Source organism: Girardinichthys multiradiatus, chromosome 23, assembly GCF_021462225.1.
Source record: "Girardinichthys multiradiatus isolate DD_20200921_A chromosome 23, DD_fGirMul_XY1, whole genome shotgun sequence".
NCBI classification, from domain to species: domain Eukaryota; kingdom Metazoa; phylum Chordata; class Actinopteri; order Cyprinodontiformes; family Goodeidae; genus Girardinichthys; species Girardinichthys multiradiatus.
Genome location: NC_061815.1, coordinates 29,325,110 through 29,397,198, shown reverse-complemented (window position 1 = coordinate 29,397,198; position 72,089 = coordinate 29,325,110).

Here is a 72,089-nt window from a genome sequence, read left to right as displayed (position 1 = left end):
AAAAGAGTGATGCAACATTACCATGCAATGTTTATGTTTGAGAACCAAGGATTATCTTGAAGGATCTGGAAATGAAGTGAAGTTAGTCTTGGAACCAACTTAGGCAATAATCAGCAACCTTTAGACAACCCTTCACAATGCAAGATCATAAAATATTATTTTAATAAAATAATGTTTTAAAGAATGATCTTCTGAATAAAACCAACCTTCTGGATGACTAATTCTCAACGGGGTCTCATTAGCTGCCTTTATTTATTAAAATAATATTTAAAGAAATATTATTAAATAAATAGTAAAATAATTAAGGGAATATTTTGGAAAAGAGCCAAATCTTTCTGGAGAAATGGGGCTTAATGGTATTTACTTAGTTATCAAATCTAGTAAAACGATTTTACGGACACATTATTTACTGTATTAAAAACTAAACCTTTCTGGGCAAATATTATTTGGCAGCAAACACGTGTCCTTACCTGTTAGCAGTTGAAGCTAACAAAGGAGGCTGATAGCTTAGCACCAGAATCAAGACACACACCTTTAAAAATACCTTCAATAAAAGGGTTATAATGCATAAGCGCGGACAGTGTGTTATGATCAATCTTCTGTTTAAAATCACCCTTCAAGTAAAGTTTGTCTTAACTTTAAAAACATACAAACAAAGAACACAACCTGAGCACGTGTGCTGCAGATATTCTGCTAGCACCAAGATAGCTGAGTTCAACACAAACAAAACCAAACTTCATAAAATGGAAAACGTTTAGATCATTTCAATCTAAATCCTTCTATTTCTCTGCCCAAACACTTAACCTCAGGAACTGTGGTGAGGAACGTTGTCCAAGGTGGTGAAGTTTGAAGAAACGTCCAGTCTTTAAACGGTTCCTACAGCTAACCTCCTTAGCTGTGGGGAGTGGCAGCTGTTCTGTCGGCCGGCCAAACTGCACGTTACCGTAACCACGGTGATGCGGCTCTTGTTGTCCTTCTCTCAGGCAGGGAAAACTGCTTCACTCGGCTTATAGAGACAGCTCTCTACTGGGGACTTCTCTGGAACAGTTTGCTTCTGCAGGCCTCAGAGAGAAAGTAAGCGATGCTTATACCTTAATTTACCCCTTTTTATGAAAATACCAGATTCTTTCAACAGTAATTCATCAGTACATCAGTACTTAACTTGTGCATATGATCACGGGATCGTATGACACCCTTGGATCAAGTTGAAGAGTTTATGTCTGTTTGCCAGCAAAGAGACATTAGTGCACTGTCTCCTCCTATCCCGATGATCACCGGCGTGGAAGAGGACGGGCCATTGGAAAGGGGGTGCTTTTATACAGCCAGTGGCGTCATGGGAAGTCCGCTGCTACAGTTTGCTTGGCTGTGCCGGAAGTAGGTTAATGCAATTTATTTTGAAAGTTCCAGAAAAGTTTGTACCGGAGTTTAATCCATTGCTGTGGGTCCCAACATCCCCCCTTTTAGTTCCAAAGAATAGGATGAAGTTCACAGTCTTTGGGGCTAAACATCCGTCCTCAGCCATGTGAAAAGAGTCACTGGGTTCCTGCAGGTTGGCAGAGTTTAACAGTTCATTTTGGTTCAGAGGTTAGTGTTTGGACAGGAGTGAGGCAGGCTTGGGCAGAGACTAACACTAATAAAATGTTTTAAAGAAAAAAAAAAATCATGTAATAATTTTCACACCATAGTAATACTGCTTTTGAAACCTTAATAATTTCTCAAGTTCAGAACCATAAGAAAGAAAAAGATTAAAACAGAGTATAGGTGTTGGAAATTATTTACCATCTTCATACATTGCTTGATAGATTTTACAGGGTTGATTCTGGACTGCAACGGCTTGCCATGTCTTTTAGGAACGCTGTTACCTCAGTTATAACACACCTGCAGATCATCTCAAACTCCTCCTTTGTGATAACATCTTTGGAGTGGCTCCACTCTTTACCACCAACCTTACAGTTAGATGTTACACTGTGAAAAGGTGTTTGTCTGCTAATTGGCTGCTTGTCTTTTTGCTGACGCCAGTTACCACCCCCCTGGTTCTGTTGCATCACTTGGGGAGTTACTTTGCGCTTCTTCTTAGGCCTGTTTTCTGTTTGAATGTTTAACACTAACTTTGCCTTTTCCTGCTCTGTCTGAACTGACACGTGTTTCTCACACAAGCTGAGCATATCTACGAGTCTCCTGCATGGAGAGATTCTCTGTTATGCAATGCATGGTCACATCATACTGCACGCTAACGTGGAGGTTGTGAAGAAACAATGACTTAAAAGTGTGGTCTTCTTCAAGACCTGGAGCATAACATCCCTGACAAAATAAGCTGTCTTTAAACGGTGGAAATATTCTCTAGGAGGTTCATACTGTTTTTGCAAAACTGTCAAAGCATTAATAGTGGCAGCGGCTTCATCTCTGTAAACATAGTATTCTTCTCTAAGAGTCTGACAGAGAGCTGGATAGCTGGATCACTATTTTCTGGAGGAAGAGTTTTTATGAACACATGAACACTCTTAGCTGTTGTTTTTCAAATAAGCCTCAGCTTCCCATAATCAGAAGGATAACGCAAGTCAAGAGGACAATTATGAACACATGAACACTCTTAGCTGTTGTTTTTCAAATAAGCCTCAGCTTCCCATAATCAGAAGGATAACGCAAGTCAAGAGGACAATGTTCAACCTCAAGCAGGTAAGCATCAATATTTGACTCCTGGCTACCTGGATCAAAAACGTCTATGTCCTTAGCAAGGGATTCAAGCTGCTTAAAATAGACACCATGCCCCCAAGGTGGGTCATGTCCATCTGAGAAGTCACACCTTTTAAATTCATGAAATTGTGGAAGATCATCATCTAACCTCTGGGAAAGGAAACAAGTTTTCTCATCATTTAAATGAGAGCATTCTAATGAATAGACCCGTGCAAGTAAGTGGTGGTGGATCAGGTTGGATTGAGTCACCTGAGAACCATATGCGTCTCTCCTGGCCCCTAGGGGTCGACACAGAAGGGTCAGGGGTGCCGATCAGGCCGGAACATTGCTCCTTCCACCTAATTGGACCACTTATGCACGCCGAGTCCGGCACTTGGTCATCTTGGTGGTTATTCGCTGCAATTGGATTTGGCAGGACACCACTGGAGACCATCTGACTTCCAACATTCTGTTAAGGTCTGTGGAAGTAAGTTGAACACTTGGACAAAACATTTAGGAAAGGGAGACTCTGACCTAGGTGCTGGATGCCTGCTGTCTGGGTCTGCCCGCTGCTGTGGCTGCAGTGAGTGAAAATGCAAATCAGGTACCTGAGAGGTGGAGGACTGTTCCTGCTTTTGGGATGAAGCTCTTTTGAGCTCATCTGCCTTCAGGTCCACTAACTTTGCTTCAGCTTTCCCGGTCTGCTCCTCAGCTTTTGAGAGCTCAAACTTTACAGCACTCTCCCTTTGAAGAGCCATCTGATGGTCAGTCTGTAACTGAAGATATCTTTTAGCTTCCAGTTGTGATTTCTGCTGATAAAACAAGGTAAGCCTACCAACAACATCTGAAATCAGAATCTCTCTAGTTGGATTTTCAATTAGGTCAAGTAATTCTTGAATGTTTTTATCACATGCAGCAAGGTCAAACTGATTTAAAACATCCCGCTCATCTGCAGACAAACGGATGAGATCAGCAACAACAACTTTCTGCATCTCCACGTCTGCTGAAGTTATACTGGAGTTTGATTCCATCATTCTGGCAAAAACAAAACAACAACAAAGTTATCAGAATATTGCTCAGAGCAACAACATCTAATAAATGTATGTCCAGCTATATATGTATATTTGACTATACATATATTGGAAACATTTGTATGAGTGTAAAATGGGCACAGAAGTTGGTCATTCAACCTGTGACTTATGACAACACCATGCTCTAAGTGTTACAATGCTACTCCTTTCTCTAAGGATATTTTGTGATTCTAGTGTTAATTTTTCACCTTTCTTGGAAGGAACTAGAACCTTTAAGGGAATTTTGTTTAAAATGCAAAGGAAAAAGAAAATTGCTACACCTCCTGAGGGTGATAATTGCAATTTGACTTTTGGTTCACCCACCCTTTATGGCAGGGTGAATTAGATTAAATTTGGGATTTAATTTGGCAAAAATCCTGTTCTTTCAAAACATAACACAAACTATACAGTTCCTGAATGAATACATGCATAAAAATTAGGTCAGATACTAAAATTAACTGCAAAGTTAATTCAGTTTCAGATTGGGGTCTTACACAAAACACAGCCTCTGGATACAGATGTGCAGCAACTGTCTGGACAGTGAGGTTGACTGAAGTTAAACCAAGTCTCAAGTCATTGCTTACACAGAAGAAACAAGACTGAGTTCGAACATCTAAAATTTGCTTTTGTAGCAGAGTTGATTGTTACTAGCACGGAGATACTGGAGTTATTTGACGAAAGTCTAAAATTGTGAACTCCTGTAATGTCAGTTATAATGTTCTCTTAAATATAATCAGTGGCACCTGATGTTTGTGACCAGTGAAAGCTGGTTTTAAGCTAATCACTTGGTACATCAATAATGTGCAGTTGTGGTTTATTCATTCGCATTTATGTATAGTGAAAGCTGTTCATGATAATGCTCACCCAGGGATGCCAAATGTTAGGATTATGAATCTGAGAATATTATTTGATATTTAATATTAATATTTTAATATTTTATCAATTAATATTTCGGTTTGTTAAGGGTTGTCCTGTGAATACTAGCCCAGTAAAGCTGTTATGATTCTGGCACGTCTGCTCTACCCTGTCTCCCTGGCTGCAATCAGCAGATTAGATGCATCTGGTGGCTGCTGCAGTGAATCTGTGGAATGCCAAGCACCTGTGTCTTCCCTGATATATACTGACTCTGACAAACAGACGGTGCCAGATTTTTGAAAGCCATTGTGTGAGTAGATATCCAGCGTTCCTTCCTGTCTGATAATTGTTCTTGACCTTGCCTTGCTTTTTGGATTTATGCCTCTGCCTGCTCTGTGTCGGACTATTTGGATTCTGTTTGTCGACCTTGTTTCCTGCATCTGGTTTATGCCTCTGCCTGCCCCTTGACTGATGCCTCTTGTTCCGATCGTTGACCCTGTTTCTGTCCTTGAATTATTGAGCCAGCCTAGCCCTCGGATTATTCAGCCTGGAGTCACTTCTTCTCTGTGCTGTGGAGATCACCGCCTGCCGCCCTCTGAGGTTTCCCCTCTGGGTTTCAAGTTTCACTCAAGACATAAGCAGGTTAGTGGCTTTTCTGATCTCTGTAAAATCTGGAGAGACTACAAATCACTAATCCCTCTTTCTGCCTCAGTGATTCCTGGAAGCTGTGAGGAGTGTTACCTGTGTGACGTTTTCCTGTGGCTGAATAAACCTTTTAAACTTTCACTACTGTGTCTGGCTAAATCTTGGGTCTGCCTTTTTCTGATTCATAGCAAAGGCGATGGTATTAGGACAAAATAGAAAGGTGTGAGACGAGCTCTGAAATTATAGAACAGCAAAAACTATGCACACACATGGAATGAATTCACACAATTTCTTAAAATACAAGAATTTATTAACAAAAATAAGTCAACTCAAAGTCAAACATATTTCAGTCAACAAACTCTTTACTATGCTAAAACAATCCAACTAACTACCAAGCAGAATTAAAAAATAGGGAAGACTAATGGGCTATGTACAATATAAATAAGTTGATTAAAGATGGTTGAGCTCAAGCAGTGAGTTTGTAGAAAATTTAACAAATCCTTAGGGTGGTAAGTACAATTTGCTGCAGTATGTATTTGTGTGGTGCTGACAAACATTGGCATCAAATTATTGACTGCATCCATGGCTTAAATGTTAGACTCTGCCCACAAATCAGTTGGCAATGAGCATCCTTTTGGCAGAAATCATGTGTCACAGCCAAAATTGTTACTGCTGCATACGTTTGGTTACTACACATCCTGACGCCCATAAATTATTATTAGAATATGCATATATAAGAAACAGCAAAACAATGTCAGTCAGTCATTTTCTACCACTTATTCCATAGTGGGTCACAGGGGAGCTGGTACCTATCTCCAGCAATCTATGGGCAAGAGGCAGGGTACACCCTGGACAGGTCGCCAGTCCATCGCAGGGCAACACAAACAACCATGCACACACTCATTCATACACCTAAGAGGAATTTAGATTGACCAATTAACATAACAGTCATGTCTTTGGACTGTGGAAGGAAGCCAGAGTACCCAGTGAGAACCCACGCATGCACGGGGAGAACATGCAAACTCCATGCAGAAAGACCCCCAGCAGGGTATCGAACCCAGGACCTTCTTGCTGCAAGGAAACAGTGCTACCAACTGCGCCACCGTGCAGCCCGCCAAACAATGTATTTATTAAAAAAAAATATATAGGAAAACCCAGGTAAGGATAGACAACTTTTGTTTAATGCTTCTCAATACAGATAATTAGGAAAATCATTTATCATCATTTTAGTGTATAATGAAAATGAGAGGTTTACCACGAGTGTCATCGTTTTTAAGGCTGATTTGACCCACATACAGAGAACACTCAAACAGAGAAACGTTTAAAGAATGTATTAACAATTTGTGAAATGTACAAGGAGCGAAGTTTCCAGGAAGGCCGTCTGACTGGAATGAAAAACAACAATGTTAGTTCAGATCGGGATACAGATTTGCTAAATCTGTGGTTAAGCTTACTGTTCGGGTGGGGCGATCCGCCAAGGGGGAAATGGTTGCGAGTCTGGGACAGTGAGGTAGTGCTGATTTCGTTGGGGCTTCTTGATAATCCAAGAGGTACCGTAGGAGGGTGGACAGGGTTCGCTTAACCAGACAGAGAGGTATCCAGGGTGGCCCGCTGCATGGAATGAATCCAGAGTCCAGACTGTGATCAGAGGTTTTCTTGAGATCTCTAACAAGGAGCAAGGCTGAGGTGCCTAAGACAAGGTAAACAGACTGTTAGTAAAACTGCTCATAAAACAATCACAATATACAAGGCATATGGCCAGGGAGTACTACCACAAAGGGCAAAAACACTCAGGTGCAGAAGTGCAGGTGAGCCGCCCTCATATAGTCCTCTGAACTGATGAGTCAATGAAGAACTCCTGTCACAACTTCGGTCCTCCAGCTCCACGGCCCCCAGAGGTGGAAAAAGGAAGCAGCAAGCACGGAGACAATCAGACTCTGACAACGAGGTCTGTCAATATTGACACGCAATAATATTTCTCGTCAAAGTAAAGTCAGTCTTACCAATGCTCCCTAATTGCCAGAAATGTTTACAAGTAATTTTTTCTCAAGTTAAAGTCAATTCTTTGAGGGGCAGTCCAAGTCAAATCTAAGTCTTACACCCATTTCAGAGTTAAACTTCAAATCTTTAAAGACTGAAAGAATTTCTTATCAAATCCCCAACGTCTGGTGCACCTCTAACCCTGCATCCCTGTAGGTATCTGTTTTTCCCGAGGTCTAAATTATAACATGTAAGGAGACATTTATGTGCAAAGAAAATACAGAACAGAAATTAAAACCTGTTAATGTTGAATATTTGAATTACACAAATGTTTTTTTTGTCATCAAAATGGCTAATTAACATCTGTTTATCCCTTTCTTCATATTGTGCACTTCTTCACTATATTCACTAATAGGGTTCGGTATGTTTTCGGTGAATTTTCTTCTCCTCATTCCTCATTCAAAAACTTTGTTCTCAATTTTAAATAAAAACGATGTTCAAAATTAAGGTATAAATTACCGCATAATGAACAAGGCACAACGTAGTAAGTAAATAAATGAGTGTTTCTGAATAAACGGAACAGGAAATGCTTTTATTTTGACATTTTCAGAGAGAAGTGTCCTTGCAATGTTGCAGCTAGCTTAACAGCAAGAGAACATCAGCAAGTTACATTTATTTTGTTCCTAAATTACCCAAAATAATTTAATACAGCATTACGTTATTGTGATTGTGGCTATTATTGTGAAGCTACAGCTAACATGAACAGATTTGTATGAGCCATAACCATCTATAATCCACCAGCCTTACTGGCTAATAATAAAGCGTACCTGTTCATGGAAAAACATGTGCTGCAGCTGCAGTCTGTTGCTCACATACAGGTTCCTTTCACTCTTCATTACATGAGGCAAAAACTCTGCTATCTAAAGAAGCAGGGTGCTGCTACCTCTGACATCCAAAAAACAGTTATGCCCCTATCCACACCAAACCTAAAAAATGAGCCATTAAACCTTAATGACCCCTTTTCAGTATTATAGATACCTACCATTAGGATTTGTTTCCAGTGGCAGCTGGTAAAAAATATTCTTGGTGCTGATATAACAATACATTTCTCTACCTACTCTAATATATGAAATGGAATCAACAGTGAGACGACGAATGCAATTGAACAGCATCCCTTTCATCATGTCCACGCAATGCCAGTTCAAAAGCAGCACAAAACTTCATACAGTCAATGAGTTTAGATAAAATATGACGCTTCTTATCAACGTCTTCTTTGTGCCTTCTTACCGCACGCAACGCGGTGTCTGTCATCCAGTTGCATCGCTATGCTAATCTTTCTGAGCACAGCTAGCTTGACAAAGTTTTCCATATGAACTGTTGATTGTTCATGCTTCTTAATGTGTTTTGGAGAGATGCTTCAAGTTGGTTTTTCCTGACTGTCTACGTTAAATCACATTTGGCACTTTTAAAAAGAATGTAGAAAAACAGAAAACAGAAAAGTGCATTGGCTATTCCACAGGTGTTCAGCCATGACTTGTGCTCGAACCATCTCTTTCAAAAACTCTGGTTGTAGACTTTATTTTTGTTCTTGGTCTGCTGGTTAATGATAATGCAGGGCTTGTTGGGACCCAGCTCCTCCACTTTCGTTCTTGCGAAGGGGTAGATAAATAAGGATCTCACCAAATTCAGTGGAAGCTGCACCTCGCTCGTTAAGTCCGCCATCATCCCTCTGATTGACGGTGCCGCACAAACGTTTTTTTGGTTTTTTTTACCTGCGAGGGGTGATATTTTCAGTGCCCCAAGGCCATGAAATTCTGCGACACTGATTGGCAATATATGTATTCATTTGCCCTAGCAACTGCACACAATTGGCTATTTGGCTGCACCACTGGGGCACTCTGAACAGTGCCCCATGATAGAAACATACTAGTCTGTCTGTGGGAATTCACTGGTAAATGAGTATCAGTAGGTGGAAAATGTAGTTTATATATTTTTTATATTACACAGAGGCACACTTTAGCAAGTAAAACTGATATATTGGATATATGGAATAAAGGAAGCCTTCCTTCCCTTTATAATAGAAAAAGATCACTCTATTGAACTAGATCAACTTTTAACATGTTTTCCTGGTATGGATACTTGGGAGTAAAGGACAAAAACACACATTGTCCAGAATCGTCAGTATGGCAAATAAGATCACTGACACTAAGCAGAGAGGCTGGGAGATTTGTACTCAAGACAAAGAAAACAAAACGCCTGACAAATTTTGGGTGACCCAGGTCACCCCTTATTTGGGGAATTTGTTAAGCCTCCCAATGGAAGCAAATGTAGAACAGTAAGAGCAACCAAGAACATCTATAAGAAATCTTTCATACAAACCGCCAAGACTTGGTGCCCATTGTTTGTTTGTGATCTTGTTGTGCTTTGTCAATTAGTGTGAATGTTTGTTTATGTTTTGTGTTTTCATGTTTCTTTTAACTACCATGTAAGGACAAAGACAAATTTCCACATATATGGACAATAAAGATTAATTTAACTTAAAGCAAAATACTGCCCATTTCTATATTATTATTAACCAAAGTTATCATAAGACACGGCTGAGGGCCTAAAAAGCCACATGGCAGAAGGTTGCAGACTACTGATAACTTCACAGAACATCACTTCAAAAAATGCTATCTATTTCTTTAAAGCCATCTAAATTTACCTACCATACAGTATATCCTCAACAAGACAGTTCTTTTCTTTTATAGATGCTATTTAGATTGGACACTTAACTCATGTTCTCTGGTGTGATAGCAATAACAACATAATTTTTACTTTGTAGCATAAGTCAGATATTAAATGTTTTATGTAAATCCTTAAGCTGTGATCTCAAACAAGATATGTCAAAAAGACGTATATAAGTTTTAATGGAACATAAAGAATTTCACTGAGTAGTAGAAACGTTCTGAGAAACCTACCAAAATAACACATTTTCTAACTTCCACTTCCTAAACTGTAAAATTTGAGATACATTTATCACCAAACATATTAAGTTCATGGGCAGCTGAGATTTTTAACTTATTAAATTTCAGGGATGTCTGCCTTTGCCCTTCTGGCCTAATATCACTGGTTTACTAGTGTATGTTTAATTAGTGTTGAGAGCTGACAGGCCTTCTGCTTCAAGTTGCTTGATGTTTGCTGGTTGCCTTTGGCTTCACTGACCACATAATCATTGCTGGGCACATCAGGGACAAGGCTTGATTTTCAAAGCCTTTCGCTCCACTGATTTGCTGTGCATCCATGAGATTGATCACAGTGGTTTATCTGTGGCAACATGTGCTTCATCCCTTCAGATTTGGGGGTGGGGGCGGTAGCCTGAAGGGGTTGTGTCCTTACTCTGGCCAAGGAACCAATGAGCGGGGAAGAAGAAGGGATAGTGTGACAGCAATACAGCTATTGCGCATCAGAATCTGCCTTTGGCTCCCCTTGTGATTAAAGGACTAAGAGGCCAAAAGAGAGATAGAGAGGGAGAAAGAATGGAGGAGATGGAGAGAGGGAGGAAGAAACTGGGATAGAGGTACATACAATACAGTAACTGTTGCTTCAAAGATGGCAGATAAATGTGACTAAACCTGAAAGGTGTTCATCTCAATTAATCCCAAATTATCTCTAGATTCCTCCAATTTGTAAGCTGTCAAACAAAAAATACTCAAATGTTGCTGCAAGCTACGTAACAAAAAATATTCCTTAGTCATTCAAGACAAAACAAAATAAATGGTAATTTCACTCTCTGCAAAATAGATCCACACAAAACAACTCAGCAGTGAGTACAAAGCAATTGAATTCAAATGGATGATAAAAAATGTTCTGGTACTAAATCAAAACAGGAGATAGTTGGCACTGTTTTGGTATTCAGAAGATGGTGCTATTTGTTTGAGAATGCATTGTATTCACAAGTCTGTTAATTTGCTCCCTGTGGCTTTCACAGCTGCCCTTTACAGAAACAATGTGCTTTATCCACATGGCTTGACACCGGCAGGAGCCTATATGAAAAACATATGAGCATTATCTATTAATTTGTTGGGGGGTTCAGGAATAAAACATGAATTATAATTTTATTTAACTGGAACCTCTATCCCCCTGTTGTCTCAAAAACATGCACATGAGGAATGTATTTCCATGCAGGACTCAACCTCCTACCATTACCCAGCAAGTAATAACACAAGCAAAAAATCTGAACAATTATTATATATTTATTTTAGCTACTGTCTTACATAATTAAATTACTAAAGATCACCTTTTCCCCTCAATTAGCATATTGGAACAATAAATGGCTAAGGAGTGAATGGTGTGTTCTCAAAAAATGATTAAAAGCACAGTGCAAATAGTTGGAAACGGTTATGTTGTAAAATTCTAAATACTGTCTTAAACTTTTAATACAAAAATGTCATTAAGAAAGTTCAAAATTTTTAAATTGATAGGTTGTGTGAACTTGTTCTTCTGCCTCACTGCAGAACTTCATACTATCTGCAGGATGGAGGGATTGTGGACTCTGCAAAGAAAAGAAAGAGTTGGGGGTAATTTACACTAATTTGAGCGAACTCAAATCTCAGAGCTTATTCCACAGGAGACCTCAACAGCACTTTCAGATGGTCAAAAATCTGTGGTAGTGTAACCAGAAGAACAAGATCATTATTTCCATTGCACTTGTTCCATACACTGTAAGCCGGAGTCAAGCCTAGAGGGAAAGGAATTGGCATTGATTTTTCTTTAGAAATTGATTTTTCTCCTCACTGACAACAGTGTGAACGCTTCAAAAATAAATCAACAGGAGTGAATATGAGCAATAGTAGTTCATGAAGTGCTTACTTCAACATTCAAACCTGTTATCTGTGCTGAACTATTAAGGGTAAAATAAGGTGATTTGTGTCGCCCTTTAAAAGTTTTATGTCAAACTTTAGAAAGTAAACTCAAACTGCTATATATATGCATACTGAAATGCATCAATGATTTCAATATTTTGTCCTTGCCTTTTCAGGGAGGACGGTTGTCACTTAACTCAAGAGTAAAGATTTAAAATAAACAATAAAATATTTATTCAATTCATGAACCTTGTGCATCTAACATATAGATGAAGCATGCTATAACGAAATATTTATGAAGAGGTTTGATTGCCGGAAAGAACTATAGGCTTTGTGGGAAAATATTTGATGTGAGTTTCTAGTAATCATTAGACACACAGTAGAGAAAGACCTAATGGGGCTATTGAAACAAAACTCACACCAGTAATAAGTAATTCATTTTTTCAAAGAAATCAACATGAAAACTCCATAATTTAGCTTATATGTAATAGAGTATATAACATGTTTCCTGAAATTTATTTATTACCTAACCAAAGGGTCTCATGTTTTTTTACTTAAACTGTCTTTAAATATCGATGGTTCTGGGGACCTCTGTCATTTTGCTGAAACATAGCCCCACACCATCAGGTTCCTGTGTCCAAACCTCACTGTTATGGTGTTTTTTCAAGTGATGTGCTGTACCATTCCCACTCCAGACATGGTGTGTTCGGTTACATCCAAACAGTTAGATTTTAGCCTCATTTGATCAGACTGTATTTTTTCTGTGTTTAATTGGCTTATCTTAATATTCAGCAGCAACCTTTAAACAAGCTTCAACATACTTTTTCTTCAGCAGAGGGGTCTTGTGCAGTGAGCGTGCACAGAGTACATTGTGGTTAAGTGGATCACATTGTTTTCACCAGAAAACTTTACCTGAGAATTTCAGGTCCTTCTGAAGCTCTCTGTATGTGGTCTCTGGCTCTTAGACAAATCTTCTCATTTTTCTTTTGAGTCCTCTGTCAGACATCTTAGGAGTCTGTCCAGTCTCTTGATCTATCTGTATCTCTCCATATTTGCATATTTGTCTGTCTTTATCTATTCCTCTCCTTCTCTCTGTCTTCATCTGTTATATATATATATGTATTTACATACTTATTTACTTACTTACCAAGATCAGTCTCGTACAGCCAGGTGGAGTATTTCCCCCCAGACAGGCAAAACTTGTCACTATGTGTCGAGTTATGGCTGCTGACGCAGGAAAGTGCTGCTATCATCACAACTCTAAAGGCATTTAAAAAATGCTAATATTTTAGCTTTGCAGGTGGTTGCAACATCTTTTCTGGTGCAGCTTGTGTCTACTGGCGGGAGTGTTCACCTGTCTCACGTGTATCTGCGTGTTTGGGCGGAACTCCTCTATGAGGTAACCTTAAATGACTTCTGTTGTGATTTCAGTTTAGAAAATAAATGTGATATAATTTACAGTTTGGGGGGTGGAGGGGGCTGTTGAAGCCGTGGGGTGCCCCTGCCATTTATTATACAGGAGAAACACTGTAGTCTTTTTTTGTTTTTTGTCTTATGCACAAATTATTATGCCTACTTTCAAAATTACTTGAGGCTGGCATGTTTGCTTCTTTAGAATCCTGGAGAAAATAAAATAAAATCTGTTTATTTTAAATCTAGTTCATTCAATCATTTGAGAGGGTAGCAAACTGTTATGATTTTTTTGGTTGTTTTTGGGTTTTGTTGGTTTTATTTCACAGTTGACGTTTTGAATCATGCTTCTGTTTATTATTTTTCTGGTCATGTTTTAGTCTTGTTCATGTTTTGTCAAGTTTGGTTTTTTTGATCTGGTTATGCTTTAGTTTCATGTTTTTCTAGTTTGTAGTCAAAAGTCTCTGTATTTCTCCAGTCACGTTTTGTTCTCTCCTGTCTGTTAATTAACTTTATTTGGTTCACCTGCTTCAAGCTAATCTGTTTCCTTGCTTCACCTGGTTCACGCGCTATATATACACCTCCGTTCTGTTTATTCCTTGTGAAAACATTGTCTCTATCATGCTGTCTTGTTTTTTGGATCATGCCATGCCTGTCTTGCCTGCTCGTTTATTGTTTTGTTCCTGCCTCTTCCCATTAGTGAATTTTTTGTTTATTAAATCTTTTTTCACTGACCATCTGCATTCGGGGTTCCTTCGTTGCATTGACCCTAACACAAACTCTATAAAGTCTGTGACCAACATTGTAATGATTTTATGGATTTTAATACAGTTTAATACAGAACACACACTTCAAGTTAACACACATCAAAATAAAAAGTGAGTAAAAAAGTTATAAGTACTTTTAGTTTTTAAATATGACTATTTTTATGTTCAGCCAACTGAACATAAACAAACAGTTCCATTGGGGAAAAGTTATAAAATACAGACAAAATAACAAAGCATAAAACTTTCAAAGACAACTGCTAAACACAGAAAAAGACATTGTAGCATGTAAAAAAGTAGTTTTATATGAATAATAACTGACATTTACAGGCCTGAATAAGACATTTTCTTAGCTTGTCTAAACAACTGTCTCTTTTAATGTCTGTTGTTGCACCAGTTTTTAAAATAAAAATACATTTGTTATAAACCTGCCAATGTTTCGACTTTTAAACAAAGTAGCTAACAGATGAAGCTAACTAAAGAGTCTAGCTAATGTATTGTAATGTATAATAATGCTCATGTAATATTGTAATATACATTAAAGTAGTGTCATCTAGGTAAAAACAAACATGATTTGTTAGGAAAGATTTGCCTTGTTCTCATGCAGTAATTGTTTACCTTAACTCTAGTTTTTGAAGCCTCAAATAAAACCTGGAAACAAATGAAAAATGTGCCATTCTTCCATTTTGATAGGTCTGACTGCAAAGAAAGTCCAAGTCCTCTTTTTCTACATATTTGAAGTGTACTTTTTAGAAAATTAGGTCCAACTAACATAATTCCAGGTTTAAAATCTGCATATGTTTAAGTGAAAGCTGCCTTTTTGATGAACGGTAACAGGGCAAAACAGAGACACACAGGCCAACAACCATGTCTGCACACACCCACACCTACGGGCAATTTAGAATAACCTGAGAGTCATGCTTGTAGATTGTGGGATGAAAGGTGCATTGATAAATTATATGTTTATTAATGTTTTTATGAAGGGAATGGAAAAGTAAAGTCAAAAATCCACTTATTTCTTATGTTCTTTTTTTTTTAATGCACATAAATTGAGAGCTTAAGACCCTGTAATGTAGTCACTTAGCTCATCCCCACTTTGATTGTATGTGCTGCCACAACAATAATGGGGTCATTTTTATAGGTTTTCCCACTTTCATATTCTAAATTTCAAATGTGAGTTAAAGCTGTTATTGGCTGAGAGAAAAATGTGAACAATAGGAAAAAAAAAATTGTGATACAGTTTGCTTGGAATAATCTTTAGTCTAGCACTGCTTTAGCCATGCTCAGGATCTTCTTTTTAATTTTTGTGTCATTAATGTATATTTTATGGTGTACACAACAGTTGTGGCTTAAGTATTATTGTGTTTTTGACTGGAATTCCAAGAAATCCTGTCAATCCTGTTTTCAAAAACGAAGAAAATAATCATGCATTAAAGTAAATCATTCAGAGCACCATAGGCAAGGTCATAGACAAATTTTAATAAATTGCCTGTAAGTTTAACTATAACAGCTCTACCTAGGTGTAAGACCACAAGTTTAAGAGACTGGGGCCCTGTTCACAATAAAGCAAAATTCTTTGCAAAACAGAGATTTTCTGCTACGTCTGCATCTACTGTAAACTGACTTTTAGGTAATACAATTTTAAAAAACACGCTTTAAAGTTGAGACTTTAAAAACTCTATTTGTTTTTAAAGTCATACACGAGGATTGGATGTCCAAAGACTTGAAAGAGAAATCTGTTTTTCGTCTCTTAAAGAAAAACAGAGAAAAGTAAGAAGAGTATTTAGCTCACTTTACTTTAGCTCTGCTTGTATTCTAATACTGTTGAATTGTGATTAAATTAATATTGCCATTAATTCCAAAGATAGTGTAGACAAAGATTGTTTCAAACGTTCAGAAAACAATTACCAGTTTACACATAAACGTTGTGTAACTTATTGTTGTGTAGCTAAGAGATAGGGGAAATATGGTAACATACTTACTTTTACATTCTAAAATTTGATTGTAAATTGCTCATGCTGATGCTGTGTTGGGACCACAGCCATGGGTACAACATGAATGGCCAGTATGAGCTTTTCTGGAACTTTCAAAATAAATCACATTAACATACGTCCAGCACAGCCAGGAAAAGGGGTAACAGCGGACTTCCCATGACGTCACTGTTTGAATAAAACCCCGCGTTCACAGATATTCTGTCTCTTCCACACGGAGATGTGTGGAGCTGGATGGAGAGACACAGCACGCTAATGTCTCTTTGCTGGCAAACATACATAACTCTTCAAACTGGACCCAAGAATGTCATATGATCACACGATCATATGCACTAAGTTAAGTAGGAATGAATTGCTGTTTGTGTATCCAGTATTCATTCATGAATGGGGGTAATTAAGGTACAAGCATGGCTTGACTTTCCTCTCTGAGGTCTACAGAATCAAACTGTGTTATAGAGATTTCCCAGCAGAGACCCTGTCTCTACGACGCCGAGTGGAGCAGTTTTCCCGGTCTGAAGGAAGGGCTACAGCAGTAACGTGCAGTTTGGCCGGCCGACAGAGCGAGCCGCCCCTCCCCACAGCTACGGAGGTTAGCTGCAGTTAACCCTTTGCTCACTGTGGATGTTTTCTTCAAGCTTCGTCGCCCGGACAACTTTTCCTCAGCACGGTTCACATAAGAGGTTAGGTTTGGGCAGAGAGAAGTAATTTAGAATGAAATAATCTAAACATTATTTTTGTTATCTTGGTGCTAGCATATTAGCTGTAAGCACATATGCGCAGTTCGTGTGTTTTCATTTAAAGTTAAGACTAACTTTATTTAAAGGGTGATTTTAGACACAGAAGATCGGCCATAACGTGTCGTCTATGCTTATGCATTTTAACCCTTTTATTATTGGTATTTTAAAGGTATGTGTTTGATTCTGATAAGCTATAAGCTTCTTTTGTTAGCTTCAACCGCTAACAGCTAAGAACATGTGCTTGCCTGCTAAAGATCATTTACCCAAAAAGGTTGGTAGTTATTAATCCAGTAAAATAATATTTATCTAAATAATATTTTACTAAACTTGATAACTAAGTAAACACCATTAAGCCCAATTTCTCAGGAGAAATTTCTTATTCAAAATAATAATTCTTTAAATATTATTTTACTAAATAAGGGCAGCTAATTAAACACTGTTGAGAAATGGTCATCCAGAAGGTTGGTTTTATTCAGCAAAAAAATATTATTTTATTAAAATAATATTTTATCTGATCTTGCATTGTGAATGGTTGTTAGTTAAAAGACTAACTTAATTTCACTTCCAGATTCTATAGATAATTCTTGGTTCTCAAACATAAACATTGCATGGTAATGTTGCATCAATGTTTCGGTTATGGTTTTCAACCATCTTTGATCAATTTATTTATATTGTACATAGCCCATTAGTCTTCCTTATTCTTTAATTCTGCTTGGTACTTTAGTTGGATTGTTTTAGCATGGTGAAGAGTTTGTTGATATAAATATGTTTGACTTTGAGTTGACTTATTTATGTTAATAAATTCTTAAATTTTAAGAAATTGTGTGAATTCATTCCATGTGTGTGCAGAGTTTTGCTGTTTAATAATGTCAGAGCTTGGTTCATCCCTTTCAATTTTGTCCTAATGCCACCGCCTCATTAGGCTGGTATTCACAGGACAACTCTTAACAGATCAAAATATTATTAAATAAATATTAAAATATTAATATTAAATAATATATTCATATTCATAATTACAACATCTGTTTATTGGATACTGAAAAGGTGAAATACAATATCAGAAATTACCCACACAAAGGTTTATAGCTGCTTCATCAGCGTAAAATATAGCATATTCCCTATATTAGAAGGTTTCACTGTAAAAAAGGTAAAAGATGTGATGAGTTGACGGCATTGTCACATCAAAAATGTGCTTATCTCTGCACCTGTCCACAAGGCAGCTTATAACAACGGGATTATTTGTCCAACTGTTCCATTCAATAGATTACACAGAAAGCACAGACCACTGCTTTTCTTTCTCAACCCTTTTTCTAAAATGTCCATGGCAGTCTGTCCTCAATGTTGCCCATTTTATTCAAAAGATCTGCCACATCTAAGGAAGAGATATTAGAAATTCACAGTGAAGCTTTTATTTCATCAGGAAATAACTCCTTCAATAAAGATCTTCAGAAACACATTTTATTTCAATTGAAATGCAACCTGTGGGGAATTTCTTCTTTAATGAAAAGTCTTCCCTGTTGCTCAGCAAACCCAGCTCCATAGGTGTTTACACTTACACATCAACAGAACATGAAGCCCTGACCTGTTTTGATCCCCTCACATTCCTTTACAAACAGTCCTTCTGCTGTCTTCTTCCTGCATTCAGTCTATTTTCAATGGGAACATGTCAATAATTGGCATAGTGGCAGGTTGCGGCATGAACTGAAGACTCAGAATATTTACAGTTTACAGTTCTTGCAAAGTATTCATATCTCTGGAACTTTCTTTAATTTTTTCACATTACAACAGCAAACATGTAATTTGCAGACGTTTTTATGTGATAGATCAACAAAAAGATGCTAATAATTGTAAAGTGGAAGGAAAATGTCACTGGGTTTTCTGAAGTACATTTGTAGTGAGTGTCCTTAACTTTTATAAATCTAAATAAAATCCAAAGCAACCAATTACCTTCAGAAGTCACCTAATTAGTAAATAGTGTCTACCTGTGTGTATTTCTTTCTCAGTATAAATCCAGCTGTTCTGTCGAAAACGTAGGTGTTTTTTTAAGGGAACAAAAGTAAACAAATAGCATGACAAAACCCAAGACACACCCTGCAAACCCTTCAGGACATGGCCATTCAACTAAGATAACATGTTGGGCAGGGAAAACATTAATCAGAGAGGGATAAGGCCCAGAGTTCAATTCTGGTGGAACTCAAACGCTGGCCAACATGCAAAACGCTATGTCTGACTGAAAACTAAAACTGCACATCATCTTGACTACATAATCCTCACAATGGAAAATGTAGTGGGGGCTGGTAAGAGGTGAAAGGAAGATGGATCCAGGCAAATATAGGACAATACAAGGCAAAAACCTGTTAGAGGCCGCAAAAGACTTGACACTGGAAATTTTTGAGCTACATGCAAACCACAGTCTGGGGTGGAAAACTAGCAATGCACATTACCCTAAAAACACCATCCCCATGGGAAATATTCAGGGCCGTGGCCACAGGGGTGGCAGTGGGTGGCACTGGCTACTCCTGAAAGTGGATTGGCCCCACCACCTGGCTATTCCAACCAGAGCTGTCAATATAGCGTTTGGAGAGAGGTTTGCAGTGTTGCCAAATTAGTACTTTTGTCACTAGATTTTCAATTTTTATTAAAAAAAAGTGCCTAGCACCAAATCTAGCACATTTTTGGTAAACTAACATTAACTTTCAGAGGAAGAAAGTTGCTGCATGTCTGAGTGGAATCTATTAACCCACGTAGCAACCAGCTACAACAGGCTGCAGAGTGGTTTACGCAGCACATAGTCAAAATTGACAATTTGCTGCTTTTGAGTGTGAATGGGAAATGTTTTTGTTCCTTCTCATGAATGGTATAACAAAGACATAACAGAACAAAACATATACTGTATACAGAAAAAAATTATTTTGTGCAATAAACTAAAACAACTACTGAATCTATCGGAGACATAACTTTGGCAGTTTAAGAATGGTCTAATTTTTTTAAACTTTTTATTAAAAAACAGAAACAGAATGAAAGCAGAGCAAAAATCTAATAGCTTACACTTTATTATACCTTAGACTACATTTTCAAGGGTGCCACCCTTCTACAATCTGTGCCCCTACCTGCCCCCCAAGAAAAAATTCCAGAGACGACTCTGGAAGCATGTTCTTGGCTGTCGGGATCTGACATTTTGGACTTTGTTGTGATTTTGTGTTTTCATTTAGGTGTTTCTATTCCTTTGGGATTTGTAGTTATGTTTGTTTATTCCTTCTGTTTCCTGATAATTTTGTTTTCTCTCCTGCCTCCTAGTTTTAGTAGTTCTTTTTTCCCTTGCCCATAGTTCCCTTGGTGGTTGCTACATCATTTATTTATTACCAAGAATGGTTTTCTCCGCTTATTTATTATTATTATTACAGTTCTCTTTGCTGCTTTGGGTTTTCCAATATAGTTTCCCGATTAGTGTTTCTGCGCTTGTTTATTGTTAGGTTATTTGTTCTTGGTGCACTCTTCTAGTTTATTAGCTTTTCCCTGTTCCTCCTCTTGTCATTAGTTCCCCTTCAGTTATTATTTACTCAGTGTTTGTTTCGCTTTATATTTGTAGTTCTTCCCAGCCTTATCCCTAGTTTAGTTCCCCATGTTAGTCTCTATTGTTTCCGTTCCTTCTGATAGGTTAGCTTTTAGTTATTGTTTGCCGTTATACCTACAGGGGTTGGACAATGAAACTGAAACACCTGGTTTTAGACCACAATAATTTATTAGTATGGCGTAGGGCCTCCTTTTGCAGCCAATACAGCATCAATTCGTCTTGGGAATGACATATACAAGTCCTGCACAGTGGTCAGAGGGATTTTAAGCCATTCGTCTTGCAGGATAGTGGCCAGGTCACTACGTGATACTGGTGGAGGAAAATGTTTCCTGACTTGCTTCTTCAAAACACCCCAAAGTGGCTCAATAATATTTAGATCTGGTGACTGTGCAGGCCATGGGAGATGTTCATCTTCACTTTCATGTTCATCAAACCAATCTTTCACCAGTCTTGCTGTGTGTATTGGTGCGTTGTCACCCTGATACATGGCACCGCCTTCAGGATACAATGTTTGAACCATTGGATGCACATGGTCCTCAAGAATGGTTCGGTAGTCCTTGGCAGTGACGCGCCCATCTAGCACAAGTATTGGGCCAAGGGAATGCCATGATATGGCAGCCCAAACCATTACTGATCCACCCCCATGCTTCACTCTGGGCATGCAACAGTCTGGGTGGTACGCTTCTTTGGGGCTTCTCCACACCGTAACTCTCCCAGATGTGGGGAAAACAGTAAAGGTGGACTCATCAGAGAACAATACATGTTTCACATTGTCCACAGCCCAAGATTTGCGCTCCTTGCACCATTGAAACCGCCATTTGGCATTGGCATGCGTGACCAAAGGTTTGGCTATAGCAGCCCGGCCGTGTATATTGACCCTGTGGAGCTCCCGACGGACAGTTCTGGTGGAAACAGGAGAGTTGAGGTGCACATTTAATTCTGCCGTGATTTGGGCAGCCGTGGTTTTATGTTTTTTGGATACAATCCGGGTTAGCACCCGAACATCCCTTTCAGACAGCTTCCTCTTGCGTCCACAGTTAATCTTGTTGGATGTGGTTCATCCTTCTTGGTGGTATGCTGACATTACCCTGGATACCGTGGCTCTTGATACATCACAAAGACTTGCTGTCTTGGTCACAGATGCGCCAGCAAGATGTGCACCAACAATTTGTCCTCTTTTGAACTCTGGTATGTCACCCATAATGTTGTGTGCATTTCAATATTTTGAGCAAAACTGTGTTCTTACCCTGTTAATTGAACCTTCACACTCTGCTCTTACTGGTGCAATGTGCAATCAATGAAGACTGGCTACCAGGCTGGTCCAATTTAGCCATGAAACCTCCCACACTAAAATGACAGGTGTTTCAGTTTCTTTGTCCAACCCCTGTAGGTTCACTTATTGTTTACGTTTTGATTTGCATTTATTCTAGGTCATTGCTTTCTCTGCTTCCCTCCCAGTTAGTTCAGTCAGTATTTGTTTGGGTTTGTTTACTTCTCAGTTAGGTCTTCCTCTATGTCTTCTGATTACCTTGTTGGTTCTTATTTTCCAAGTTGTTATAGTTTTCTTAGACCTGTTTCTCTGAGTTTGTTATTTAGTCCCTTCTCTCATGGTTTAGTTTTGTATTAGTTTCACCTGTCCTTCAGCCTCCCTGCTAGCCATGTCACACCTGTCTCTAGTTCCATTGACTACCAGCCTATTGTTCTACACTAATTTCCCTCTGTATATTAGTTGGTCTGTTTTCTTCGTTCCCCGCTGGTTTGTTGCATCAACTTCCCTGTTGATTGTTGTTACTCCGTCAGACCTGGACACCTGTATGCTCTCTGTTGCCAGCCTGCCTTCTGTTAAGCTGGAGTTTAACTTTAATAAATCATTGTTCAACTCGACATGCCGTCTTCTCACCTGCCTCTGCACTTTGGTCCACAACAACCTCGGCATGACATTGGCAGCATCAGGCTGTGGGGATGTCTTCTTCAGCAGGGACAGAGTACCTAGTCAAAGGTTCATGGGTATATGGTCAAAACTAAATACAGGTCATTCCTGGAACTAATCCATTTAAAGGCTGCAAAAAACTTGAAACTAAGGTGGACATTCAGCTTCCAGCAGCACAACAACAGATTACCATGCAACCAGAGCTTTAATGTGAGTAATTTAGACCTAAACATGTGAATGTATTAGAGTTCAAATCTAGACTTAAATGAAATCACTAAAGTTTGTTTCTGTAAGCTAACAAAAAGTAAAAGTTTAAGAGGTATAATTACTTTTTGCATATATACAGTTTACATATGGAAAGACAAACACTTTTCTCCCACTGGAAAACCTAGTACAGCCACAAATATATTTCACACAATTTACTTACTTCTCTCCTCATCCAATTTAAGACTAATATTGAAAAGACCAAGAGGCATGATAGTTGAGGAATTGATCAAGTTCTACAGTTGTAAATACTGTTGTAGTTTTACTGCTGATGCTGAAGCCTATGTACAAAGCTGAAACTGATTAAATTGGATAGTTGTTAAATAAAAGGAAAATACACTGCTCAAAAAAATAAAGGGAACACTTAAACAACACAATATAACTCCAAGTAAATCAAACTGTCCACTTGAAGCAACACTGATTGACAATCAATTTCACTTGCTGTTGTGCAAATGGAATAGACAACAGGGAAAATCTTTGGCGATTAGCAAGACACACTCAATAAAGGAGTGGTTCTGCAGGTGGGGACCACAGACCACTTCTCAGTACCTATGCTTTCTGGCTGATGTTTTGGTCACTTTTGAATGTTGGTGGTGCATTCACACTCGTGATAGCAAGATTCTCTACCACCCACATAAGTGGCTCAGGTAGTGCAGCTCATCCAGGATGGCACATCAATGTGAGCTGTGGCAAGAAGGTTTGCTGTTTCTGTCAGCGTAGTGTCCAGAGCCTGGAGGCGCTACTAGGAGACAGGCCAGTACACCAGGAGACATGGAGGAGGCCGTAGGAGGACAGCAACCCAGCAGCAGGACCGCTACCTCCGCCTTTGTGCAAGGCGGAACAGGAGGAACACTGCCAGAGCCCTGCAAAATGACCTCCTTTGTGCAAGGAGGAACAGGAGGAACACTGCCAGAGCCCTGCAAAATGACCTCCAGCAGGCCATAAATGTGCATGTGTCTGCACAAACGGTTAGAAACCGACTCCGTGAGGATGGTATGAGGGCCCGACATCCACAAATGGGGGTTGTGCTCACAGCCCAACACCGTGCAGGACGTTTGGCATTTGCCAGAGAACACCAGGATTGGATTGGAGATGAGATCCTCAGACCCCTTGTGAGACCATATGCTGGTGCGGTTGGCCCTGGGTTCCTCCTAATGCAGGACAATGCTAGACCTCATGTGGCTGGAGTGTGTCAACAGTTCCTGCAAGATGAAGACATTGAAGCTATGGACTGGCCCGCCCGTTCCGCACACCTGAATCTGATTGAGCACATCTGGGACATCATGTCTCGCTCCATCCACCAACGTCATGTTGCACCACAGACTGTCCAGGAGTAGGCAGATGCTTTAGTCCAGGTCTGGGAGGAGATCCCTCAGGAGACCATCCGCCGTCTCATCAGGAGCATGCCTCATTTTGACATGTTTTAAGGACATTACATCAAAGTTGGATCAACCTCTATTGTGTTTTTCCACTTTAATTTTGTGTGTGACTCCAAATCCAGGCCTCCATTGGTTAATAAATTTGATTTCCATTGATGATTTTTGTGTGATTTTGTTGTCAGCACATTCAACTTTGTACAGAACAAAGTATTCAATGAGAATGGTGATGCAGTGAAATTTTATTTCATTGCAATTTCCAACACAGAATCAAGTTTTGAGGTTACCCCATAACCTGACTCTCATCACATTATGCATTTTATGTGCAGTGGGCCGTGGCCAGACAGATGTTTGGACACACCTTCTCATTCAAAGAGTTGTCTTTATTTTCATGACTATGAATATTGTCGCTTCACACTGAAGGCATCAGAACTATGAATTAACACATGTGGAATTATATACTGAACAAAAAAGTATGAAAAAACTGAAAATATGTCTTACATTCTAGGTTCTTCAAAGTAGCCACCTTTTGCTTTGATTACTGCTCCGCACACTCTTGGCATTCTGTTGATGAGCTTCAAGAGGTAGTCACCTGAAATGGTTTTCCAACAGTCTTGAAGGAGTTCCCAGAGATGCTTAGCACTTGTTGGCCCTTTTGCCTTCACTCTGCGGTCCAGCTCACCCCAAACCATCTCGATTGGGTTCAGGTCCGGTGACTGTGGAGGCCAGGTCATCATCATTCAATTTTGAATAAATCCCCAACAGTGTCACCAGCAAAGCACCCCCACACCATCACACCTCCTCCTCCATGCTGCACAGTGGGATCCAGGCTTGTAGAGTCCATCCGTTCCCCTCTTCTGCACCGCACAAAGTCACAGTGGTTGGAACCAAAGATCTCAAACTTGGACTCATCAGACCAAAGCACAGATTTCAACTGGTCTAATGTCCATTCCTTGTGTTATTTATCCCAAACAAGTCTCTTCTGCTTGTTGCCTGTCCTCAGCAGTGGTTTCCTAGCAGCTATTTTACCATGAAGGCCTGATTCACACAGTCTCCTCTTAACAGTTGTTCTAGAGATGTGTCTGCTGCTAGAACTCTGTGTGGCATTGACCTGTTATCTAATCTGAGCTGCTGTTAACCTGCGATTTCTGAGGCTGGTGACTCAGATGAACTTATCGTCCGCAGCAGAGGTGACTCTTGGTCTTCCTTTCCTGGGGTGGTCCTCATGTGAGCCAGTTTCTTTGTAGCGTTTGATGGTGTTTGCGACTGCACTTGAGGACACTTTCAAAGTTTTCCCAATTGTTCGGACTGACTGACCGTCATTTCTTAAAGTAATGATGGCCACTCGTTTTTCTTTACATTTAAAAGGTTTGAAATCCCACTTATTAAACCTGTTGGGCACACCTGTGAAGTGAAAACAATTTCAGATGACTACCTCTTGAAGCTCAACAACAGAATGCCAAGAGTGTGCGGAGCAGTAATCAAAGCAAAAGGTGGCTACTTTGAAGAACCTAGAATATAAGACATATTTTCAGTTGTTTCACACTTTTTTGTTCAGTATATCATTCCACATGTGTTAATTCATAGTTTTGATGCCTTCAGTGTGAAGCTACAATATTCATAGTCATGAAAATAAAGACAACTCTTTAAATGAGAAGGTGTGTCCAAACGTTTGGTCTGTACTGTATGTATACTCAGCGCCTGGTCTCTTTGTAGCCCCATTCTCTGATAGAACAGGATTCACTGAGGGATCCAATAAATTAGCATCAGTTCGACATTGAGCAGATTAGGTGTCCGCTAACATTTGCTCCTGCCCACGTGCCATCTAGAAGCCTCAGGGGAGTATGTGTCTCAGGAATGATGGGTAATAAAACTGAATCATAGATGAAGGCCAAAGACAGGGTGTTACAGGAGGAATCTTGATGCATTAAACAGCAACAGTCGATATGTCCTCTTGTGATAATAGAGCATACATGAGCCGCAACCAAGCTATTTAACGCTTGTCAGTCTAAAATACAAAGGGCTGCAACAGCAAGCTTATTTGGAAATTCAAACTATCATAAAGTATGTTGCAATTTTGGGATCCTGAAAAAATCAAATCTGTTTGTTTTTTTTGACAAAGAGTGCAAACCAGATAAAAAACTATTTCCATTTGTGTGGGTTACTTTAGTAATTAAACAACACTGACATGTTCTTTTTAGCAATAAGATTTAGAGCCCTGTGACTTTCCTCCTTTACACTAGTTAATTGGTTCTGATCCCACTTCCTTCGGTCATCCCTTTGAGCAATGCTTTCTGCACGCCTACAAAACCACTTCCTTGTTCCACCTTTCAGGAATAATTACCTCCTCAGCACACTGATGGATACATTAGGAACAGAAGGACAGAAAACCCTGTTAATCTAGTGCTTTCTCACAGCCACGTTTGCTTTTCAGTGTATGTCACTTCATACAGACTCGCTCCCCAGCAAGTTGAAAGTATGTCAAATTGGCCCACTGTGATGAAATCATTGATGAATGACTGTCACTTCCTTGGAAGCAAGTACAGTAGTTACATCTGTGTACCCGCTAAATGAATGGGATATGTCAGCTCTGTACAGCCTATCCAGCTGATGGTTTTGCATAATTATTTCAATGTGATGTATATTTGCATAACCTTTTACGAGGCTTAAAACATGTGAGGCTTCTATGTTAAGGCAGAAGGCCACAAATACCCCCTGTCAAACAAAGCTGGGTGTCCTATACAATCCCTTACAAAAGTGTTAACATCCCTTGAACTTCGTTACTTTAGGTCATCCTACTACAATCAACTTCCATGTTTGTTGTTTTAACAGCTGCCCCACCAAGCTGATACTTTCAGGCTGAAGTTCTTCCCATTTTTCTTTGCAAAATAGCTCAGCCTCACTCACATTGGATAGAGTGTATACGAAAGCCTTGCCACAGATACTCAATTCGATCTTGGTCTGGATTTTGACCTAGCTCCTTGCTGCAAATGAGAGCCACAGTTTATGGGAACTTATACATCTTATATATCTGAGCAACATACGGATGAGGCTGTCCCATATGGCTGGCATAGCACGGCTCATGGATGACTGTTGAATACCCAACTTGTCAGTCAGCTTCCTCTGAAAAATGCTGGTTGAAAGAACCACAGAGTAGTGAGAACCTGAACTGGTACCGGCGACGCACGGTTGCTCCTGGTGTCCCTCTGAAACACTGAGGCCAGTTCCGTACAGCGTGCCAAAATAATTGCCCTGGGCAATCTAAACCGGCTAATAAGCCATACATCATTATGTGCCAGCAGGTCAGTATGATATCTGAAAAAAAAAAATCCAACATATGTGCTTTACTCTAATTTAATTTTGCTGTGTTTCAGAAGTGATCTATTTGTATGCAAGATTAAGCAAAACACTAAAAAGCCAAACGAAGAACAAGATTAAGTGTCATAACACCTTAAATGTTACTTACACCGAATGACTCATACATGCACAGGCTGCCATCTTGGAAATTTAAAACAAAAACTTATAAGTAGGAGGGACAAAGGATATCCACTATAGTTATCCTGTTCAGAGCATTTGTATTTGTATAAGTATTTGTTTGCTTCTATTTTGCAATTTAAAACACAGCATAATAAAACTTCAAGCATCAATTTCAAAAGAATTTGAACTAGTGAAAGAAAGATGAACTAAGTTTAAAAAAAACCCATTTTTGAGTCATCTCGATGCATGGAAACAAAGGAGAAATAAATGAGAAACTAAGCACTTATTACCATTAATTATTAACTACTTACTACATTTACTTAGTAGATAATGATTAGTAAATGATTAGTTATTTATGAGAGGAGTAAGAAATGAGCATGTAATACCCTCATAATTTAGGATTAATGGTAAATTAAAAGAGAGCAGGCTGTGGAAACTTTCATTTAAAGTAGATAACGGTGGACAGGATTTCTAGGCACAGCCAAGGGCCAGAGGGGGTCTGGCTCAGGGACCAGTGGATTTCGTCTCTTCTCTTTCCAGATGACATGGTCCTGCTGGCCTCCTTTAGCCAAGACCTACAGCGTACACTTGGGGCTTCGAAGCCCAGTGTAAAGCCGCCGGGATGAAGCTCAGCTCCTCCAAGGCTTGTCCTCTTCAGGTTGGAGGGGTGTTCCTGCCTCAAGAGGAGGGGTTGAACTATCTTGGGGTCTTGTTCATGAGTGAGGGGAGAAAGGAGCGGGAGATCAACAGACGGATCAGTGCAGCTGCCGCGGTAATGTGGATGTTGTGAGAATCCGTTGTGGTGAAGAAATTTACTGGTCGGTCTACGTTCCTACCCTTACATATGGCCATTAAGTTTGGGTCAAGACCGGATAAATCCCGGATAGAAGCGGCTGAAATGAGCTACCTCCGTAGGGTGGCCGGGCCCTCCCTTAGAGATAGGGTGAGGAACTCGGCCATCCGGGAGGAGCTCGGAGTAGAGCTATACCATCTATACCAGATGCCACCTGGATGCCTCCCTTGGGAGTTGTTCCAGGCACGTCCCACCGGGAGGAAGCCCAGAGGATGGCCCAGGACACGCTGGAGGGACTATGTCTACGGCTAGCTTGGGAACGCCTTGGGCTCCCCCCAGGGGAGCTGGAGAGGGCGTCTGGGGAGAGGGAAGTCTGGTCTCTACCAACTCCGCTGCCCCTGCGACCTGGTCCCGGATGAAGCAGAAGACAACGAGTACAAGTAAAAGCTTCATTAGACTAAAAATCTATGGACTTTGATTTCACAATACAGCTGATTTTTTTTAATCATAGGATAGTCACACAAAAAGCATGTCAACATTTTAGATCAAATTCAGTCTATATACACATAAACAATGATTTCAAAATTCAGACTTTGCTTTCATGCTAAGTAGTCCAAATGAATGAGACTACAAACTTCAATATGACTGTTTACCAAGGAATTATACAAAAACTTGTTATGAAAATGTTTGTGTCACACCAGTTTCACCGAATGGTGTAAAGTAACTCAATGAAAGAAAGGTAATCCAGTGTAAAAGACAATCAGTTTTCAGTTTTTATTGAAATAGCTCATATTTCTTTGCAGTGCTTTACTTTTACAGCAGTTGATATTTTCAACAGTTATACTATTACATGTTCTCTTGCATTATTTTTTTATTCTCCTTGGTCCTAGTGCCACTCTGACATTCAGTTACCACAACTTTCTGTTTAAAACTGCGCATGGTCTTTTTCTTCATGCTGAAAGGACTGACTGCTGTCTACTGCACCTAAGATACTAAGTCCTGATATCAACTCCACAGAATCCAGCTGCAAAAATTCCAACTACCTATTCTGGGACCAAAAAGAGCTCGGTAGTATATCTCTGGTTCACCTTTTGGGTTCTGATGCAATTGATGGGGGTCACTGGGCTTGCTTTGATGGGTTTAAAAGCAATAAAACCGAAAATATCAAGAACAAAATGTATAACTTCCCTTTTTTGATATGATACATCTTTGTGCTCTTAGCTTTGATTTTTATACTTTTTTCAGTGATGGAATGGTAAATTTGCTAGATGCTGTAAGGTAACTGAGGGTGCATTTGTAAATCAGTATGTTTTCATTTAAACATGGATTATTGCTTTCAGTAAATTAGCTACCACACTGCTCACTCACTAAAGTAGATTGTAAAATAATAAAATCTATTCAAAAGAGATAGAAATCAGAAGATCATGCCTGATCAACAACACACGTTTGTTTCACATCTCTAATAGTTCCTTCAAGATCTCACCTCAAACCAAAAAAGGGGCATATATTTGGAAGATATAGTCTAGAGTGTTTCAGCCCTGTCAGATTTTGACAGCAGCACCAATGAAAGCCAACCAGAATGGGTGAAGGGTGAAAAGAGCCTTTGCATATTTTTGTCCTGCCTCTCTATCTTCCTTCAAAAGACATACCTGAAGATTGGAGTGTGGTCCAAGGTGCTTTCTCGCACCTTTCTTTGTCAGATTAATAAATAATCTGTGAAAATGTAATGTTATTGTAATGGCTTTCAGGCAGCCTTTATTTCAGACTGCTTCTGCAATGGCAATATATTGCTTTAAAAATGAATGGGTTTAAAAACTGGGACTCCATTAACTATCCTTTGCATTTTCATTCCACCTCGTTCTGTAGCTTTGTGCTCTTAAGGACAGTCTTGTTCAGAACCAAAGATAAAATACTCATAAGTTTGGAATCTGGGTCGCTCTTTGGAGTCTTTTGTCACTATTTCAGTCTTTAAGTCTGTATTGTTGTCACCAAGAGTCTAAATTATATTTAATTAGACAGCTTTAAACTTTTTTTTTTTTACATTCAGAGGCTATTTAAATACATGACATGGCACTTTGTACAAATAGTGCATCTGAGCTGCTTGTAGCATTCAGTGTTTTGCCACAGCACAATGACTGTTTTGACTGATATAAATATCAAGTTTAGCTTTTTGTGATGGAAATGATGTGCAATAACCATTGTGAAAAGCCAGTAACAATATGGTTCTGTCAAGCTAACAAGAATAGAAATGTCATTCCTGTCAGAATGGATACTGACCAAAGTTCTTCCTCTGTCTCTCACCAGCTGGCTTTTCCTCTCTCTACATCTTGACAGAAACTCACTTTGAGAATTTGATAGGAGGACTGTTTCTTCCATTATTCAAATATTTTAGATACTTTACAGCTTGATATTTGTGCAAGGCTCAGACCACCCCCTTTTGTCAGGCATGCCCCTGTCAGAATATGGAAAACCGGCAGCGAGAATGCACTGAAATATTTATAGGGGATTTATTAGGAATGTTCTCTTTTTTCTGATGAAACATTCTGCAAATGTATCTTTCCAAGTGATGAATTATCGAAACGAGCCACTAATAATGGACTGGTACTGGATGTACTGTGATATTTAAAAAGATATGAGGGTTTTTTTATCTCTCGTGTCAACCAGCAAATAAATCAGCTAAAAGGCGACCATGGCTCAGTGGGAAGAGGAGTAGTCTTGCAATCCAAAGGTCCAAAGTGAATGCATTGTGGTCCATTGTAACATTTATTATACAGCTGCTTTTGTGAAAACAATAAAGAAATATGATTAGTCTTACCCCAGAGAGTTGACTTAAATTGCACCTAATTCTCTTGTATGCTTGTACTGCACATTTATCACCATAGGGATAATATAAAATTCTTCCTTTTTTCCTCTTTTGACAGCACAAATCACTTATGTTGTAAATTAATATAACAGCGATAGTGGATGGATAATGAACCTGCTGCTATTGCTTTGCATATTAATTTCCAAAAAGTATTTATTTGAAGCTTGTGCAGGTTACCACTCTTGAAATTGCTAAAAATCTAGTCATCATTTCAACACCATCTGGGTGTATTTGTGAAACAATGTATCCTCGTTTATCTGATGAGTTTGTAAATCTGTCAACAATTTGTCCTCCGAAGTTCATGACTGTGTAAATCAAGCGGGCTACAGCATGGCGGCTACACGTGCATAAACACAATGATAGCCACTGAGAAAATCGTCACACATTAGAGAAGCATAAATAAACTAAAATTTTAATGCTGCAGTATTACATGATTAAGGAAAAAGCAATTTTTCACTATTTGAAGTACTTAATATTCCTAAAAGCATATTTTGGTGATTAGATCAAAATTACTGTAATATAGCAGTTAGCATTATTTGCAGAGGTGAGTTTTACTCTTGACTGACACATCACCACCTCCTGTGACATTAGCCTTTCAGAGTCACTTGCTTGTCTCTTCTTGCTCTTTTCATTATGCAAACACACACGCACACGCTGCACACACTGAGGCCACACTGGTGCTCTGAATGCTTCAGTGGAAAAGGATAAGCTATGGTTTTTAGTTGCACGTGTGAAAGGAGTGAAACAGCAACAAAAGCTTGAAACATGCCCCATTTACTTTTAAAATAGGATCCAGAAAACATCAGGGTGATGGAAGGATAGCATCATAGAGATGGAAGAACACTTCATTAAAACCTTTTCAAAAGTGATGCAGCTTGTTAAGTGGCCAACATTTTCACTATGTGGACATTTTAACATGTTATCATTTGTATCCTTACTGTGTGGTAGGAGGTTGCTTTCTCCCTACTAAATTGTTTTGTGTGCTGTTTATCAGATTCAGAATCAGAATTATTTTTTTGTCATTGCTCCACATGGGTGCAATGAATTTTCAAAACAAAACAAAACAGAACAAAGTATTGCTGGCAAGTAGTGCAAATTAAAGAAAATACATATTAAAAAGTTATAAAAGAAGGACTGTGGAGGTGGAAAAAATATATATACAAGAATATTTACAGGTTGTTCCAGTATTGCACATGAAGTAGCATATTGCACTTAGTGTTGAAGAAATTGCACGGAATGTATTTAATGTTTATGTCATTATTGATAGTAACAGTTGTTACAGTGTACATGAGGCGTTCGGGGCAACAACAACTCAATATATTATCCACTAAATAGGACTTTATCTAAATGTCATTTTTTCTTTTAATGTAAAACAGAGTATACAAAGCGAGGAACTTTTTCAAACTCAAAGATCATCTTTATTATTATCAGCAAATGCGGCAAAAAAATTATCTTCCGTTTTCTTGCAAAGAACCTAATGAAGTAAAGTGTCAGCGCTTGATGGTGATGATGATGACTTCAGAATTGAGCTAAAACTGGCATTAAAAATTAACTGACTTACACATCTTTCACATTAGCTCTAACACAGAACATTACCATAGATTTTGAGTGTGATGGAGTTTTCCAGCTCACAGTTCACGACTCCCCATTCCCCCCCATCCCCTGTGCACTGTGTCATACCACCGTCTCACATCAACCTGTCTTATCTCTAAAATAATTTCAGGGAAATTAGAAGCAGTTTTAATAAAGCTTGTTGGTCATGAGGTCAGTTAACTATCTGACTGTGACAAATTTGCTTTCTTCTGTCGCAACTATAATGACTAAATATTAAAGGTGAAAGAAAGCCACTGATATAGTTTAATGTAGCATAGTAACTTTTATTAGCATACTGATTATTATTGCAGGTAAATTGTTAACAAAATATTACTGATAGAAAATGTATTCACATATTCACCTCATACACCTGAACCCTTTTCTGGGGACCTAGAGAAAAGTAAGGGTTTTTTACTTCAGTGTACTTTAGTGTTTCAGCAAGCAAAAAGTTTGTGTCTGGACAACACCAGTCGAATTGCTTACATAATCGGCCTCCTAAAGGGACAAGCATTAAGTTGGGCTGAAACATTTTTTGATGAAACAACCATTTATTACTACACCCTAACCAATTTCCTAGATCTCTTCAGAAAAACGTTCACCCTTAAAAAAACTGACGAAGCCCTGGCCCAGAAGATCTGGTATCTCAGTCAGCACCAGCGCTCCGTAGCAGAGATGACCATTGAGTTTCGAACCCTGGCTGAAGAATTGGGGTGGAATGATCCAGCTCTGAAGGGTGCTTTCAGAAATTCATTAAATGAAAATATAAAGGACGAATTAGCCAGCCAGAGCCTAAGACCTTGGAGGATTTAATAAATATATACATACATATAGATAACAGATTAAGAAAAAGAGCAGAAGAAGAAGAAGAACCAGCCCAAAAAGGAATCCATAAATCACCAGTCTGTCTTTTTCCCACCAGAGATTGGAATAACACCTGCTACTCTTTCTCCCCAGATCGAACTGATGCAGCTTGGCCGGACCAGTGTCGACCCTGCTGAGAGAACCCGACGTCTCTCTTCTGGTAGCTGTTTGTACTGTGGTGAAATGGGCACTTTTGCCAGTATTGCCCGGTTCGACCAAAAAGAGAGAGCCGGCTTCAATAACCAGTTACCCCCGCTTCCATCTAAAACAGAAACAATTTACTGTCCTGGCCCTCATTGACTCTGGTGCTGAGCAGAATCTTTTTAGCCCTGAATTAGTGAAGGAGTTGAATATTCCAACGACCCATCTGGCTGATCCACTTAAAGTATCTGCATTAGATGGCAGCACATTTGAAACAGTACATCTAGAAACCCATCGTCTTCATTTGGTCTCCTCAGGCAACCATCATGAGGAGATTTCTTTTTTTGTGTTTCCCATAAAAAGAACCCACGTAGTTCTGGGACATCCCTGGTTAAAGCTCCATAACCCCCCATTTAATAGTCGGGGTACACTGGGCCGAGTCTCGCATCGAGACGTGGAGTGAACATTGTCATTCGTCCTGTCTTCGCTCAGCTGTCATCTCCAGTCTCTTTCCCTCTGATATCCCTGTACCTCAACCTGATCTCTGCCATGTTCCACCTCCGTACCAAGACCTAAAGATGGTCTTTAGCGAGGATCGAGCCCTGTCCCTACCACCACATTGCCTCTATGATTGTGGTATTGACCTGCCTTCTGCACTGCATTACCATCAGGGTGACTCTACAATCTATCTGGAGCTGAACACGAAACCATGGAGAACTATATTAATTACTCCCCAAAAGCAGGCATCATTAGGCCATCTTTCTCTCCTGTTGGTGCTGGCTTCTTTTTCTTAAAAAAAAAAAAAAAAAAAAGATAACACCTTGAGACCCTGTGTCCCTACATCAGCTAATGATCAAGAACAAATACCCATTTCCTCTCCTGGCTTCCACTCTAGAAACCATTCGAGATACCACTATATGCACAAAGCTTGACCTCCACAATGCTTATCACCTGGTCTGAATCAAAGAAGGAGATGTATGGAAGACAGGATTTCCGACCCCCCTGGAACATTTTATATATATAGTCACGCCATTCGGTCTGACCAACACACCTGCAGCTTTCCAAGTCCTGGTAAACGGCATACTCAGAGACTTCATCACCATCTTTGTATTTGTCTATCTTGATGATATTCTCATTTTTCCAGTGATTTGGAGTCACACAATACCCATGTCAGAAAGGTCTTTCAGAGGTTATTGGAATTGGAATTGTCTTTTCATAAAGCCAAGAAGTGTGAGTTTTATGTACCCACAATAACCTTTCTGGGTTTCATTCTAGAGGGTGGTGTTGGGAGTTATGATTATTGATTGATTAATCTTGATCAATAACTATAATTAAAAATCATAATTTGACAAAATAAATTTCTTAACCAAAATCCTCATTTATGAATCGAGACCAGAGATGTTTCTGGTGTTCTAATTGTAGCTCAACGCCTTTGACAATTACAACCGTTAAATACTCTGTAATAATTAATAACTATTACCGGAGATGTCACTGTTTAATCGACCGTTTCTGCCAAAACGTGTGGAACTTTTGGCGGCAAGCTAGCAAGCAGTGAGGTTGAAGACAAAGAAAAATGGGGAGTTTCACCATGAGGTTATTTTAACAGTCCAGTCTCACAGCGCACCTCTCAGAAAACACGCACAGAGCTGGGAGCGCAGCTGCTTCCAGGCATCAACACAGCACATCAAAGTTTCAATAATAAAGTTACATGCACATATCATTCAGAACACATTAGATTCTAACTAGCGAATCTCATCGCACTAAAACCTCTTACCCTGCCCAGGCTTTCTAAGAAATAAATAAAATAAAGGATGGGTTTTACTTGTTGTCGGCTTCCTCCTCAGCGGGGTCGAGCGAGGGGGGGTAGGAGGCCAACTGTGCGTCCACAATTAATTTCAGGGAAAGCGGTCAGTCTTCGTCCTCTGGCCTCCTTGGCGAAAAGGAAAGATATGATCTGACCATCAAAGTCGACTTGGGATGAAACACAGTAGCGGTTCGTCTCCTTGAAACTCCGTATTCTTAGTTACGTGTTAAGTTCACGTCTTCGATCGGCAAAGTGAAATTTCTGGCCTTCTCATTCCAGAAACCTCAGTTAGGAATTGTTCGTTGTTCAACGAGAGAGAATAAATGAAATCCGCAAGAGACTCTTCTGCAGAAGTGATGCACTTCAGTTGCTGGTCCGGTCTCCAGCTGAAGGCGGGGTGTTCAAAATGGGTGCCTCCATATATAGCACCCTGTGACGTCAGACTTGGGGCGTCCCGTCATATTAGTCGCAATGTCCTGGATACAAAATGGCCGAAAACACCAGGAGACCTGGTGGTGTCCCGCACCGTGCAAGTAGTCCAATATTCAGCAACAAGTGGTCCAACAGTGGACAGGTGAAAGCAGATCCCAGCAAGATCCAGGCAGTGGTGGAGGGCCCACACCTACCATTAGGAAGGAGCTTCAGAGGTTCCTGGGGTTTGCCCATTTCTATAGGGGATTTATTAGAAACATCAGCCTCCTGGCTTCTCCATTAACAGTATTCACATCCACCAAAACATCTTTTCACTGGACCCCTTACACAGAAACAGCGTTCCAGACTCTCAATGAGAGGTTTTCATAAACCCCATTTTGGTCCATCCTGGTCACATATTCCAGTTTGTACTCAAGGTCGATGCCTCCAATAACGGGATTGGGGCCGTCCTCTCCCAAAGGTCCGCCCACGATGACAAACTTCATCCATGTGCATTCTTCTCCAGGCGCTTTACGCCCCCTGAGAGGAATTGACATGGGAGACTGGGAACTGTTGCCTATCAAACTCACCTTAGAGAAGTTGCTTCACTGGCTAGAAGGCACTTCTCTTTCCATCATCATTTAGACTAACCATATAAACCTGGGCTATTTTCAATTAGCAAAACGCCTCAACTCCCATCAAGCTCATTGGTCCTTATTCTTCTCCATATTCAACTTTACTAAAACCTACAGACCGGGCTCAAAAAACATCACACCTGACTCTCTCTACAGACAATTCTCCTCCAATGATGAAGATCCCGAATCTGAAACCATAGTTACCCAGTCCTGTGTCACCGGTTCCCTCATTGGGACATAGAGGGACATGTGCAAAGAGCCCAGGCTGACAAACCAGATCCAGGAGGAGGTCCTCTATGTACCCTCCGCTGTCCGGTCTCCGGTTATTTATGGGGCTCACACATCCTGTTTCTCTGGTCATCCTGGTTCCAGTCGTACCATTGCCTTCATTAGAAGACACTTCTGGTGGCCCACTCTCAACCAAGATGTAGTAGAGCATGTCAGTGCTTGTTCCATTTGCGCCCGCAATAAGAAGAGTCATCAAGCCCTAACCAGTCTCCTTCAACCACTATCCATCCGCAGCTGACCTTGGTCCCATATCGTCTTAGACTTTGTAACTTGTTTGCCACCATCTAATCACAAGACTGTCATCCTCTCCGTCATAGATCGTTTGCCATTTGCCGCTGCCACTGCCAAAATCCTCCTGAATCATGTATTCAGCATCCACCTGCTCAAATCCTTTCCGACCAAGGCCCACAATTCATATCGCAGGTATGGAAAGATTTCTGCTCCATCCTAGGAGCTTCATCAAAACTTTCCTATGATTTCTATCCACAAACTAATGGCCATTGTGAGCGGTTGAACCAGGAGATGGAGAACACTCCTAGATGCCTCTGCACAAATAACCCACGAACTTGGAGTGAGAACCTCATTTGGGGTGAATATGCACATAGCTCCCACATTTTGGCTGCCACGGGTCTGTGACCATTCAAGGCATCTCTAGGTTACCAACTGTCTCTCCTCCTGTCTTCATGTCCAATCTCCATTTTCCCCTCTTTCAGAACCCAGTTTAACCACTGTAAACGATACTGGAACATCAATAAAACAGTACTTCAACAATCTTCTGTCATCAACAAGAGACACGCGGATCAGAGGAGGGGACCGGCTCCCACTTACACACCCGGACATAAGGTTTAGCTCTCAACTATGAATTTCCTCCTTGGGACGAGCTTTCTCCAGTAAGCCCGCCCCAAGATTTCTTGGTCTGTTCGAAATTGACTTCCTTCTCACCTCTGTGTTCATCCTACCTTTCATGTCTCCCAAATCAAGCCAGTCAATTCAATTCAGTTTATTTATATAGCGCCAAATCACAAAACATGTCATCTCAAGGCACTTCACAAAGTCAGGTACATACATTCCAATTAATCCTAACCATTGAACAGTGCAGTCAGATTCATCAGAACTCTTGCTGCAGCATTTTGAATCAGATACATTTTCAATCAGCATTTTGTGGACATCCTGATAGTAAATAATTACAATAGGCCAGCCTTGAAGTAACAAATGCATGGACTAGTTTTTCAGCGCCACACATGGATAGGATATTTCTAATTTTGGCAATGTTCCGGAGGTGAAAGAAGGAAATCCTAGAAACCTGTTTAATATGGGATTTAAATGACATGTCCTGGTCAAAAATAACACCGAGGTGTTTACTTTACTTTACTTTATTACCAGAGGTCAATTTAATCCAGGTTAACTGATTGACTAAGCAGTTTCTTTTTCAAAGACTCTGGTCCAAAGACAACAACTTCTGTCTTGTCTGAATTTAGAAGTAGAAAATTTAAAGTCATCCAAGTTTTTATGTCTTCAAGACATGCTTGTAGTCTTTTTAACTGGTTAGGCTCATCAGGATTTATGGATAAGTGAAGTTGAGTATCATCAGCGTAACAGTGAAAATTTATCCTATGCTACCTGATAATTATACCTATTGGAAGCATATGTATATATAGCAAAGAAAATTGGCCCAAGCACTGAACCCTGTGGTACTCCACAATTAACCCTGGAGTTTAAAGATGATTTACCATTTACGTGAACAACCTGGAATCTGTCAGACAATTAAGATCTAAACCTGCCTAGCGCTGTTCCCCTGATCTCTACAGCATATTCCAGCCTTTCTAAGAGAATATTGTGATAGCCTGTATCATTATCTGAGGCTAGGAGAATATCATTAGTGACTTTCAACAGAGCTGTTTCATTGCTATGATGAGCTCTGAAACCTGACTGAAACTCTTCAAACCATGCTCACACATTTGATTAGTAACTATTTTCTCAAGAATTTTAGATAAGAATGGAAGATTGGATATGCGTCTGTAATTTTTCAAGTTATCTCGATCAAGCGAAGGTTTCTTAAGTACAGGTTTAATTACAGCTACCTTAGAAGCTTGTGGTACATATCCATTTACTAAGGATAGATTAATCATAACTAAAATGGGGCTGGTAATCAGAGGGAATGTACAAGTTAAAGGTTTAGATGAAGCTAATATTTCTGATAACTCAGGAAGCTCCACAGGATCAAAACAGTCCAAACCCAGATAAGGTTCTAATATTGTCTCACTTGCTGAGAATGAAGTAATTATCTTCGGGAATATGTCAAAGATTTTATTTTTAATACAATCAATTTTATTTGAGAAGAATCGCATAAAGTCATGACTGCTTATAGTTAGAGTGGCTTAGGTTATCCTGAGCTATCTCTGTAGTTATGCTGCAATAGGCTTAGGCTACTGGACGACATAATGACCACTTTCACACTGTCAAAATAAGGTGAGATCTTTCCATCTAATCCATGCAACATTTAGTAACTGCTCACAGTTAACTCCATAAAAGTTACAATAAATATCCTTATATCCTTATGTGTAATCCATGCGATAATTATTAAAATACACAGTTGAAGCAGTAGAGAGTGAAACAAGCATGTTCTCATATTCCAGAACTGAGAGACTGGAGAGGCCTGTGTGGAGCCACATATTATCTGTCTTATCTTTTGCAGAAGTATAAACAACAAGTATCCAATGATGTATGATAATGTTTTCCATTCTTTTACAAGTTTTAAATGCAATCAGTAATCTTTGATCATTAAGTTAAAAGATATATGATTGAAATATGATTAACTGAAAAGTAAGGTAAAAAAAACATTTAAGATTTAAAAATTCTCAATCAGCTATATGTGAAAGAGATATAACGTTAATCATTTGTGAAGCATGAATAAAAAGAATGAAGTGATGATTTTGTAACTGTGTTTTAAAGTAAATGTAGAAAGCTGAGAATGGGATGTGTAATACTGTGTAAAGTTTAAGACTGAACAGATTAGGGAGAGAACTGTATGAGGACAAGGAGTTACGAGAGCCAGCTGCATGCTGACAGCGAACCTTTTGAAGGCTAACAGGAGGAAGGGAGGATGCGACTACAGCTAGCTGCGTGGCTATTACTGGCATATCCAAGGCCGAAAAACAGCATCAGAAGGTCATGATGACCATGACTAAAGTATTGAGCAATAACCAAGGAGCTGAGCAAAGTAGGTTGCGCAATAACTGAGAAGCCTAACAAGGGGCTGACTGGTGGGAGCATCTGCACTATAAAGGCAATGCTGAGAGAGGGAATGGGGTTGTTTCCTCGCAGAAAACCAGCGAACAAGATCAGATGGAGAAAATAATCTTAGATGGAGACACAGCCCAGCTGATTGACTGCATTAAAAAGAGGATCAACCCGTGTTCCCCAGAAGGACTGTGCCACAAGTTTAAGAATATGATTTAATCTAAAGCCTTTTTATCCAGACAACAGAAGTGAACTTGATTGGTGAACAGCTGATTGCTCTAAGTTTCAGGCTTCTGGAAGTCCTGAATCAACCTCATTTATGTCTCCGGGTTTCCTTCAACTCTTCAGCCTCTGGAAACTACTGTCTTCGGAGACATATGACGACAAAGATCCTGTTTAACCATCGAAGCCTGGAGTATCAGTGCCTGCCACTTAAAGGAAGAAAACTGAAGATTAAGTCGTATTCCCTTCAAGAAACCACTTGTTACCAGAAGAATCTTCTCCAACAGGTGCATGGATGAGCCTCCATCTTCAAAGCCTCTCCAAACTCACTAGTTTCAGCATCAGGGAAAGACAGGTTGAGTTGATTGATTAATTTCTATTATTGAAATTATTTTGTGTTGCTGAATTTAAGCTGTTACTGACCCCTGCAAAAGCGTTACTAATTAAAGAAAGCATACAAAATTCTAGTTAAATCGTGTACATTCAATTATTTGAGAGGCTAGGCGAGTCATTTCCCCACATTTCCCCACACCAGCTTAAACAGAACTTTCAGTAGACCTGTTTAGTAAGATCTTTCAGGTTTAGGGAAGTCCGGACCCGTTTGACGGAGAGCTTGATTGAGCTCATCGGACAACGAAAACACTCTTCGCTACAATCTCACACTACTCTCCAATTTTGCATTATTTGCTGTTATTTCAGCTTTTAACTTTATGTTCTCTCTCTTTTCTCTTCCCAGAAGCTACACCTGGCCTGACTCTGTGTCTACCTGTGACACCTTTCTGAAGGGGGCATTGTCCAAGCTTCTGCTGGCAACAACTAAATGCTCACCCTCTACAGATGATCCACTTGGCCCTGTCTTTCAGTGTTTAACCCTTTCTCTCTCCTAGACATAGCAATTGACTGAGTTTTTACTGTAACTAATTATATGTGCTCTCTTTCAGACTCTAACCTTGAAAACTGGCTCAGAGTTTTTCTGTTCCTTCTTTTTAGATGAAACGACTAAAGGAGCTACAACCATTAACATTTACTTTTCCTTCCCATAGAAAGTACTCCTGGATCAGTGCTTCTGTGTTCTTTTTGTGTCTCTGCTATGTTCTCTCAAATCCCCAGTCGGTCATGGCAGATGGCCACTCACACTGAGCCTGGTTCTGCTGGAGGTTTCTTCCTGTTAAAAGGGAGTTTTTCCTTTCCTTTTTCCTTTCGCAATATGCATGCTAAATATAAGGGATTGCTTCAAAGTCAATGCCAGTGAGTGTCCACTGTCGCTACATGCTCATCCAGGAGGAGTGACTGCTACAAGCCTCTGACTCGATGCAATCTGCTGTTTCCTTAGATAGAAAAACTTTTTATCCCATTCGAATAAATGACTGAATCTGACTGCACTGTCCAATGGTTAGGATTAATTGGAATGTATATACTTGACTTTGTGAAGTGCCTTGAGATAACCTGTGTTGTGCATTGGTGCTATATAAATAAACTGAATTGAATTTCTGAGAGCTAAGAGAATGGATGACTCAACAGAGCTATGACTCTGTATAAGTTTAGCAACTGTACTAAAGAGAAACTATGATTATTCTTGTTCTCCTCTATTAATGATGAGAAATAAGCTGTTCTGGCTTGACGAAGTGTCTTTTTATACAACAGTAGGCTATTTTTCCAGATTAAATAGGAATCCTCTAGGTGTGTAGAGTGCCATTTTCTCTCCAATTTTCTAACATTGTGCTTTAAAGTGTGCAGCTCTGAATTAAACCAGGGAGTCAGCTGCCTATGAATAATTACCTTCTTTTTCAAGGGGGCTGCATTGTCTAATGCACCATGCAATGATGAAGTAACACTATGAACAAGAGAATCAATTTGTGAAGGGGAAGAAACAAAATGATTGCCCTCCACTGTGTTTTTCTGTGATAATGAGGAAATTAAAAGTGGAACAAATTCTTTAAAGGTTGTTACAGCATTGTCTGATAATGATCTACTATAATGACATTTTCTTTCAGGTGTGGACTACTCGGTTAAATTAAACGCAAACGTTATTAAAAAATGGTCAGACAGGACAGGGTTATGAGAAATTGTTGTTATTTCTTTACACTCAATGCCATATGTCAGCACAAGGTCCAGAGAATGAAGACAAAGGTGGGTAGGTTTGTTAATGTTTTGAGCAAAGCCAATTGAGTCTAAGATAGCATTAAAGGCTATACTTAAGCTATCACTTACAGTGTCAACATGAATGTTAAAATACCCCACTATCATAACCTTATCTGTATTTAACACTAAATCAGTTAAAAGGTCTGAAAACTGATCTAAAAATTGAGAGTAAGGGCCTGATAGACAGTACAAAACAAACAGAAGTGGTTTTAGTGCTTTGCAATTTGAATGAGGAAAACTAAAGATTAAGTATTTAAAAGAGTTGTAGCCATTAATTGGTCTGGGACTTATCAATAAGTCGGACTGAAAGATGGTTGCTACTCCTCCTCCTTGTCCAAGTATTTCGAGGAATGTGGAAATTTAAATAATTAGTAGGCGTTGTGTCACGGTGTGACATTTTGGACTTTCTTTGTGGTTTTTGGTTTGTGTCTTTTTATTAATTAATCCCTTCGCCCATGTTTAGTCTATGCATTAGTTTCACCTGTTCCTTCTGTCTCCCTGCCTCCTTGTCTCACCTGTTCCCCCTTCCTTTGATTAACTACCCTTTGTATTCCCTTAGTATATTAGTTAGTCTGTTTCATGTGTTGATTGCTGGTTCCTCGTCTCTCAACTCGGGTCTCTATCCTTGACTGCCATGTGTTTCATGTTCCTGCAGTGATTTATGTTACGTTTGGATACCTCTGAATAAAGCTGAAGATCACTCAACATGCGGCTGCCCAGCTCTTACCTGCACTTTGGTCCAATAACAAATATTAATGTGACAGTAGGAACCAGCCAGTACCAGGACCGAGTAGATAAATGTAAAGAGCTGAAGAAGTGGGTGACACAGCAGGAGTAGGAATTGAGGAGGATTTACGGAGAAGAGGTGGAGATATTACCTTCGCCCCTGTTGCTCCAGGAAATGGAGGGAGCTAGAGGACGCCAACCGACGCCGGTATCTCCAGCCTTCATACCGGGTCGGATCCGCTCCAGTTTTCCTCCGACAGTCTCAGCCACTTCAATTTCCTCACGTCGCCGCCGTCATCGTCGCAAGCCCTCCTCCTCACCCACGGCCAGTGAGTTGTCCACGCTCACCGCAACTTCCTCCGGGCCATTCACGCCAGCTGCAGCCTTGGTTGAGTCTTCATGTCTGCAGCAACTCCAGAGTCGACAGAGTTTCCCGCTGGTTTCGGCTCCCACCCAGGATGGCGTCACAGCTGCAGGACTGTTGTCTTTGGGGAGGTTCGGACTGTTGCCTCCAACCCTTCTACTGAGGGTCCATCCGCCATGGTCTCCTCACAGCTGCTTTCCCCGGAGTTGGTGGGTGGTCACCCACCGCCCTCTGCAGGTCACCAGTCGCCGGTGCAGCCTCCAGCCCTAAATTGGGTTCAAGCCAGGCTGGAGAAAATGAAAGAGGATTTCATGAAGGGACTTTGCTGTGATTTTGTACTTCATTTAATGGATCATCAAGAGGATCTGAATCTGGTGCACTGTGTTCTACAGGCCGAATTCATTGCGGAGGGATGGCTCGACGCTCCAGCTCCTATTTCTGCTGGAGGTCCTTTCGACCCTCTTCTTGTGGCCGTTCAAGCAGTACAGAGCTCCAAGGATTCTGAGTCACAGCCTGCAGCCAAGCCCCTGGACTCACAGCCTGCAGCCAAGCCTCTGGACTCACAGCCTGCAGCCAAGCCTCTGGACTCACAGCCTGCAGCCAAGCCTCTGGACTCACAGCCTGCAGCCAAGCCTCTGGACTCACAGCCTGCAGCAAAGCCTCTGGACTCACAGCCTGCAGCCAAGCTACAGGACCCTCAGCACGCTGCCAAGCTACAGGACCCTCAGCACGCTGCCAAGCTACAGGACCCTCAGCATGCTGCCAAGCTACAGGACCCAGAGTCCAGAGAGGGGTTCAGTGGTGAGCCGCCTCTCATCCTAGTTCCTGAGTTTCCTGAGGGGTCAGAGGACGGACCGCCTTTCATCCTAGTTCCTGAGTTTCCTGAGGGGTCTGAGGACGGACTGCCTCAGATCTTGGCTCCAGGACCCACTGACACTACGACTGACATACCATATCGAGACACGCCACAGCTAGACACACCAAGGGCGGACGCCAGGCCCAAGCCTCTGCGGGCCCTGCCTAGGCCCAGGTCTTCGCTGCAGTTGTGGCTTTGTCGCAGACCTCTGAGGCACCTGCTTCCACGTCACAGACCGCCTGACTCCTCGCTATGTGGGCTTCCCGGGCATCTCTGCTGCCGGCCTCCGGGCAGCCTGCATCCTCGCCGCTGGCTGCTGCACCACCGGCATCTCTGTCGCCGGCCTCCTAGACGCCTGCATCTCTGTCGCCGGCCTCCTAGACGCCTGCATCTCTGTCGCCGCCGGCCTCCTAGACGCCTGCATCTCTGTCGCCGCCGGCCTCCTAGACGCCTGCATCTCTGTCGCCGCCGGCCTCCGGATCGTCGGTCCCTTCGCTGGCTACTTCGTCGCAGGCCTCCACAGCTTCGCGGCCGACCACCCAGAACTCTGTGGTGCAGGTCCGGTCGCCCGCCTGAACTCTGTGCCTGCTCGGGACGACCTCCTGGTTTCCCGCCTGAACTCTGTGCCTGCTCAGGACGACCTCCTGGTCGCCCGCCTGAACTCTGTGCCTGCTCGGGACGACCTCCTGGTCGCCCACCTGAACTCTGTTTTTGCGGAGCTACACTTGGTGGCTCCGCACTGGCTAAGGGGCCTCGGCTATCTGCTGGTTTTTCTACTGCGCAGAGCCAGGCCTCCAATTCCGACACCCTTGCCTCCAAAGCTACAAAAGTGCTACATTTACTACACATACTATTATCCTTAAAGGAGACAGAGGAGTAACTGAACATCTGACACAGAGAGTAGGAGAGAGGAGGAGACTCAGAGAGAGAAACAGCAGAATGAGTAGCCATGGTGGAGTTAAAGCTTACGCTAGTGACCACTTACCACTACTTGAAAAATTGTGTAAGACATGGAGAGTCCCCAAACGTTAAATGTAGCAACAGAAAGTATGTGTTTTAACGTGCTTATGTATTAGAACAAGTCAGAGATATCATACTGGAGAGAAATCAGATCAAACGAGAGAGCCTTCACATACCAATCAATCCACCGAGTGCAACTGTGAAAACAGGTAGAAACAAATACGCCTTACCACTTAACTGGTACAATGGACTTGCACTCCTTCCTATCCTGTTCAGTCCTCTGTGCCCTCTGGCCAAACCCCCCTCCACATGTCCAGGAAATTGACGGTCATCCGGCCTACGATGTCCGCCGGATTGTGGCTTCCCGACGCAGAGGTAGGGGGATGTAGTACTTGGTGGACTGGGAAGGTTACGGTCCTGAGCATCGCCAGTGGGTGCCCAGGAGCTTCATCCTCGACCCGTCCCTTATCACCGACTTCGAGGCTTCAGCTCCGACCACAGCTGATCAGCTGCCAGGAGGCATCCGTTGAGGTTTGGATGATGTCTGGCCACGGAGCTGAGTACAGGTTTGTGTGCTGTGTGAGTGTTTTGTCTCCTTTCCTCCACCAGGATGTGACAGGCAGGTGCAGCCGCACAGCTGTGCTGCATCAAGGAGCAATCACTGAGGAGACTTCTAAAGCAGCTGGGACTATGGAGGAGGCGTCGGATGGTTTACTCTGCTGAGTGATAATCAGACCTACAACCCTGCTCTGCATTTGCCTTTGTGCTCCCTGCCTTTAATAACCCCAGCTCTGTTCCTTCTTGAAGGTTGCTATCAGTGAAACTCTGTCCTGTAGAAATACTTAACTGAATTTACCTCAGCCTGAGGACCGCTCAGGATCCACAAGATCAGATTACAAGATTGCTCCTCGCTTCACCTGCTCTGCCGGTCCACCCTCCACATCACTCACCATCTGGAGAAACCCGCTCGCACAGCACGCTTACCTGTCAGCCTCAGTCTCCGTGACTTGCTCACGTCTCCCCAGAACCAACATAATCATCCAAAATTAAGCCTTGCATCCTTGTCTTCCACATTCAGAACCATCTGCCTGATATTAACCATCCTTTCTTACCTAGTGAGCCGATCCCTGAAGCTTGCCGAATTCGGAATCCTGACACAGCCCAAAAACAATATTTCAATAAACTTGTTTAAACCCTTCCAGTGGTTCCATTGTGCTGATCTAGAGTCTCCTGGTTCAGAACCCATTATGACAAAACAGGGTTCATTATCTGTGGCTATAATTAACTCTGGATCTTTTAGTGACATCTGCCTTTATCTCGCAGATGGCGTTTCCCTCAATGCTAGAATTTGCAACATAGCTAGATATCTAAAGTGCATAGAAATTATGAAATGAAGCGGAATTTTAAATACCTTACTGAAAAAATTTGTAGTTTTCATATATGTACATTCTCAGAGGACCGCTGGGACAGGAGTCAATGTCACCTCTTTATTCTGTGGCATATGCTATGTGAACATGCAAATGAACATACATGAACTTGATGGCAACTTGTTGCATTCTTGTACTGTGGCCCTGACAGAATGCTACTCTGGGTGGTGAGTTATATCGCCAATGTCAAAAGAGGTCTTTGCTCTTTCCATTGTTTCTGTGTAGAAATTCACTGAAAGAGTAGCAACCAAGGATTACCACCAAAACCTAGGCAATCTTAGCAAATTAGACTGAAAAGCAGTGCATAGTATTCTGAACCAAGTTACAAAAAATGTGAAAAAGGTAAGTAAGTATATCCTATGATTCCAAAGCCTCTTGCACCACATTTTGCAATGAATTGAGGCAAATGTCTTACTTATCACCTGATCAGTTTCTTATGACTCATAGTACATATATATGTTCTATTTTCAAAAATTTCTATTTCTACAGTTTTACAGTAGAAATATGTGTGCATTACGAGAGGGTGACACGGGAGTGGATTTTCTCTCCTGTCCCATCCCGCTCCCACAGGAAAATGTCTTGTCCCATCCCAATCCCAGGCCAGCATAAAAAAAAAATCCTGTCCCATCCCACTCCTGGTAAATTGACTCCCACTCCCATCCCAGTCCCATTTAGAATGACTCCAACTCCTGTGCCAATCCTATTTTTGTTTTCTTCATTTAGTCTTTTGGCAATTTCTTTGAAGGACCAGTTAGGTCCCTGTTTTTAGCTGTAGTAAAGGCCAGTTAAAATAAAAAGAATAATAATGAAGAAATAATAAAATATCAAACAAGGAAATAGACCATGTCTATCTTAGCTGAATAAACAAAATGTACATATTTGTATTTTACCCATTTATTAAGTGATTGTTTCCTTTGAACAATGACATTACTTTTATGTTTCAAGTTGCTGAAACGAAAGAAAAATGCACCTAGCAAGAGAACTGTACTTGGTGAACAAAAGTGCAAAAAGGCATTACCTTCACAATTTAGAAACTGTACCTCAATGGTTCACAGCCCTGGTCCTCAGGGACCTCTTCCCTGCAGGTTTTAGATGTGTGTCTGCTCCAGAACACCTGATTCAAATTCTGACATGACCTCCTATACAGGCATCAAGAATGGAGGGTCAAACTGGACAAAATTAATACAATAAAATCATCATTAAATAAATAAATGTTGTTAATGTCCCATAAGTGAAGTAAATGTAACATGAAAGAAATGTAATATTAAATGTGCCATTAAATTAAAGGTACCATTTATTTATTTAATACATCATTAGAAACAATAAATGTACCATTATATCATGAAATGGACTATTATGCAATTAAATGTGCCACTGAATACTTAAGTATAACTTTAAAGACGACATGACGTAATGATTGGTATGCTTAATATTTCATAATGTATTAAAATAAATTGTACATTTAATGGTACATTCAATTTTTTTCTATTTCACAATAATTTATTAAATACCTTTTCTTGATGAAGCCTTTCTACGGAGCCCGCGAGGGGACATGGGGGAATTATTTTTCTTTTGCGTCCCCAAGCAATACTTTTTGCGTTCTCATGCAATAGTCTTTGCGATATCTCGCAATACTTTGTGGAATAGTTTCCAAACCCGATAACTGCAAAAATAGATTAAACACTACACCCTTTTTTGAGATTTATTGAGTTTTATTTTGAAATCGTCCTTAAATAAAATGATCTTCAATCAGACTTAAAGACAGTTTTTATCCACAAGTTGTCAAACAAACTACTGAACTCTGGACAATAATACTGCACGAAACCACATCTGTGACACTTTATTTGCTTATTGCTGCTGCATGATGTGTACTTTTTTTTTTTTTTGCATGGTGTTGTGGAATTTTCTTATCAAAGTGGGTAGAAGTTGACTCATAACAAGAGAAAATCCGGACTTTGTCTTTATAAGTTTTATTCAAAGGCATTCAGCGTTTGAATGACTCTGTCACCAAGCAAGTCAGTTGAACAGAGCCCCGATCAACATTTACACACAGTATTTATACCAGAACATGACAGTGTTATCTCAACTGCAAAGAGTCCATGTTCTATGACCCCAACCCTTCTTGAGTTCAACAGTGACAAGCTTATCTAGGAACAGACCTAACTGCCCTAACTGACATTGTCCTAAAGATGGGTCTGAACCATTAAACTTCTGATAATGGCTTTACAGCTTCCTCCCTAACACAGATGTTCTGAGGAGTAAGATGAAAAAAAATCATACACTGTGAAATGCTTACTGCAAGAATTTCCATCACACTCCCCCCTTGTGATTACAAGACAATCATATAAAAATTCTAGCAAACCAACACCCAGAAAAATAATCAAAAGAAAAGAAAAAAACAAAAAAGAAAAATATATAAATCAAACGCCGTATAGTCATGGCCCCACGAAGAGCTAAGGTTCGCAAATCACCAGGAAAACAAACTGAAAGGGCAAGAATAACAACACCACAAAAGAAAAAAACCATCAAAACTCCATGTATACCACTAAAATGCTGAACATCAGTAATAACTCCCCAAACACTTTAGAGTTAGCACATCATTAAAGCATCTTAAGCAACATAAAATCCATCGGTATCTGTTAGGTATTATTTAGTCAACTCAGAGGTAAGAACGATACAGTCAGAGTTACTTGCAGCAAGGGTAGCCCACTTTGCAGTGAAACTACAAAGTTTTGACACCCTATCTCTTTATTTATATACACAATTCAACAGACAGTTCAGACAGGGTGTATGTGTGTGAGACAGAAAGGAGGCTGGTTCTCACAAAGATAACAATGATCTCACACACACAGGGAGGAAGGCATAGTGCAGGTGCCTTGCAACACCAAGTTTTTACATGAGTGATAACAAGTTTTTGCACCCATCCAACAGTCCCTCCTTTTATCACAAGTAAAAACATTTAATATAAAAACGAGTAAGAAAAAATACTCTGTATGAGCGAAAACCCACGGACGGTAAACATATTATATTTTGTGGGAAATACTCATACGGTCCCGCCGCCCTCGGCAACCATTAAAAGTTAAATGTTGATTAATACTTGAAATCATAAAAATAAAAGAATAATACTTGAAATCATAAAAATAAAAGAATAATACTTGAAATCATAAAAATAAAAGAATAATACTTGAAATCATAAAAATAAAAGAATTAAAAAATCTGCCCTGTTTATGTCATCATTGTACTTTTTCTCATTTCACTTAAGCAACAACTTCTTTCGATTTTCTGCTGTAAGGTCATTTTATGAAATACAATGTATGAGTACACTCAGGCTTTTGATGTGATTTATTTACAACATGTCATCATAATCGTCCCCTTCATTTTCGTGCATTTCTACCTGGTTCAGTGTTGCATATGCTACAGTGACTGACTGAGTTACTATTCTTTGTACCATGCATTTGCAACATGGGATAATACATATTGACAGGAGACACAGAAGGCCCATGCATGCTATTACTGCAACTAGGAGAACCTTAAAAAGATTTATCCATCCCCCTGTGAACATCCAATCTAACCAAGAAGAGTTAGGATCTGGGTGGTCATGTGCCATGACATTTTGCAGATTCCGTAGGTTGTTTAATGCTCCCGTTATGTTTGCAGAGTGTATATTATCTGGGATATATGCGCAACAGGTGTTATTCAATAGAACACAAACGCCCCCCGTTGATGCTGTTAGAATATCCAAAGCCATGCGGTTCTGAATTATCATGGCTCGCATAGCGCTCATTTCTGTGTTTTGACCCTCTTCTATTATTATGGAGTTATTTAGAAACAATCCAAATCGATAACTTAAAGTTTCTACGCGCAGCATTAATTTGCCCACACCTAACCAGGGTAAGAGAGATAATAATGTTTTATCATCTTTAGACCAAAGTTTAAATTAATCTGGGACATTTGTTCCCCAAATGGGGTCATGTGGTTTAACATCTATTTCCCTTTTTGATCTCCTATGTGGTATAACTATAGTCTGCTTACTAAGTACCACAGTGTGATCTGATGTGAAAACTGGGGCACATGCACCATACCAACTGGGTGGAAGTACATAAGCGTTATTATCACATAACCATGCCACCCCTTCTATCCAGTATGTGCCGTTTCCGGGATTATTCCTGTAAGTGTAGAAGTAGTTACATTTCGTAGTATTCCCTACAAAATGAGTATGATTCCCTGTAATATTTTGTTTTATGCAGTGTCGATGGTTTCGGGGTCTGTTACATATGCTTTGAATGGTTCTGATTTCCCTGTAATGTTGAGAGGTTGCCAATGTTTTCTGTCGCAAGTGCAGTTTTCTGGGTCACAACTGTAATTTAATCTCTGGTTACTGAAAGATTGGTCTGGCATAAGAAATAACTTTTTATTTGTATATCCTATCAGGCCCATTGATATGGCGCAACTTGTCTCGGTGAGGTTCATAGCTTTGACATATATGGTGGGGCCTTGGAAATGCACGGGCATTATAGAACACACATAACAATCAGTTTTATTTTGAGTTTTAGCTGTGTCATACACATAACGATACCAGTAATTTTGCAGAAATGGGTGTGTGTCATGTCCTTCCGTCAGTGGTCTGAGATGGGTCCCGTCTGATGTCCATCTCTTCTGGTTTGGTATCACCTCCTGTGGATCCTGCTTTAGATAGAGAAAGAGTCCTGCTACCAGAATTAAGCTCAGGCTTATCAGTCCTGTCCACATGTTACAGAGAGCCATTTTATAATTGGGCGCAGATCAGCTGTTTTCTTCACCGGTTTGAGACGCTGGGCCACATGGGTCCTCCAACTCCTTTGAACCCGGACTTCCTCTGCTACCCCGTCGGTTGGTTTGGCTCCTGTAACGGCAAAACTGGCTTACAGTGGCTTTTATGGATCCAGGAAGGCCTCTGCTATTTTCAGAGCTGTGGGCGTTGTCAGGAGTATTTGAAACGGCCCTTTCCACCGAGGAGTGCTCCAATCCTTCCGGTGGAGTGTCTTAATCAGGACCAGGTCTCCAGGCCTCAGGTCATTCTGTGGGATAGGAGCAGAGATTATCGGCAGACCACTGGACATTTGTTCTTCTTTTGTCTGCAACATTTTATTCATCCACTCAGCTAATGAAGTTTCCTGTTGTGCTTTCTCTATTTCATTGATGTCAGAGGGCAGAGAAAACGGTCTGCCATGTACTATTTCTTTGAGAATACAAATTCACATCAGCAACTTGGTGTCACGTGATCTCAGGCTCAGAACACAGTGGGTGGAGTTATACAATGATGTACAGTAGGTGGCAAATGGAGTAAGACCAGTTTGATTTGGAGTTATTCTCATCCATAATTTAACCAGGGATAGGCATTCGGGCCATGGCCTCCCTGTTTCTTCCATTGTTTTCCTTAATCTTTAACTGAAACCCTAATGCTCTAGAACTTAGTTCTATTAATTTATTTACAAAATGAGTTCCATTATCTGACCTTATAATCTGTGGGATACCATATGTGGGGAAGAAATGTGTCACTAGGTTCATCTATTACAACTCGGCAATATTTCTTCCCCCGTGTTTGCAACAAATTATGCATGATCTGCAAAAATTCTTTGCATAGTCAGAAAAATTTATAGTGTAGCATTAATGCTTTACCAGATGTAACATATTCCCCCCTTGACACGTGGGTCTTCCCAATGTGTCACTGTAGCCGCTGTGTTGTATAAATTTTTTGGGAGGATTGGTTTATCTTCTATCTGATAGATGTCATCTTTTTTCTGTGCTCCTCTCTTTAGCCAGGCCTTTATTTCTGTCTTGGGTGCTGACTGTTGGGCGTCTTTCAGCACGTCTGTGTCTGTAAATAGCAGATCTGACATTTTCTCTTTAATAGGTTGAAATGAGTTAGTTCTGTCCCTGATGATGTTTTAAAACCTCTATTTTGCCAAATCTTAGCATGGTGATGTACTGATCCGAAAACGTATTGGCTGTCTGTGTATATAGTAAGTATTTGTCCCTCATGTAATTCACATGCTCTTACTACAGCATATAATTCTGCTGTTTGGGCTGAGCATGTATTGGGTAGAGATTTAGCTTCTATTATTCTGTCGATGGTTGTTACTGCATAACCAACTCTATTCTTTCCATATTCATCTTTAGATGTTGAGCCATCTACAAACACAACACATGAATCTGGTATAAGGGTTTGAGAAATGTCTTGTCGGGGTTTTGTGTCTTCTTCAACTTTTGCTTTATAAGAATGTGGTTTTCCATCTTCTGCAGTAGGTATTAGAGTACCTGGATTTAAAGGGCACATCTTTTTAGAGTTATGTTTGGCTGTGATAATAATAGCGATGTCAGTGTGATATGCCTTGCATGTAGCGTCAGGTGCTTCTCTTAATATTCCTGACTTCAACATATCTTGTATCACTGGCTTAGTACCTTCTTCAGCTTCTGGCTTTAAGGGGTATTGGCGGACTAATGGCCTTTTTTCAGATATTAGTTTAACCTTGTATGGTGGGAACCCCTTTATAAGTCCTACATCAGTTGATGATTGGGACCACAGTTCAGGTGGGACAGCAGCTAGGGCAGGATGCATGTTGCTCTCTTTGCTCTCAGCTAAGCCCTGTATTTGTCCCTCTGCCTCATCTAAATGTGTCCTTGGATGGACTTTGACTATCCACGCCAGAATGAGCTTCCAGATTCCTGTATTAGGATCCACTTTCGTCAGTGTCAGTGCTGTTCCTGCAGAGGTTTAAAGCCTCTGTTTTTCCAAATTCTTATTATTCTTTTTTATCATATTTTATAAAGTAAGTCCTTATTACATTTAAAAATGAGATCAATATTTTTGGTAGTTGCTATTATTATAAATAATGCTTGGTTTAGTTCTTATTAAAAATAAAAAATAAAAACTCACTCACTGATGAACACAAAAAATGAAGGGCATATTATATCTTATAATCTTAGTTTGTTTTACCCTGTTTTATAGATACACCGTACAGTTTCAGTCAGCTTTGTATTTAGTTCAAGTAACTAAAGTTTGTTTCAATTAACTCAAGTTTTCTCTATTTCAGTCCAGTCCAGTAATTCTGTTAAGGTTCATTTCATCTTATGTTAAGTTTGAGTCTAATTCAATAATTTTGAACCTGACTGGAAAACGTCTAAACGTCTGTTAAAATCTTTTTGTTTTACTATAGAGAACTGACCTAATATTATTATGGTAATGTTGAGGACTCTAATTTTTACATAACATGAAACAGACATTTATTTCACAAAAACAGAAAGTCAAACACAGACATTTGGCCACATGAAAGTTTAAATAACCTGTTTGTAAAAGAATTGTGAGAAATTGAAGGCGGATCTATGAGCTTTCTTATGGTTATCAGTATTTTCAATACAGATAGAACCTTTGCCATCTTTATATGATTTTTCGAAAAAGATTCTGGAAACCTTAGTAAGATATAAATTTGGCAAAGATCATCAGAACATCAGACCTTTATTAGCCATGGAGAAGGGCAGGTTTCTAAAATCCAGACTCAAAATTCGCAGATGTTGAACTCAAATCCCATATATGTGTGTATTTGTGTGTGAGAGAGGCAGAAGAAATGTTTAGTATAGGTTCAGATTTTGCACAAAGAAATATTATCAGTCAGTCAGTCAGTTGTCCCCCTGCCTGTCACTTCCTTCCACAACATGCACTATACTCCTTTCTAAAACAACTTTCTTTTCGACTCTCTAATGTCCCTTTTCACTTTTACCTTCTTTTCCGACTGATCGCAATATTTAAGACAAACAAAACTTCCTTCAGGAAAGTTTTAACTCTTTAACCCCTTAATTGATGCACTCTGTGCTTTTTAATCTTTTTCTTATGTTTTTTTTTTTTTTTTTCCATCTACTGTTTTACTTGAAACTTTTTAAACTATTTAACTTATTTACACTCAAACTTCCACGCTGTGAAAAACCAAACGTATCTTCCAAATTAAAGCACATTTAACACAATCATCCCCACTTTTTCCTTTCATTATTTTATAAATCACAGAGTCTGGAGAAGGAGACACCCTGATGCCTTTGAGGTTCCGGAACCCATTTTTTCTTTTTACCTGTTCAGCGGCACGTCTGCCGACTGGCTTTTCTCCTTTATGAGGTGTAGAAAATTGCAAAAAACCACCCGCAAAACCCTGTGTTCTGCTTTTTGTTATCGTTTCCAATAACAACCTCCCTGTTTACCTCTACAGGGTAACTTGGCACTCAGCTGATGTCTTCCCTTTCGCAACTCCAGAACCTAATTAATTAATTAGGAGATGATGGTTAATGTGTAAAAAAAAATATACATTATATCATACAGAGCAACTTCTCACCCAGATATATTTGTAGACAATTAGTTCGTATCCAATCAGCCAGAAGCCGCAGGCGGGCACCCGGACTCCACTACCGTAATATGGAGGTGGACTGAGGACAACGTCTCCAGGCTGGCCAGGCGTCCGTGTCCCCCTCCTGCGGTCTCCTCTGGCACGTTAGATCCTGTTCATGATGCTACAATTGTTGTGGAATTTTCTTATCAAAGTGGGTAGAAGTTGACTCATAACAAAAGAAAATCCGGACTTTGTCTTTATAAGTTTTATTCAAAGGCATTCAGCGTTTGAATGACTCTGTCACCAAGCAAGTCAGTTGAACAGAGCCCCGATCAACATTTACACACAGTATTTATACCAGAACATGACAGTGTTATCTCAACTGCAAAGAGTCCATGTTCTATGACCCCAACCCTTCTTGAGTTCAACAGTGACAAGCTTATCTAGGAACAGACCTAGCTGCCCTAACTGACATTGTCCTAAAGATGGGTCTGAACCATTAAACTTCTGATAATGGCTTTACAGCTTACTCCCTAACACAGATGTTCTGAGGAGTAAGATGAAAAAAAATCATACACTGTGAAATGCTTACTGCAAGAATTTCCATCACAATGGCATTAGTGCTTTTGTTTTTATCGTGATTTGAATGGTTCTTCTTATCCTAAGCATTTAATCGCATTGTTGACTGGATGTTAACCTGCATATGACAAATAAACCATACCAATGCCATATCAGTGTTGTTTGTTTTGTGAGCAGTTTGTCATCTGTGCTGCTCTTCCAAAATGCACAGCTTTCTCAAGGCGATTAACAACTTTTGCGAGCAAACGCAAAAGTATTGCGTGGAGATGGAAAAGAAAAAAATTCCCCCATGTCCCCTCACGGGCTCCGTACCTTTCTCCTCTACTGTGGCAAAGGCTCTTAAATCTTTAGTGCACATGCGAGCAATTTTGTTGGCCAGATGAGACTTGACACATGATGGTACTTTGATGAATGAAGAGATGCGGGGCTGATTCAATCCAGAATTTGCCTTACAAGTGTCCCTTAATCACTGGTGTACTTGATTATGACTAAACACGTTTTACAAGCAGCATCCATTCTGAACGCAGGTGGAAAACATCAATCAGAAGCACTGTTGACTTGTAGGTCGTGTGGTTCATTTGACTCGCATTATAGTTTATGCTTCTTGGAAAAAAACTCCAAGGTTTTTTTCTTAAAGTTTATAACAAAGTCTCAGTTTTACATTTCCAAAGACAATTGATCCTAGTTTATTTTCCCTCCTATTAGTTAGCTCCCGCTCCCGTCTGCTCCCGTTCATTTTTTATTCTGTACAGTCTCAATCACGCGATCTTTACTAACGCTGTCTCCCGTCCCGAATCCCGTGACCCATGGGATTCCCAAAAAAATGTCAGCCTCTTTTTACCTGCTCAGTGGACAGAAACATTCATTATATTAGTACCTGTAAAACTGTAAAAATAGAAATTTTATAAAATTACTCATCTATTCTAGAATGTGTTTTTAAAAAAGTCTTCACAACATTCTTCCCTGCTGGTTGCATCAAAAATTATTTTCATTGAAAATGTTTTTTAAATTGACCTCCACAAAGTGACAGGTGCACATGTATACAGCTGAGATTCAAAACAAGTAGGTTTAAATCATGGAGCTTTGTGTATTGAATGTAGTAATAATACTTTGCAATTCAAATGGGGAAAAAATAGCCTTACTTTGGCCCATGGACTATACATCTAAAATGCTCTGCCACATGCCTATCTGTCAACCTGCCCAAGGTTATTGCTCTTTAATTTGGAACACACTGTCTAATCAGATCATTGTGTGAGATGGCTGTCGCTGATGTCAAGGAGAAGACAGCTGGCAGGGACACTGATCTGGATAGACAACAGAAGGAAGTGAATAAACATCAGAGGACTGAAAGAAAGACATGAAAAGAGCATTATGCCTCAGTAAATACTGGTCATTTTGGCTGTCTATCTCCACGGTCTTCAAGGTTCATTTGGAATACACACAAAATTACAAATCACTCAATTAAAGTTGGAATTTTTGTTTGTTCATACAAAACGAAGGACCGCATGTTAAAACGTTTTACTGCCCTAACTTAGTTTCCTATCCTCCAAATTGCTGCAGTTCTTCAGCAGACCGTACCACTATCATCTGACTCATTAAGCCAAATTAATGATGTATAATATTCATTGTGCTGCTTCGTCCAAGGTTCTTTTTTGTGGAGGTTAAACTCCTTGAATGCGGTGTGAGTGTCATTAAAAAGTGGTGAAATTGTAAATGGGGTTTATGAGATATTAACCTCCGGTAAGGGCTAATCTTAATTATAAATATCAAAGCAGTTCAAAGGAGATCTTTTTTTTTCTTTTTTGCTTGCAAATAGCCAAAAATTGCCTGAGAGTTTATTATCCATTTATCCATGTCTGGTTATGATTTCAACACTGACAGGTGACCTCAAGTGACCTCATTAGTGTGCAGATTCAGTGGTTATCAACGAAAAAAACCAGTGAGCAATGGAAGATCTGGCTCTCTGACTTTATATCTTTTAACTTTTGAAATGCCGCTTTAGATTTGTGTCCAAGTTAAATTTTTGAGTCAAGGTCATGTCAATGAGAGATTCTATGGTGCTTTTGTGCTTGAATTCTGCTCCTTTATCTCTTTAAATCACTGCCTCACAGCTACAAATCAAGGAAACAGCCAGGGTTTGAGGTCCAAAAACATCTTAGAATATGAAGTATTAGTTTGTCCATTGACATTAATGTGTGGATATGTGGGAGTTCAGGCCAAGACTAAGGACCTATTATTTCACACCCCCAGAACTCCAGTGACTTGCACAGGTGTCTAATCTCTACTTGTGTCAGGGGCTGCTGCATATCATAAAATGTGGTGTTTTATCTAAGTAACTGTTAAATTATTGGTGTATGTCAACGTGTATAACATTTAAACAGAATACATTTTCCACTTAAAACATTATTTTGCAATGTTAAATACACAATTTGCAGGGATACTTTTATGGCATCAAAAAAAGCCTTTTTTTTCAAAACTTCATCCTGTGTCATAAATTCTCCTACATTAAACTATATCAATGAACAAATATAAATCAGTCTGAAGGATGAATTCTTTACCCACCCATTGAGTTATCCCTTTGACAAGTTTGGAGAATAAACAGAAGATTTTTTGTACATTTATCTGGATTTACATTTATTTAGGAGCGCCATAAATGTATTAAACTGCAATCAAAATAAAAAGATTCTAAGAAAAACCTACAGGAACTGGTAATCAGCGTAATCATAAATTATTTTTTTTAAATTAATGTAAGATATAATTAGTCAGTCAGTCATTTTCTACCACTTATTCCATAGTGGGTCGTGGGGGAGCTGGTGCCTATCTCCAGCAGTCTATGGGTGAGAGGTGGGGTACACCCTGGACAGGTCGCCAGTCCATCGCAGGGCAACACACAAACAACCAAGCATACACCTAAGGGCAATTTAGAGAGACCAATTAACCTAACAGGCATGTCTTTGGACTGTGGGAGGATCCCAGAGTAGCCAGTGAGAACCCACACATGCACAGGGAGAACATGCAAACTCCATGCAGAAAGACCCCAGGCTGGGAATTGAACCCAGGACCTTCTTGCTGCAAGGCAACAGTGCTACCAACAGTGCCACCGTGCAGCCCTAATGTAGGATATAATTGCTGATAATTTATTTTTAGAAAAAAGAAGGACCCAAATAAAATAAAAATAAAAAATACAATCTTTTATTATAAGTTCATCAGTCTCTATGGAGTCTAAAGACAGGGTTTTTATGACCAAATAATTCTGAGTTTAAATATCTAGCATTAAAAAACCGAGGAGAAAATTAAAGTCTCGGAACCACCTTTGATTTGTCAGCTTTCTACACCAGAACACTGAAGGAATAGAGCGAAAAAAGAGTGCCTTACTTCAGGTCGGATACAGCTGTTTACTTTCTCACAATCAAGCGGCATTTCTGCTCCTGGGTTCCCTCATCTCTGTTTTTACCTCAGGTGGAGAAATAGTCATCTTTACTGCTCCAGCAATGGTTTATTTGTCTGGAACTCACTCAAAAAAGGTCAGGTGTTGATTTCGGCCTAGGTCTATGGAATGTCTTGGTGGTCACCGACTTTTGTTTTGGGACCAGGCTGAACACAACAGAGAAAAATCCTAGAAGATTTTATTAAGTGACATTGGACACTTTACACACAGAAAACCTGAACATGGCATTGTGAACAATTCAAACAAAAACAATTGCATCAACCAAATCTGGAAAAGGGGAACAGTCCTGTCTCTGACCTGGTAGATGTGTTCACTTGCTTTTTGTTAGTCCAAACATTGCACAACCCAACAGGAGCCAAAGCGTCCAGGAGAGGAGATGTCATGAGGGACTGATTTTGGAGAGCACGTGGGCCTTTGTAAAAATAAATAATTTCTTATGTTGGTATTTTTTTCTCCACCGAATAAATGTACAGCAAAGATTGTATTATTTTTTTTTTATTATTGTTTATTGTGAGATTATGCTAATGTCACAAAACATGACTATGTTTTAAGGCTTTCTAACACATTTTTTACTAGAATCTTTCCCAGAGAGAGTGTTGCAACACAAAATATGTAAATTAGCAGCAATGCTAAAGCTAAGCTTTAGATCTTACACAAAGTCTCAAAGTAATGGGAATAATTTATGTTTATCCAGTTAATGTATATGATTATGTTGTTACACATCAGTGGGTTTTCCATATTGCTAATGACAGACTTGGCCTAAGAGAGAGTAATTAACCAACAACTGGCATTTGGCAGATTTTTGTCATTAGGCACACATGTTGCTAAAAAGCAAACTCAAAGGAACAGAGTAATTACACAAACCTTTGTCTTGCTGTTGTTAATTAGACCAATCCAAGTGTCACCGTTGCATGCTAGAAGACACAGCTTCGTGGTGGAAGTTGATGGAGAATCTCAGCAGGCTGCTAAGAAATTGGTAATTGCTTCAACAAGCCCATATGCTTGCTGTAACCTCATTTGATTCATTATTGTGAAAGGAATTGTGCAGGTGGATGTTTTGTTTGTTCTCCTATTATTTGGAATATCGAAACCTGCTAATCAGAAGGTGTTGAAAATTGTTAAATTTTCCACAATAAGCAAGTACAGCAAATAAATTATCATACAATGCTAAAAAATATAGGACCTAAGTATTTAGGAAATAGGATTTAGAAAATAGGAAACGGAAACATTTAAAGTTCATGAGTACAATAGATATTCTGATCTGATCTAAATACATTTTTACCAATGAAAACCTAAAGTAAAAAGTTTTCATAAGGTTTTCCATGCCTCCCATGTACAGAGCAAATACATTTTAAAAATCTCTTTTTTCTTACATTTTTTGTTTCTTTCAGTTTTCATAAATCATTGAATTTTGTTGTATGATCAGACATTTACAACATGTTAGAATACTTATTGTTTTATCAAAATATCCATAAATAGTCACAAAATAATATATTTTAAAAACGCATGCTTATAGTGCAATTGTCCTTCTGCAGCAACCCCAATAAATGAACTTTATCATTATTATTATTTACAAATGTATTTTTCAAATCTTCAAAATATCATGAAATATACCTATATTTTCCCATATCTGAATGTCATTCCATTGACTGGATGTAATATATGGACATGTTTAAAAAACAAAAGAGAGCCAAGCTATTCCTGCTATCTGGATAATTTTTTTTATGTGACCATTTTTTCTTGTGTCTTCTAGCAGCTTTATTTTCTTTCTCTAAAACAAATTGAGAGTTTGACTTGGCTCTGTGTTTGGGATCATTGAGTTGCTTATCTTAATATTCATATCAAGAATGTTTCAGTAAATTTCCTCATTCATCCTTCTATTAGTAGTAGTCTGTTAGCAGCTTATGCCGAAAACCAATTCCACACCTTAAAGTTCCTAACTTCAAACTTTACTGCTGGTTCTGTGATTTTGGAATGATTTGCAATCCCATTTCTAACACAGTGTGTGCAATGAAATCCCTCAGACTTGGTCAACTAACCAGATAATATTCTGCCAGTATTTCAATGGCTTCCCCAAAAGGCTCTGCAGCACAATTTAAGCAAGCTTTGATATGCTTTTTCTTCAGCGGTGATTGTGCTAAGAGGCCTTGGTGGCTAGAGGCATTCTTTATTATTTTAATAGACAAACTGTTAAAAGGTTAGATAGAAAAACTAGTCCTTGGACAGCTAAATATTTATTTGACCTCTCTGTCAAAAATCTGGGGAGGATCACATTGTTGCAGTGAGTTCATTGTGAAATTACGTCTGGATTATGGCCCCGAGAAACCATTTTGTAGACAATCAGTTAAACCATCTGATATTAACTGGCCTTAAAACTAGGACTTCTTTTTAAATTCTGACAGTTTTCAGCTATATACTTGGCTTTTATGCCTTTTGGTGACTTATTTTCTTCATGTGTTCAATGCTTATCCCTGTGTCATTCCACATTATGGCATGTAATTTATTAACTTATTTGTTTTGATTCATTTATATGTGTGAATTCTGTAGTTACTGTCAACATATGGTGTGAACTTCACAATAGCACCATTTGGAGTATATTACTAAATATAAATTTGGCTTATTTTCCGCACTGTATTTTTCACCCCTTAAGAAAACAAATCTTAAAGACAGTTAGGAATTTTGTACTAAAAATTGCAATATTTTTGCTGTGCTATTAAATGCTCCTTCCAGATTGAATAGTTAGATTTATCTTGAAACCACAAATTATTATGTATTTACTTACTAATTTTCCTCTTTCCTTAGACAATATAAATATTTAATCTTGTTTCCAATTTATTTCAATATTAGACATCCAAATGGCAACCTTGGAACATACAGTCCTACTCACCTTTGTTAGATTATAAATTCAAAGCCTCAGTTGCTGAGCTGGTGTTATGATAATGCATTGCAACCTGCTGTGATATACAAATTGGTTTTGACAACAGGCTTGCTTTTAGATTTTCTCTGCCCTAAGACCGTAGATTTAACATATAACACATCTTACAGACTCCTCTCCTCTGGTAACAGTGGGGGTGGGCGCTCGGGGGATGGCTCCCTAACTACTGCTAAAAAATGCAAGTGGCCAAGAAATTCATAAAATACTATTGTTTTTTCTGACACAAACACTCACTTGCCTCTCCCTGTGGATCTTCCCTCTTGTTGAGAGAAATTTGCCCTTGACAGTCCCAATGTCAGCTGTGATTTTGCCACTCAGTGGGCGAAATACATTGTGGTGCTGCAGCCTCATTGGTTTCTAATAACTTCAGGCAGGGAACTCCACCCTCCTGATAACTCCAAAGTCTATTTTGTTACAAGCTCTTTCTTAACTCCAAGAAAAACTCAACAGCCATTAACATGATTTTTTTTTTTTGTAAGTCCTCTCTCATTATATTATCTGGTACAGGCCATATACTGTGCTGTGTGGAGTCTTAACTAGCTAATTATTTCTGATATGCAGCAATTTTCATCGTTCCAAAAAAAAAAAAAAAAAATGGATGAATGAATGAAAGTGATTTATTAATTTGTGTGTCCAGCAGCACATAGAAATCAAAACAAAGCAACCGCTGCCATGTGCATTCACAAATGAAGTTCCAGACATTAGAGGAGGGGAGTGTCTTCTTCATCTTCGAGCAGCAGACGTGAATCTAAATGTTTGGCTTCCGATCGAAGACTACAGAAAAAAAAAGACATATACAGTCACAGCAACCTGTGAGAGGACATCAGTAATGGGCCCACATTTTCCTAATCTCCTTTGATGGATTCAGGCCATGATTTTCATTTAGTCCAAAAGAGATAACCAAACTGTCAGCTGTGTGGCTGGTTTCCTTTAATCTCCGCCTGCAGCCAATAATCACCCGGCAACCCGCAACCCTTTGTCAATTGTTAATCTTGTATTGAAGACATTTAGATGCCAGGATGGTGTTCTGCATCCAAGGATAATACAGGGGGGCCCAGAAGAGAAGCAAATTGGATTCATTATTGAATTTTACATTATTAAAAAGACAAATGAATTGAGTTCTCTGAAGAATTTGTGAAATCAATTTAAAAACAATCATTACCGTGCTGATGCATATCTAGTATCCTGGAGACTGAACAACAGATTAGCTATATTTGGTGTAGCATAATGGCATTTAAGACATGGTTATGTTTTAGTTGTGAAAACACACAGACAGCTGTGGCAAGGAGTTTGCAAAGTCTTCAGAAATCATTAGACTTTCCTCAAACGTTTTGGAGAAAAATGGTCCAACTGCATTTTTTGATCTTGCAAGAGTCTAAAAGTTAATATCTGTGTTCAGTAAAATATTCTAAGGCCCCGTTCACACAGCAGGCAAATGTGGCCCAAATCTGATTTTTGGGGGGCCAAGTGACCAGGTCAGACTTTTAAGAACAAGTGTGAATGCTCATATCTAGCCCATATCTGACAAGTCACATTTGAGTCTGGATGTGGGACGTAGTTTGTATTGTAAAATTCGTATACAACCATTCAAACAGAGGACTTTAAAATGCTATCGAAGTTACCTAACATCTGCCCCTGCTGCTAAAATTCTGACTCGGTCTCTGTAAAGTTGTTAACATCCCTGCCCCACCATTGCTGGCTGTCTCCCCATCAACAGTTTGTTGTGCTGAATTGGCAGTAAGATCTCCCTAAAACAGAGTTTCACTCTGCTTTTATTCACGTGTTTCCCACAATAAATGGCTTCTGCACTTGAACCATAACACTTATTTCTCTGTGTTTACCGTTGTGCTGGCTCAACGACGTTCGTTCTAATGCGCATGTGGGTCAGTTTGGAGCCTTTTCAAAGTAATTTCAACGACCACACACAAAAAATCTGATTCCTGCATTCAGACCTGCAGTGTGAACTAAGACTCATCAACCTTGTTTTGCTTTAGGGCTGATGTTGGCTTGCACCTTGAAGGGTCAAAGATTTGGAATCGGTTCTGATCTTGTGATTTTGACTTTATATCTTTAAAGGCCATACATCATCACTTGTTTATCTTTTCTTTTTCAGTTGTGCTTGGGCTTGTATCTCATGATAAATGAATTAAAATATAATTTTTGTTGTCAAAAAGTGCTTATAAAATTACATATCTGGTTGTTGATATTTCATGGTTTCTTTATTTCTTTCTCTTAAATATGATCTTGTCAGTCAGTCATACTATAGATCAAAATTGTCAAATTGTAGAAATGGTTTTACTTTCTTTCCAAAACGTTAAGCATTCAGCACACTTTTTCTGAGGCCATATTGCCACAATTGACAAACATAAAGATTTTGTGATTATTTCTTCTTTGAGTACTGACCATAAATTACCTAAATTCTAATTATCGATCTAAATAATGAAATATTTTTTCTAGGCAATCTGTATGATTAAAGGATTAAGTATATCTTTTAAATGGCTTTTCCTTTCAATAATACTTTTAAAAGTCAACCATTATTTTAGAGTTTAGGCACAAAAGCTTCAGTGTTCGCACGGGTGGTTGAAACCCTTTGAAAATGCCTAAATTTTATCAACATGTTTTCAAGGTTTGGGAAGTGCTTGATTTCTGTATAAAGTCCATGAAAGTGCTTGAAATTCTAACTGCAGAGTTTCGTAATAAAGAGCAGTCTAACAGTTCAATTAAAATCTTCCGTTTGATATTTTTTTGTTAAAGGCACAAAATAGAGAGCGATCATTTGCCTTTAATGAAGTCTCGGAAAGCCTCGCTGCTGCTCACAGGGGGTTTCCTCCTTTTCGTAATACCAGGGTGTGAGCAGTAGACATCAACTGATGAAAAGACAAGCCGCTGGACCGGCGTCGTCCTCTGGCATAGCTATAAAGCACACTTACTTTGAGCATGTAACTGTGTCTCGCACATGTATCCAGTGACTGGAAGAAAACAGCATGCTAGGCAGTTGCCATTTTATTAACCCCTGGCTAGAAAATACTAGATACAAAACATGGCTGAAACAAGGACCAAATCCTCACGTGGACCTAAAGACCTAACATTTTGTTATATTTTAGTTTACTTTGTAGAATGCCATCACAAGACATTATTGATAACAATAATATATAATTTAATCTGATAATGAATTGAAACTTTTGTCTTGAGTTTCAATTTATTGTTTAATCTCCAAAGTGTGGTGCTAGAAACGTTTGAACATTTACCTTGAAAATACTTTAAAATTAAAAATTAGGGTTATTTTATGCTTTGTTTTATATATCTTTAATGGTTCATATGGCAGCTTTTTTTAGATCGCTAATACAAGGGTACACTATACTGAATTTAAACATCTGTGTGCAAATTGCTCTTTAGAGATCCTCCAGCAGGACTTGAAGGAATCTTGACATTTGCAGATAAAAATCTCCGGAAATTCAGCAAGTTTATATAAGTGCATCACATGTGGTTCAAGTAATGGAACAACAGTCTGTGGTTAAAATGAATCAAACAGAGATTGATTGGAGGGTCACTTCTAGCAATTTCATGATGGTGATTATATTAGGAAAGGTCTTCACATTTAAATGAAAAATCTTAAATAAGTTCCCATTTGCTATTTGCTTTCACAGCCGTGCATACAATGTAGGATATGCCAGGGCATACTCAAACAAGACGAAGGCAAAGGAAGCTGATTAAAGTTTATCTTACGGGGCAATAAGTCTACTGGCATTCATTATTGCCTGTCAGATTGTAAATGGTCTCAGGGAGACATATTATGCAAGCTCACACACCTATGTTAAAGTGATTGATTGAGTTGCGGTTTCCAACCACTCACTAACCTGTTTGTCACAGCGTTCGTTAGTGATCAGCCTGTCTGAAAACAACACCAAAGTGCGAAGAACAACATTATGCATGTTATCAAACAAATCATTTATGAAGGGAGATTAAGTTATTTCTCTAAAGTAAAATTAAAAAAAAACAATGACCTCAGTTATCTTAACACAATTGTGTAACAAAATGTTGGACAGATGACCAGCTTTACTGATAGGATTATTGTTAAGCAAACTTTTAAAAAAAGCCAAGTAAGCTGATAAAAGTCCCAACTGTGTTGTGAATAGTCAGCTCTATCTGTTAGAAATTATTGTTACTGGTACATGTACAAAACCTAATCCTACTAAAAATGCCAGTTTTTGTAAAAAAAAGTATCAAATGTAAATGAAAGAAACATTTGTTATATATTTGTATTGCTTATTTAACATACTTTTTTGTCTATGACCATAACTCCAGAAATATAAATTTAAAAATTAATTAAAAATATATATGTAATATCAGACTTGAGTGTTCCCCAAGAGAGTGTTTTTTTTCATGCTTTGTCTCTTTCCAAGTTTATTTTGTGTATACTGCTGTCATTACATGATATAATAGTTTAAATGTACAAAGGAAAAATGACTAAGCCTAAAAAGACAGTGAAAATAATTTCCTTTGTACATCAGTCTGTTAAACAAAAGCTCAAACAAAAAACAATTATAGGCAGGTGTTATGGTGCATTGAAGAAACAAAACCTTTATTTTTTTCTGACTTACTGTACAAGGTGTGGAAAACTCTGACATAATATTTTGATTATAAATTAAATAAGTACAATATCTGACTGGACTGAAAGTTATTTAAAGAAAACTGTTGCTGCACAACATACATTTAAATTTAAGCTGCACAATAGATGTACATTGCAAGTCTTAATTAACTAAGCCTGACCAGTTGGGGATTAACAGACAAATAATGCAGCTCTGTAGACGGGTGGTAAATTTATATTTTCTATTTTGGTTGAGTGACTATCCTGGTTAAGGCGTTGGTTTTCTTTTATGTTACAGTAGCAATGCTATTGAGTTATTTTGTTTTGGTTATAGCATTTTATTTCATATCTGCATGTTTTGCACATGTAAATATGCTCAGGTAGTTGGTCTCTGTTGCTGTACATTTTGGCCACCAGAGGGCAGTGCTTAAAATTTATTACTGCTTTCCAAGACGCGGCAGGAATGCATATTGTGACTTCCTGTTTTGCTTTGCTACGTGCTGCGCTTGGATGTGCTACATTGCTGTTCTCAAGGCACTAATTCTCGCAGAAAATTTGGTAAATATGCACATAACTTGTTGAAATATATGGATACATTCATATTTAAGGGTTAAGCATTCAGTATCTTAACAAGATGGTGACTTTCTGAAACAGATTTTTCAGAAGTCCTGCATGTGCGGCGCAGAGCGGCTATTTCCTGTGAATGGGAATGAGATGTGCGGTCATCTGTGTACTCCCAGTGTTGAGTGAGCTGAGATATTGCTGTGGAATCCAAAGACCACTGCTGTATTTCTTGTATTTGATTTGATGCCATGTAGTTTATTTTGTGCATTTACTCTGTTAAGAGATTTGCCACATTTCATCTGTGGTTGCCTAAAGGTTGTCACAGATATACGGTCTGGTTGAACAAAAGATAAGAGACAAGACAGCTTTGTTTAATCTGTTTTCAGTTGAAAAATAAAAATATACTGCACATTAAGAACCCCAGTTATTGTGTCCTGCGAGGTGAAATATTTCACGAGCTATATACAGGGGTTGGACAATGAAACTGAAACACCTGTCATTTTAGTGTGGGAGGTTTCATGGCTAAATTGGACCAGCCTGGTAGCCAGTCTTCATTGATTGCACATTGCACCAGTAAGAGCAGAGTGTGAGGGTTCAATTAGCAGGGTAAGAGCACAGTTTTGATCAAAATATTGAAATGCACATAACATTATGGGTGACATACCAGAGTTCAAAAGAGGACAAATTGTTGGTGCACGTCTTGCTGGCGCATCTGTGACCAAGACAGCAAGTCTTTGTGATGTATCAAGAGCAACAGTATCCAGGGTAATGTCAGCATACCACCAAGAAGGACGAACAACATCCAACAGGATTAACTGTGGACACAAGAGGAAGCTGTCTGAAAGAGATGTTCGGGTGCTAACCTGGATTGTGTCCAAAAAACATAAAACCACGGCTGCCCAAATCACAGCAGAATTAAATGTGCGCCTCAACTCTCCGGGTTTCCACCAGAACTGTCCGTCGGGAGCTCCACAGGGTCAATATACACGGCCGGGCTGCTATAGCCAAACCTTTGGTCACTCATGCCAATGCCAAACGTCGGTTTCAATGGTGCAAGGAGCGCAAATCTTGGGCTGTGGACAATGTGAAACATGTATTGTTCTCTGATGAGTCCACCTTTACTGTTTTCCCCACATCCAGGAGAGTTACGGTGTGGAGAAGCCCCAAAGAAACGTACCACCCAGACTGTTGCATGCCCAGAGTGAAGCATGGGGGTGGATCAGTGATGGTTTGGGCTGCCATATCATGGCATTCCCTTGGTCCAATACTTGTGCTAGATGGGCGCGTCACTGCCAAGGACTATTTGGTTTTGATGGTGCTAGTATTCTTATTTTTCATATTTTCTTCTTCTTATTATTATTATTATTATAAGCAGTAGTAGTATTACATTGATTTCATTGCTTCCATTAAGATGAAGGTTGTCTTCACTGTTAAGAAGTGAAAAACGGATGTGCAGATAATACAGAGCTCTACATTACAATGTCACCAGGTGACTATGAACCCATCCAATTGCTGGGTAGATGCATGGAACAAATCAATGCGTGGACAAGCCATAATTTTTTTCACTTAAACAAAACTGAAATAAGTATTTTTGGACCAAAGGAGGAGCGATCAAGAGTCAGAATGTTTAGCCGGATGCTGTCATTCAACCGCTGGCTGTCTATGTGGTGTCCAGAAAACGACGTGGGGTACATCCATAATTGGCGAACATTTTGAGGAAAACCTGGTCTGATCCGGAGAGACAGCACCCATCCCACTTTGGATGGAGCAGCTCTTCTTTCTAGAAGAAGAAATGTATTAGTTCTTCAAAACTCTGACAACCCAGGGTTCAGACCAGGAAGCAGGGTCGTAGTTTAACACTCCTCTCTGCAGCTTCTGTACTGCTACCCACCCATTACCCTATTAAGACAGTGTCTTTCCCACGACCAAAATTGAATAGATTAAAAAAATAATGTAAAAGGAGGAACTCATGAAAATTTCATAAAAATAAACACAACTCAGACTGAAAAGAAAAATTCAACCTGGAAAGAGTTACAAGAGAAGACAGAGATGCAATTAGAACATTTTATTAGTGAATGTTTATATCTTTAGTGCTCGGACCACAGTGGAATACGTGAATGCTGAAAATGACATGGGCGTGAATGAACATCTTAGGGTTAGATTTAAAGATGTCTTCCCCCCCGGGATCCGATCCTGGTGGTGGAGTGGAGGCCTGAGGAGATTTGGAAAGAGTTTGGAAGCCAAATGGTGGAGATGGGGTGGAGGAGGGTAAAGGTTCAGCTGCAGAATGGAGGGTTCCATGGATGAAGATCTTTTAAAGCGGAGCCTTGAAGGATGATTGGCTGGGGAGAAATGCAGACTTGACGCTGATTGGTGGAGCAGAGCAGCATTGAGGAGTGATTAGACGAAGCTGGAGGTAATGAGTTTTTCATGTTGAATTTTCGTTTAAACTCCATTTCAACCTGGAAAGACTCACAAGAGAAGACAGGGATGCAATTAGAAAAGTTTATTAGTGAATGTTTAAATCTTTGGTGCTTGGACCCCAGTGGAAGATGTGAATGCTGAGAATGACATGTGCTTGAATGAATATCTTAGGGTTAGATTTAAAGATATCTTCCCCCCAAAAAAAGAGGCAGAGGCTGGGGCTGAGGCCAGAAATGAGAAAGGAAGGGAAGTTATTGAGGTTTAAAAGGATAAGTTAGTGTGCCTGACAAGGCAATGATGGGGCAGTGCCTGACAAGGCGTTGATAGGGCTGAAGAATTAATTACGTTCTGAGCCTAGAGAAGGAATAAGTTAGTGTGTCTGACATGGCGTCGATGGGAGTGAAGATCTAAGAAAGAAAATAACGATGATTGCTGTAGAGGAAAAAAATGAGGCGGAGACTGAGAAGAATAGGCGTCAAGATAGAATGGATCTGCAGCTAAAGGATGTCGGGGGATGACGATCTAGGAGGATTAAAAAGGTTAAATCTGCAAACTGATTAGAAAGAAGAGAGATAAGAAAGGCCAACCACAACCAGTTAGTGCAGGTAGCTCATACCTAAGAGCTGGGAGATTGTTGAACAGCTAAGCACAGAGTGGAAGTCTGGCGACCGTGGCTGAAGAAGGCCAACAGCCGAGTTGGAGAGAAGCTGTATAAACTCTTGGGTTGCTGCTGTATAGCCGCTCCAATTCTATGGAGGCGACTTGAGACCTGACTAGGAGGCGAGTTGTGCCAGTCTAAAGATGCCTCAAACTTAAAGACGAGGCGGCAGACATGGGGCTCTTTCTAGACAGAGAAGAAGGGCATGCTGGGCGAGGTAAGTTTGCAATGTTTTAAGAGTGGATTCAAGCATGCTCAAGATGGGCAGAATGGGCCATGGAGGCGAACAATAGAGATAAAACATGGGCCTTTCCCTTTGGCATGTTGCCTTTTGAGTTTGAAATGGTCAGGATAGAACTTGAGGCCTGAGAAGGCCAAATTTCTAGATGGAACCAAGAAATTGATAGGGAATGTAAATTAACCTGACCCGAGAAGCCCGTAGAAGGCTTGAACATCATAGGGTTAAGTTTAGATACGTCTTCCCCCCAAAAAATGCCAAGCAAAACTGAGCTGAAAGATATTCGAATGAAGGGGAAGAAGGGAGGTAAGAAGAGTGGATGAAGTGATCCTGACAGGTGCAGAAGAGGAAGGATGAGAAACTGGCTAAGGGACGAGGGAAAAGGAAACATAAGAAGATGAGTGTAAGAGCTAAGCAGAGCCTAATGCGTGGAAGAAAAAGGGTGAAGCTGACTGTTCCTCTTGTCAGGCTCAGCTGATTCTACATCCTCCACGCCAATCAGGTTGTACCATTTCCTCTCCAAGCTCAGAGAGTGAGACCTGTCAAGCCTGGCAAGGGGTGGAGGGGATATGAGATGAACCTCACCAAGTATAGAGGGTGCGGACCTGAGCGAGCCTGACACGGAGTAGAGGGAAAAATAATGAAAGCCTACTAGATAAGAGGATGAGAACCTACTGGACAAGGCGAGCATGAGACTGGACGAGCCTGACAAGGCGTGGAGGGGTAATGATGTAATCCTGATAAGGCGTGGATGCCTGACTGTAACTGACAAGGTAGCAACTGAGGGATCGGCTTGCATGAAGGAGCGTGAGAAGGAAAATAAATAGCTGTGCCTGACATACACAGAAGATTTTAATTAAAGGTTCTGAGTTGTACTTGTTTCTCTTACCTAATTTCATGAAAAGTTATTGTTTCTTCCATACCTCTGACTCTGAGTGGCTCACCGAGGGGTAGATCCACAACGCTGTTAGCACCTGCTAAATGTGCAAATCTAATTTTGCAAGTGCCACCATTCTAAAAAGACACGTATAGGTCTGCTCTACGAGCAAATATGGCTTCCTACGATGTCGCAGATTCCTAACATAAATGAGATGTTAGAGTTAAAACCTGCCAATGATATGAATAAGAATGATGAATCTTCCAGACAGAATAACTAATCAATCTCAAATCAGTTTGTCTTATGCGGATTGAATGGAGAAAATAATATTTGCAAAAGCTGATGTTTATAACTTCACACTACTAAAGCCTTGCATTTATAAGTGACTCTTCAGCCACACTAAGAGCTTTGAGCTAAAATCGAACCTGAGGAACTCTGAAAGCTGTATGAACCAAAGTCCAGACTGGTTTGCTGTGTGAGTGAACAATGAATGAACCCTTAGATTAGACAC